The sequence below is a fragment of the Lissotriton vulgaris genome, chromosome 7 (genome assembly GCF_964263255.1).
Source record: "Lissotriton vulgaris chromosome 7, aLisVul1.2, whole genome shotgun sequence".
Taxonomy (NCBI): domain Eukaryota; kingdom Metazoa; phylum Chordata; class Amphibia; order Caudata; family Salamandridae; genus Lissotriton; species Lissotriton vulgaris.
In genome coordinates, this window is record NC_141695.1 from 1,286,286,238 (window position 1) to 1,286,358,326 (window position 72,089).

Consider the following 72,089-nt stretch of genomic DNA (forward strand, 5'->3'; position numbering starts at 1 on the left):
GATGAGCTGAGCTCGTCGTAACTGCTGTGAAATACCCACGCCTTGATAATTCCCCTCCTGTGCGGGGCATTCCATTGAGTGGACGGAGTTGTGACGAGCTCAGCTCGTCATGAGCACTGCTCCACTGTGCTGCATGACGAGCTGAGCTTGTCACGAGCACCGCGGCGCCGCACGCGGCCCCCCTCCTCCGCGCGCCGCAGGGGGGATTTTTCTTTTAGGGAAACGGGATGTTTAAAAAAAATTGATTGTTTTATTCAAAAGCCATCACAAACATGGTGCTCTGCAGACCCAAGTAGGCGCATTTACTGTAACTGTAGATAATTGTAGTGGATTGCAATTTGCAACCTACATTATGCATTTTAATGCGATAGGTTGAATTGTGACCCACTAAAGTTCTGTCTTTTTTTAATTGACCTATTCGTACATAGATTTGTTTCAAAGGAAACGGAAGGTGCACACAGCTAACACGTTTCGTTCCCGTTTTTTGCCAGTGGGAACCTCGTCAGGGCTGTAATTTCACAAACAAAACATGACTTTAGAACCACATTAACCAACATATAACAAACATTTAAAAACAACATTTAAAAAGACATTCAGACAGGCATCTTCAAATTAACAAGAGATAACCAACAATTCCATACTTTACAACAGCTCATGTATGAAACCAATAAATAATGACAATCAAAACCCAATTGGACAGAGAATAAAGACCCTACATATAGATCACATGTAACAAATACATCAAACCATTTGAAAGTCATAAAAACATTACAAATATCCTAAACTGTCATAAAAAGTGCCTATATCTAATACAAAAATATATGTACAATTTCATAACTGAAAAAGAGAAACATTAAAATTATATTAGAATGTCCATATATTTCATAAAAAATCCAGTTTTGGCAGTTACAACAATGTATACCTATATAGGTTAGAATCTAGTATCTGTTGTGGAAAAAATTGGTGCCCCATTATATATGATCCTGTAAGCGAGCCAACTATCTGCAAGGCCATAACATGGCAATGTATTTTATTGAAGATACCTCCAAAAGAATAGTCTCTATGTTAAAACTCAAAGTAAATAAGAAACCTATACGAAGAACTGCGGATGAATAAATTTGCGATTTGGGGTGCAAATCAAGAAACTCTCTGGAGTCTGCTTTGGCACCCTTAAAGCACTGAGAAGGTTTTTTCCTCTGCTTCCAAGGTCGTCCAAAGAGATGGTCCTGCGGGCTCTTAGTCTCTCCCGCTTAGACTACGCCAATGCTCTGTATGTCGGTGACCCTGGGAACCTATTACATAAGTTTCAGATCATACAGAATGCCGCGGCGAAAATCCTGTTTAACATCTCGGGAAGGTCTAGCGTTAAACAGCAATTACGCAACCTGCATTGGCTGCCTGTGGTCCAGAGAGTACAATTTAAGGCTCTCATTCTGGCTCATAGAAAGCTGCATGAGCTGGGACCACTGTACATCAAAAAGCGTTTCTCCTTCTATATCCCTAATAGACCGCTGCGCTCTGCCTCCCTTAGACGGATGGCGCTCCCATGCTTCCGCAGAATGCGGCTGGGGGGCCAGTCTCTGTCCGTTAAGGTAGCTACCTTTTGGAATTCTTTGCCTTTGCCATTACGGCAGATTCAAAGTCTCACATTGTTTAAAAAGCTATTGAAAATCTTCCTCTTCAAGCAGCTTTGATAATGGGCTCTATTCCATCTGTCCACTGTTCCACTTCGCGCCAGGACACTCTAGAGTATTAGTGCGCGCTACAAGTTTACTATAACATAACATAAGGACTAGAAGAGAAAGAAGCAGAGAAAAGGATCGAATCTCACTTCTTTTGTATAATCTTGAACAAGGATAATAACAGGTGTGTAAGATCGAGTATGACCACAAATAGAAGTAATGATAGCAATAACAATCTGTTTTTCAAAATTCTAAGAATAGAAAGGAGAGTAATAAAGGCAGTTTAGAAACTGATCGGCCTGAAAAAATAAATTAACACACTAGCAGAGCATTTATACAGTCAATAACAGCGAAAAGAGATATATGACAGTGACCTAAAAAATTGTGCAGCATGTTGTACCACTAGTAAAAGTGGGAGGCATCAAAAGAAAAATAGGTTATTTAGTACCAACCCAGTTTTGAAAAGCGTGGACTCACCTAATATGTAAACAGTCACGGAGGGAGGAGAATTTCAATGGGCGCAATAATTTAGAAGCGACCAGTCTCAGGTAGCGAGGTACAGCAAATATTGTTTGAAGAAAAGAAGAAGGAGAAGTGCAGTGGTTAGCCCAAAATAGGAAAACACATGTGAGCCTTCTAAAGACAAGGCAAATGTCTAGATCTGAATTGCAGAGCAGAGCCCCATCTGAAAACATTCTAAGGTTTGGGGCATCTGAGGGAGCGGTCCGAATCAAAAATATACGTCTATACTGTAAATGATTATAAAGGCGCATAAACATAAAGCCCACATCTAATACTGGGAGGAATGACCTGTAGGCCAAGCGCACACTATATGGGAAGTGGATCCATATCCCCAGTGGTTGTACTAAACCAAGCAGTAAAAAACACCCATAGCCATATCCCGGTTATTCCGGTCCACTAAACCCCAGCTGTAGCGGTGCGCAGACCGAGGCATTTGCCCGCATGACTGACAGAACGTCCGTGATCACTCGTAATTAGGGAAAATACCCATGACCAATCCCCACACTGTCCCTGTGGTGGATAGCCATAAAATGGACGAAAGTCCGTGGAAGCATGATACTAAACAGCGGAATCCCCTCCTCTTACCTGAAAAGGCAGTGTCTCCTCCTGTAACGGCGTAGTAACTGGCAGAGCTACCTTGGGCTGGCTGGCGCCATTTTTAAATCCAGGAGCAGCTAATACGTGACGTGTTAAGTGGTAGTCACGTGAACGAAGCGGATCACCATTCTATTGATGGTAAAGAAGCGGCCATCTTATAATGGTAAAAAAACATATAGTCAAGGCGGTACATAACTAATAATTCACAAGAAAAGGTATCCATCCCGTAGAAGGCTCACAGATTAGGCGTAACGTCATATCCATCGCCGAGAAATAATTGGTGTAAGTATCCCATGTGAACGACCCGATTGTAATCCTAATAAAGGAAGTGGCCCTATTATAGTACATAAAGATCTCTATACCAACAAAGTCCAGATGAATATATGAAGGCACCGTATGTATATAGTGGCGCCAACAAAGAAAATATGTAAAATTCCACCGGCAGCCAAATGGCATAGAGACCGACGAAATTATACGGACAGAGAGTAAAGTTGAACAAATTCCGGTGGCAGCCATCTTGTAGTGGCAAAGAAAACTAACAAGACATATAATAAGGTTCGAATAAAAGGAAGCGCCAGGCTAAACCTAGGAATAAAAACATAAGCTGGTATGGGCCATCTAATATTGGCAAATAGTATCAAAAACGCGTTCCCTGGTCCCATCGCCTTCGGCTCGGGCCTTTAACGATTCAGCGGGCTTTTAATAGCCGGTATAGCCCGCTACGGCGGGCTATAAGGCTATAGTGTAGGACGCAGGTGTATTATAGGTGAAGTTGGTAGTCCTGTTGCGACCAAAGGAACATACATTACAAGAAGCACATATGTAGAAACCCAATGTTTTCGGGGGTAGCTGGGTATTCTGGCTATGTTCATTGAACACATAACTAGGGCAAAGGGCATCACGTAGTGTTTTCCCCCTACGATAAGTCATTGTTGGTACATTTGAGATACATTTCTTCAATTCAGGTACATTTAACAACAATCCCCAGTTCTTTCTAAGGATATTCTGAACCTTATTACTATTGCTGTTATACTGTGTAACCAGACAGATTTTTCTTTCACCCGTAGTATACCTCTGTTTTTTAAGGTTGTCCCCCTGAGTATCTTCCCTTGTCACATCTTTCACTTTAGAGATTGCCTTTTTGAGGACATATTTTCTATATTCTCGTTTAAGAAAGCGTTTCTCACAATCGTAGACCAGTTTGCAAAATACAAATGTATTCAGATAAACGTCATTGAGAATGTTCAAACCACTTTATCAAATCCATTTTAGTACATTCCAAATACAAAATTGCAAATCGTTTTAGTAGCAATTCATGTGGTGCAGCGGCCAGAGCTGCTGGCTCGGGAGCTGGGTATCTGGATTCGAGTCTCAGGGTCGACTCAACATCCTGTGATTATGGGCAAATCACTTAATCTCCGTCTGGACATGGACGGTTGGAGGATACCCTCAGGGTTGATAAGCTATGTTATATAAATCAACAAATGTGTTTATTTATTTATGATTTCTTGTTTTGAATCTTGGTAAACGAGACCCCTGGACATTAACATAAAATTGGCTTTTCTAATTCAAACTGTTGCAAAGTAGTTATTCTGCATTAAAGTATGGCAAAAGAGAGCACCTTCTTCAACTTCTCGTTTTTGTCTTTGCAGATGTAAGAAAAGACTATGAGTTAATACGATGTAACCTGAACATGAATTCTTATGAAAACAAGAAGCTTTCGTCGTGTGACATCCTTAAATTGTGCGCAGGAAGTATCACAGAGTTTAAAATTAAGAGGTTAGAAGATATTCCTTTGTGTTTTATGAGAAAGCTCATGTCACTGAATGTGACTGCAAGACAAACAAAAGTGAAACAAACGAACTTTGACCATACTGATAAAAACAGAAATGTTGGAAAGAACAAAACTGTGGGACATGTTGATTTTGACAACCACCTAGATTCCATCCACCCCTTGGACGTCCTCTGTGTCCTCCTGCATTGTTCAGATGGCATCTTACAGCAGGAGATTTTGCAAAAAATGTCCATGTGCCACTTTGCTCTTCCACTATTACTGCCTCCCAGCGATGGCTCCAAATGCACATTCCTGCTTTGGGCCATGAGAGATATCGTAAGGCAGTGGAAGCCTGCGAGTCTGGGAGATGGAGCTTCGAGTAAAGAAGAGAGCCTGGTGCTCACTCAGATGCCCACCATCTCCTTTGTGCGTTTGGGGAGCTGCAGCTTATCCAAGTCCAAGATTCTGAATGAGGTTGTCAGCCCCCCTCAGCAGCACCATGACTTCTTCATCCATAGAGAGATGGAATCTGGGAATGTGCCCCGGAGGATCTCGGATGGGTTGGTGGAGATCTCCTGGTACTTTCCTGGGGGGAGGAAGAATTCTGATGTGTTCCCTGAACCTGTTGCGGTTACAAATTTAAGGGGGGATATTGAGTCTCATTGGCTACAGTTTAGCTTCTTACTACAGGAATCATCAGCTGTGTTTATATTTACTAATAATATTAATGAGTCAGCTTTTCAAAAGTTGTCATCTCTTGGTGAGTCATTAAGGAAATTGTATTTCTTTCTCCCAGAAAAGGCAATCAATTATAAAACACAGGAGTATATTCAGTCTTTGACATCAGCACAAGAAAACAACGAGTCTCGTATAATATTAAAAGATAAAACAATGAATGATGCCCAGTTTGTGGAAAATGTACAGAATAGCATTAAGTGCATCTTAAAAACGTCCACTTGTCCAAAGTCTGTACAAAGTATGGGCTTTACAGCTCGGAATCTGGGTATCAAAGTAGATGAGGACTCTGAGGAATGCACCCGTGCCAGACAGTGGGCTAAGCAAATCACTGCAAAGATCACCAGTGTGGTGGAGTACAAAGAGAAAACCATGAGACTACAGGCAGGTCTATGGAGGGAAGTGACTAGAGTAGAAAAGGAAATGTGCAGAATGAAACGACAAGCGGATACCCCAGTAGAGACCTATAGATCTCAGCTGAAGAAAGAGCTATTAAAGCTTCGCACACAACAACATAAAGACCCTGTGCCAGCAAACATACAGGCGTTTTTATCTGGCTTGGAAGAGCAATCCGAAGTGAAGAAGCATTATTTCCTAAAATGGATTAAACTTAATTTGGATCAAATTGCAAGAAAGAATCTTTCTAGCTTAAGGGAAGACTACAAAAAGCAACTCAAGACCCCAGGAAAGGACAAAAAAAAACTGCTTGAACTAGATCGAAGAATATGTGAGAGTTCTTTGGGAGTTGAGCACTTCATGCGTGAGGTGGGACAGCTGTATGAGTCAGAAGCGTTCTTGGTAAAAAAGGAAAAATTCAATAAAAAGAAACATCAGTTCTCTAATCTACCAGACTTTGCGGTCAACCTTCTTTTAGAGGGGTTCCCTTTAGAGCTCATCGATGGAGACGTCTCTAACATTCCCTTGCAGTGGATAACAGATGTTTTTACTGCTCTCAACAAAAAACTTGGCGGAAGGAGCAAAATGTTAGTTATCACAGTTCTGGGCGTGCAGAGCACTGGTAAATCCACCCTCCTGAACACCATGTTTGGGCTCCAGTTCTCTGTGAGCAGCGGAAGATGCACACGCGGCGCCTTCATGTTACTTATTAAAGTGGACGATAACCTCAAGAAGGAACTTGGCTGTGACTTCATCCTCGTTATCGACACCGAAGGACTGAAGGCCCCAGAACTGATGACGCTGGAAGACAGCTATGACCATGACAACGAGCTGGCAACCATGGTGATCGGGCTAAGTGACATCACTATTGTTAACTTGGCCATGGAGAATGCCACAGAGATGAAGGATGTTCTGCAGATTGTGGTCCATGCTTTCCTCAGAATGGAAAAAATAGGAAAGAAAATAAATTGCCAATTTGTGCATCAAAATGTCAGTGATGTTTCTGCTGCTGGAAAAAACATGAGAGACAGAGAAAAACTCCTGGAGCAGCTGAATGAGATGACCAAGGCTGCAAGTGTGATGGAAAAACAGAGCAAGGAGAGCACATTCTCCGATATCATTGAATATGATACTGAGAAACATACTTGGTACATCCCTGGTTTATGGCACGGAGTCCCACCCATGGCCCCCGTGAACCTGGGATACAGCGAGAGCGTCCATGAGCTCAAGATGTACCTGTTTGAGTTCATGAAGACCAGGACTGCCCAAGATATACCCTCTTTCATCGAGTGGTTGAAGAGTCTGTGGAACGCCGTGAAGCACGAACGATTCATCTTCAGCTTTAGAAATAGTCTCGCTGCTGCAGCCTATAACCAGCTGTCAAGGACTTATGGTGACTGGGAATGGGCTTTCCGCAAAGAGGTGCAAGAATTGATAACTAGAGGAGTAACTAAAATTCAGAACCAGTCACCTGATCAAGCTGAACATGCCTTCAAGAAAATAAAACTAGAAGCAGATCAGAAAATCAATCAAAAAGGGCAGGTCATATTAAAAGATCTTGAAGACTACTTTAAGAGTGGGGCAAAAAATGTTCGCCTTGTGGAAGAATACAAAGGTGATTTTATTTTAAGTGCTCAACGTCTACAACAAGAACTTAAGAACACTTTAGGAAGTAAACTTAACGATGCATTTACTATTCGAAAAAGCCGGATTGAAACAGACCGTATTTTAGCCGATTGTAGAGCCAGCATTGAAGGTCACGTTGAGCGCCTGCTGGAAGACTGTAAAACAAGGGAAAACAAACTGACTGAGGAAGAGCTGGAAACCGCATTTGAAGCCATGTGGACAAGTGCATTCTCCAGCTTGCCCTGCAGCCCTTTGAAGAAGATTCAGGTTCATGAAGAAATGAAATGGCAAGTGCTCGAAGACATGCAGAATCGCGGGCCAGCATATAATGAACTGGCACAAAGTATGAATTTGAAAGGTTATAAAGGTAAATCACCGGAAGAGAAAAGAAGTTTAATTGGAAGACTTATGAAATACCCAATGAAGCAATTGCACAATGTTATAAATCAGTACCATGCATTCTTCAATAAAAAGGATAATAAAATGGAAAACTTTGAAACAAACTGTTATCCCTCAGACGTCATAATGGCTACGTGTGAGCAGTTCGCTAGGGAAAAAGTTGCTGAGAGAGGTGACTATAACGACACCTACTGTGAAGAACTGCTGCGTATGATCAATGAAGACGTTGAACAGAAGAAAGCTGACAAGATTGACATCACTCCTCAAATGGAGGTGGACCTGAAGCGTGACATTCTAGGGCACGCAGCTAGTTTCTTCCAGGAAATGCACGACAACTTCCTCAAAGAAAACGATCCTCATCACCACGTAAAAACACTTAAACCCCAGTATTTCTCCACATTTAAGGATGTTTATCAGGAGAAAGATGCCTGTCTAACAAAAGCTGAATATTTCTGTACTGAGTGCCTTAAGCCAAGTCTTGTTGAGTATGTTAACAAACGACTCGGAACAGAAGTGATGGATGACAATCGCTCAGAAGCATTCAGCTGTAGATCATTTCTCCAATACAATGCCTTGAGGTATCTCCTGGAAAAACATGATTTTGAACTCGTCTTGTCATATACATCCAATTATGAATCTTTTGTTAAAGCATGGATTTGGGAACGTATTTTAGAAAACTATCAAAATGAATCGGGCCTTGGTACTCTGGACACAAAAATCTATTCTGAAATTGAAAGAAAAGTTAAAACAGCTCTGTCCAAGTCAGAAAACCAAGAAAGCGTGGCTGACTTCTTAAAAGAATTCAGCACAGTATTAGAAAGTGACATTTGCATTAGAGAAGGCTCGACAGCAGTGATTGCTTTCAAAACCAAATTTAATGTATCAGAATTTGTAAAGCATGTCAACTACTTTCTCGACAGGCTGAAAAAAGACATCCTGGAAGAACTCGCAGTGATCGAAATTGAGAAAAGACTAACAGATATCCCAGTTAGGATAGTTGATGAGCTATTTCTGAAACTTTATGGATGTGGTAAACAGTGCCCATTTTGCAAAGTTCCTTGTGACGCTGGAGCAAGTGTGCACAAGGAACATTTTGCATCTAGCCATAGACCTGTAGGATTGGGCCAATACAGAAACATAAGAACGACCATACTGGTAAATGCAATATGCACTTCAAGAGTGTGTTCTGATCATACCTTCCAAAATAGTGACACAGAATGGAAATCGTGCCATTATAAAGACTATCGGAATTTTTACCCTGATTGGAAGATCCAGCCAGATGACAGTCTCACTGCTTCAGATTACTGGAAGTTTGTCTTTAAAGAGTACAATGATCAGTTCGCTCAGGCGTACGGAGCTCTGCCAGCCGAAATCCACGATGATTGGAAAGAGCTCACAAAAGAGAAGGCTTTGCAAAGTTTAGAAGAAACATTTCTTGTGAAAACAAAAAATGATTAGAAACAGTAAGAGTGGTGCATCACACAAATGACATGTAAGCAGCCACAAACCACATGGTCACATATACACTATTTAATTTCACAGATGAGCTGGACTAAGATTAAAATCAGGTTATCGCGGTGTGGATAGATTCAACTTGTAAGTTCTATTCCATTTTTTATCCATAAATAAATGTAGAGTCAAGTGGAGCCCACCAAAAGGATAGAAAATACTCGCAGTACTTCAGGGAAATCCTCCGTGCACCTCACCTTGCAATGTGAAAATGTGTTTTAAAAAAAACAAATTTGGCCTCCGAATGTGATGCCCCAACTGACACTGGGAGTGGCAGTGACCATTCACCCTTATGTATAGCTCTGAACCCGGATCCAGGCGTTTGACTTATTTTGAAAGAGACTAAAGCTACATAATTCTATATGGTCTGGCACCCCCAGTGAGTCCATGGTGCGTTTCTCCTGTGAGTTAAGTGGCTTTTGGTAGTTAAAGAATAATGATGACGTTGACGGCACATATACAGTGATCATCAAATGATGCCAAACTAATTATGTGACCAAATGATGCAAATTTATAAACAGAAATATGCTTTTCATTCCACAATATTAAAAGTTATAAAATTCAAGAAGCAAGCCGTACAATTTTACATTTAAACCCCACTAGATACAGCAAACACAAGAGTGTACACAAATCAGAAAGTACAAAAAATAATACCATGCCTACTGTATAGATTGGTCAGTGGGCAATAAGGCTTAAATATTTACCTTCGTACACTTTATTTGTGCCATTATACACTGTATTCTGAAATCGAAAGCATAATGTCATGTTATTCTTGCTTGTGGTGCAGTAATCTGGAATTAGTGAATTGCAGTGAATGAGAATTATATTTTGGTGTCTGAATGTATTATTAGAGAACTACAAACTGGTTTAACATTGGTTGAGCAAAACATGTTTAGTAAAAGGGATGTCATCTGATCGGTGGGGTCGCTGATGGAATATTTGTTCCTATAGAGCTATACCTCTGAAGAAGGTACCAGGAGAAATTTGAAGACTTACACGTTCTGCATTTGCAAGACATTTCTTTTGTCCTACTCTGATTGGTCACTGCTGGCACCCCCGTATTTATATGTTATTTTGAGTTGCTTTGAGGGTGTGCTGCACCTCTGACTGGTGGCAATTGTATCATATCCATGGTCACTGGAGTTCTGCAATTCAGCCACTGCAGACGTTCTTGCATAATTATGTATTTGTCGCAGTAACCACATTATGCTCAATCAACTGCATGCATAATTTGCAGACTGGTCACCTTTCAATTAATTGTTGATTGCAGTATTCAGGAGCGAAACTGGTACTAATCTTGTGAAACATTTGCCCAGATGGTATTGATGTGTTTTACAATTACAAAATAGCGAAATAGCATGGCCTCAAAAAGTACCATAGAATTTGTTTTTTCTTGCTGCATATTTTAGTCAACTATGCCGCATAATTTTCTTCTCCATTGCTATATAATTCCAGTGGCCCTGGCCATAGTCCCTGTGCTTTGTGTATATCTAATGCTGTAGTTTAGGGTTTGACAGGATGCTTTACAAACTGTTATATACATATACTCTCTCCTCGAGCTCTTATTGTATTGCACTATATATGCTCACTCATAGTAAACTATCTACTTGAGTGGTGCTCATTGCTTGCTTTGCATTGTTTTTTATTGTTGCGAGGGGACGGGAAAAGGTGAGACAAACAGTTTATATGTTTAAAGGTGACCACTTCACTCCAACCCAGGTAATTACTCACTTTGTCCACAGGCCTGAACTTTTCAGCTACACATCATTGATTTCATTGAAAAGTCCAGGACTGGACACAGTACCCAAATGACCTTGAGGAAGGTAGTTATACTAGTGTGTGTAGCAGTAAAGCAAACACTTTGCAGGGGATGCAGGTACCATGTACAGGGGTTGCAAGGGGTCACTCAATCCTGGAACAAACCTTACCATGATGGGTGTCGGTGAGCTGATCTCTGTTCTGGTAAAACAACCTGACAATCTAATTATCTTCCATGGTGCTAGAGCTTCATTTTTTAAGGATGGATTAACTTGCATCTATTTAAAAAAAAAAAAATAGTCTTGGGAAGAAAACAATAATGTACCATCATTTTCATCAAATATTGCTCAAGTGTAGCACAACAGTAGTCCCAGGGTTAACCACAGCATTTCAAATCTATCGAGCCATTTTGTGGATTTTTTCAAGGTGTAATTCTTCCTGTCAGTTTAATCTTAGGTAACAATTGGACATTTGGTATACTTGGCAACAATAAACAGATTCTAGGTACTGCAACATATATATATATATATATATATATATATATATATATATATATCTATATATATATATATATATATATATATATATATATATATATATATATATATATATATATATATAGGAATCTGAGACGGAGGAGGTGACGACTTTTGCTACATCATACGATGTGCTTGGCAATATAGATACACATATTGCGTATTTTTGGTGTTCATATTTACCAATAAGAGGAAACATTTTAAGGAATAAAGGGACATACAGGAGTTTCAGCAAACTGTATGACTATAAGAATTACATTGTAAACTTGCCCTGGAGACGTTCAGTTGGAATGAACAGCATTGGCCGCAGTTATTGATTAATGTTTGTGCTACTAGCTTGTTTTTCAAAATATGAAACTATGATCGTCAAATAAAGTAATCATTTAAAGCATCACAATGGGTCATTGCTTAAAGTTATTTATTTGAATGTGAGTGTATATATATATAAATATATATATATATAAATATATATTTATATTAAAAAGAGCACTTGTCGATTGAAGTTTTCAGGTGACCAACAAATAATGCTGCTCGTTAATGTACCCATACACTACACATGATGAGAATGAATATTTAATCAATTTAAAGTGTCTCGAAACTCGCCATCAAAGGATTAAAATGTGGTTCATGTGCATATCCCCCAAAATCTGTCAGATGTTCCCTTGCCTCATTTAAAATATATAAGTGAGTAAACACTCTAAATACAGTAGACAAGACATCAAATATTGTCAGATGTAGACCATCTACCAAAATTTGGTGGATGTCCTGCATCCAGCAAATTCTAAATTAACCCTACATATCGCTCATTAATCAATATGTGAAGGGTTGTGAGCAGGTGTACCTCCTTTCCAAAAGAATATGATTTTCAAAGGATAATTCCTCGTTCAAATAACACACATTGATCCTGGTTGATTTGAGTGAAAGTAGTTCTTTTAATTCATTACAATATTATGATAATTTTACTTGTTTTTGTTTTTTCATAGTACAAAACTTAGGAAAAAGGAACAGCCGACACATGTTTTGCCCTATGTGGCTGTTAGAGCTAGTGCTTTCTCAAGGCTGCATTGGAGAAAAGAGAAGAGAATGTCAATAATCAGGCACAGAGTTACTCCAAGAAGAAGAGGGACACCATCCAAGTGTGCAAAGGGATGGATGGAGAAAAAACAATGGTGTTGTATGTGAAGTATAGATGTTAAACAAGGATATTTAGGACAGAGGATAATATAAAACAAGTCTACCTAGGGTCCTTAGGGAGGTGGAGTGAACCTAACGTTAATTAAAGTCTGTGTGGACATGCCTGTGTCACAGACAGAGGGTAGTGGTTGCAAAAACGAGAGAGCGGAAAAGGGACTAGTGCTGGCAAGCAGGGTTAGCAGTTTGATGTGCATGTCAGGAAAAAATTGATGTGAGGAAACGGTTATTACATTAAAAATATTATAAATATTCAGTTGTGCGTCAATTCATGCAGGGTCAAATCATATAAAAATAGGAAGGAATTAACTCAGTTTTTAAGATGCACAATACCTAGTCTTTACATTCTAACATCACAATGTCAACGGTGAATCTATACATTTTCGAGTTATTAGTGGAACATTGTGATTAAAATCCAATTTCTGCAAGGACAAGTGTGTTGTTTAAAATATGTTCCAAGACATTAAGAAATAGCTTTGGAAAGGAACATTTTTGAAAAAACTAAGACAGAACATATTGCAGATTTGGGTCTTGGTATTTCATAGGTACCCCAATAGTTTTATGGTGATATGATGTGCTTACAGCAATGAAACACAATGATGTAGTCTTGTTAGTACAAAGAGACAGGCTTAATACACATTTACAACTCAAATCACATATTAGAGTATGTTAACAGGCACAATATGAATGTTATTTTAAAAGGAAGGAAAAAACGATATACAGATATTAATATAGGTAAACTTAAAATGTGTCAAGGGTCCGTATATAATCAAACTCAAGATAATCTGAACACTTTATCTTTTGGCAAAATATGTAACATTTTGAGGTAGCCTATGTCTAGTGGCTAATTTTTACCGTAGGGAAGTGAAGAAAAACGTGTATAGGGAGTTGGGAGTGCAACAAGAGCCTGCATTTCATATAGCGTAAAAAATAAAAGTAGAACAAAAAAAGAGCATTGAGTGCTACGGAGTACCATACAGCAGCATACAGCCGACCAGACCGAAGAAACGGCCTTGCAGAGGTGCGCGCTTCATATTTGCGTGTACAATAGAAGCTAAGAGGAAAGAGGAGCATGAAGTGCTACGGGCTGTCATGCAGCGTTGCACAACCAGCCAGAACAGAGAGACGGCCATGCTAGGGTGACACTGACACTTACTTGATAGTCATTAAAAGAGATGTCTCTTGCGGGTCCTAGGGTAAGTCCTCGATGTGTGGTAGTGGTTACATCGCCATTTAAATGAAGAGCAAAGGTGAGGTGACCCGAAAGTCTAATTACTAATATTACTGGAAGTGAAATTACGAGTAGTGGAAAGACTAAATGGCAGAATATGTCTATTGAAAGTATAAATATACAAGCAATCCAGTAATGTCGTAAGATGAGTTTATTGAATAACAACTCCACCCAGCACAAAGGAGCATCCCCGATCGTCGCCAAATGTTGAAAGTATAAATGTCCAAGCAATCCAGTAATGTCGTACTATGAGTTTATTGAATAACAACTCCACCCAGCACGAAGGAGCGTCCTTCCAGTGGCAAGTCCAACGGTGTCTATCGGTCCTCGCTCGAACCTCCACTGAACGGACCCACCAAGCGTACGTGAGCCACATATTCAAACAATAACAATGAGCATGGTACATAACACCCGCATGTCGCGTGAACAATAAAGAACATTGAAGCCTCGCGGGATACCTGCACGATGCACTTACCAATACAATGTCTCCAACCGAACAATATTTTTTAAACACGATACTCCATGAAAGACAGGATGGATATAAGACATGTTCGTACAGCTACAAAATTTATTACAGTGTGTGTAACCACCGCAGGCGGATCGATGATATTGAAGAGCGGTGGCATGTAAAACGTATGTGCACCGCCGCTATATTGGAGTTGTTCAATGCTAAAAGTGAAAGTTGGAAAAAGCCCACATAAGTCTAATGAAATAATGAACTAGAGTAATAGTAAAAAGAAAATTCACAAGGTTAACTGATGGCGTGTAAGAACAGGTTATTTGCAGATCAAATGTCCACCAAAATTGGGACGGTGATTCGAGGGAATAAAATTGAATGGAACATGAGAGCTCCACCGCTTTTTTTAAATGGTTATTACAGCAGGGCAAAAGCGGGAAAAACCCCTTAAGATTATAATCAAATATGTGTACATGTGTGTTCCAAGCTTAAGCTAACGAAAAGACGGCCGAAATATAAGACCATTGAAGTTGGCTTGTGACATCATGGAAGAAAGGAAAAGAGAAGAAAGCAGTGGGCCAGGATGGTATAGGTCCCTTTTATTAATTTATGAAGTATTCAGTAAGAGAAACAGCAAGATATGAGTTCAAGCAGGAGATTAAGGCTATATAAAAAATGTATATAATGGGGACAATATAATCAAGGGGAGAATACCAAAACTGGGTAAGTGTACACAGGAAATGATGAAGTGCGAAGTGAGGCATTATAGTTAACCCAGCAGGTAGCTGAGCTTTGTGGGGAGTTGGGTTGAAGACACATAATTTAAATGGGTTATCCCAAGGGAAAATATCATATGTGACCTAGGAAGAGGAAAGTTTTCTTATGGGGTTACAGTCTGAACAACTTTTTTACACACATTTCTATGACAAATGCAGTTTTCACAGTTAATTGTGAAGTTGTGTGTTCGAATGACCTGGCTCTGTATTCATGAGTGGACTGCTGGCCTGATTGTTAGTTTCGTCGTTTTAAAGCCAGTGATGCCACTCATGTTCTTTATTGAGGCCTTTTTCGACCATCTGCAGGCCTATGATAAGTGTTCTTTTGTAGCAGGGAGGCGGGGGACACTCCCGATTTGGACTGGTGGACTACTGACAATCCTTCAGACTTCTCTCTCTCACCGCATCAGGACGCCTGGGAAACGGAGTCCGAAGCATGGTGGAATCAACATCCCACACGAAGAGAGGACTGTTCCTTTAACAAGGTCGATCACACAGGAGAAGACACAACCACCTATGACGCTCTACTGTGCCGAGTGAGCAGCTTAGAGGAAGGAGGCCCGCCCCCCTGTGACGCCCCATCTCGAGGAGTGGACAAGAAGCCGGAAGAGGAAGGAACCGTGTGTCCCGACACATGGGAGAAGAGAGGAGAGCGAGCAGAGAGCGTGGAGGACGGAGAAGGATCGAGCAAGGAGTGCGGGGAGGAGCAGAAGACGGGAGAAGCAGTGCCTGGAGGCCAGCGTTATCACGCAGCGCCCAGCCACACTCACGGAGGAATGTGGCTCACACAGGTGCGTCAACACGTATCGAGTTGGCTGGGAAGGCGTGGCAACGCCGTGTACATAGCGTCATCATACTTACCCCTTCACTCCCATATACCTCCTTTCCTCACCATAATACCCTTCACCAGTTGTACACTGTGAAACGTTGTAATGCACCAAAGCACCGGTGTCCGCACTTCCCTGGTCCCCCTGGAGCACGTTATAGCCGGAACAAAAACGCTAAGAGTCCTCTCTTTTCCCTTTCCGCATGTGGCGCTGGAACATGACAAGGGAAGAAGAACGGGCATCCTCAGATGCAGATCAGTGGCGGACGAATCCCAGAAGATCCCGCTTCCTTACAGACACCTTGGACCCTGCAACCCTAGCGCGAGAGAGACTAATCCAGCGGAAGAAAAAGACCTTTATTAGAATAAAGCCACATTTACCTCACTCTGGTCTCCGTGTCCCTCCTTCTGAACCACCACAACTTTCTTCCTTACGAAGACGTAGTTCTAAGTTTCGGCCTCGTTGGTGTTGTTTCAGTTTTTTGAGGCCAATGAAAGTGAAGTTGCATTGATGATGTTGTGTCAAGAAATGTTCCACTAGAGGTTGTCTGGTGTCTGACTTATGGATGTTTTGGTAGTGTTCTTGGATTTGGATTTTCAGAGGCCTGATGGTGCTCCCAATGTAGTGTAGATCACATGAACAAGAGATGAGGTAGATTACATTGGTGCTTTCATAATTGATAAAGTTGTTTATTTTGCGCACTTTGCCGTTGATAGTAACTTCTTTTGTTCTTGATTTCCCCAATTTGCATATTGAGCTATTTAAGCAGGTCTAGAAGTCTTTTGGTTGTGGAAAAAGCTTGGTGGAATCCGATTTTATTTCCAGGAAGGATGGACATAGGATGTCTCTTCAGTTCCTACTTCTGGAAAAGCTAAGCTGCGATTTATCATTGAGCACTCTGGATATCGTTGGGTTCTCTTTCAGAAGGTGCTAGTTTTTGTTCAGGGTTTTTCAGATATATTGGTGTCCGCTGTTGTATTGTGTACTGAATCGGATTACTGATTTGTTTTCTCTTGTGCGATTGTTATTTAGCAACTGGTGTCGTTCAGTGTCAGCAAATCTCCTCTGAGCTTTGTTTAGAGCTTGGACTTTATATTCTCGTTGTTTGAGGCGTTGAGTGATTTAGTTGAAGTTTACTGTATAATCTTTATTTGTGCTACAGTTCATGCGTGCTCGACTGTATTCGCCCGCTGGAATATTGGCAATGGTGTGACTTGGATGGCTGCCAGATGCATGTAAAATTGAATTTGCGGAGGTCGGTTTTCTGTGTTTTTTCGTATGCAGTTTGTTGTTCTCAATGTAGATTGTGAGATCAAAGTATTCAATTTCAGTTTTAGAAATGATGTGTGTGATCTTGATTCCCCATTTTTTGGGGGTAAATGAGTCAATGAACAGTTTCAGATGTTCTTCAGGTCCTTGCCAGACCAGTAGAATGTCATCAATATACCTGCCCCACATGATGATGTTCTTGGTGAGGTCATCTGGTCTTTCTCCCCATAGCCAGTGTCTCACTACCTCACCCATCAGGAGGCAGGCATAGAGGGATGCAAAGTTGGCCCCCATGGCTGTACCCTGGAGTTGTATGAAAAAGTTGCCATTAAAAAGGAAGTAGTTGTTAAATAGGCAAAATTCCAACATATCCAGTATCATGTTGTTTCTGGCTGTAAGGTGGACAGATCTGGTCTGTAGGAATTTTCTAGTTGCTGCAATTCCATATGTGTGTTTGATTGAAGTGTAGAGACTGGTGACATTGATTGAAGATAGGACATAGTCGTTTTTGCCAGACTATGTTCTCTGGTTTTTGTAGGACATCTTTGGTGGTGTTTAATGAAAGATGGGAGATCCCGCATGAGGGGTTGGAGTTCTGCATCAACGAAAGCACCCAAGTTATAGTAGATTGAGTCGATTCCTGCAATGATTGGTCTACCTTAAGTATTCTTCCTGGTTTATGAACTTTAGGCAGAAGATAAAGAGTAGGGGTGATCGGATTGTTAATCAATATGTATTCAATGTCCATAGAGTCTGATTGTGATGCACCTTGAGGTTATTAAAAACCACAGTTATCATCATATTTACACAACATAGAGCGAATTCAACAATCAATACAGGGTCCTTCTTGCCTGTGTCACCCCGAACATCATTGTGTGACAAAAATTAAGTAGGATGTTGCAGGTTTCAAATACAATCATTAGCATAATGACATCACAGGAATGACTTCATGGGACCTTTTCCAAGCAATCACATTACAGGAATTGAGATCATAAGAAGCTGAAATCGAAATAATAAATGATTCGACACATACGACTCTCTGTCAGCACATAAGATAGCAAAGTTTATTGGAGACCAACAAACAGCAAATTATCTTGCAGCACGGAGACATCAGCAAAGCCACTGAATGTCCAAAGATGTGACATTGGTGACAGCTTTTATAGGCCAAAACCACAAAGGATGTGGCATCATCACATACATAGCACAAATTAAGCCCCAGTCATTTGACCAATTAGCAAGGGTCTGAAACAGTCGTATACCATGTAAGGTCCGAACCATACTGTTGCTGACCACATGACCCAAGTGGGCAGCTTCTGGGACTTTCCACTGTAATGTAAGATATAAGTCTGGTGCTTTTCCAGTTAATAATTGCAACATAATAGAAAGGACCAGACATATTGCAAAATGTGCTATGCTGAAATGTCTGGGTCTACATGAGTATCTTACCTGCCACGTATTATTCTTGACCAAACCTAAAAAAGTACAATCATTTGTGCACTGTTTTTTATGTCAACTTAGCAGGGTCTAAAAGCTTACATCATTTGGTATCATACATGAAAGATGGCTTCTTCATTGCTCCATCTGATACCAAATCACTATCTTCTAACCCCTCACCTCCCTGCCGGCCATGGATGAATGGTATTTCAATGTCCTTTGCAAATATTATTATCAGCGCAGTCACTATTATCCCTGGGACTGGTGTCAATATTGCTCCTAACAATGATGGCTATTTTCAGTCCATTCTTCTCGTATTTGCATTGTTCCTTTCTTTCAATTGTCTGACCCTCTAGCATTTCGCGATTTCGGGATTTGCAAAATAATTGCGAAATCAGTAGAGGGGCGCGATTACCGCAATATTTACCGTTTTGGCCGCGAAAAAAGGTTTCCGGCAGGCAGGAAAAGAAATGATAACATTTTATTGGCTATACGCGCATACGTCACTAGGTGGAGCGTACAGCTGTAATACCTACCTTCTTCTTACTGCGGCCGGCATTAGGGAATACGCGAAAATACCGTTTTGTTAGTGGTCCCTTCTGAAGCTATTTTTAGTCAAACCACATTGCGATCTTTAACTAATCCTATCATCTGACCTGCAGCAAATTAATTCGACAGTTGAAGTCAATGCTTGCAAACACAATCCTGTTCTATACATCATAGCTCATCAGCTCTTTCTAGATTACAGACTTCTAAAAAGCATCGGGGAGTCGTTTATTAGAGCGAAATTAACGCTGACACTAGTCCTCAACTGGTTAATATTTTGGCAGCTGCACTTTTTCACGCGCACAAACACTTATGTTTCAAGTCGAACTAAATAAATTACTAGAGACAAAAAAGATGAATGCTTAACAGTTAACCTTCAAACACAAACCGCTATGTGGTGCTATTCACAATCTTTTGCCATTACCGAATTTTGCTTCCATAGCTTATTAGGATGAACATTTGTCAGAAACCCATCAGAAAATCTACGTAATTAGGCCTAATTGCGGTAGTGTCAAGAACACAAACCAAGCTTTATGATTTATAGTTTTATATTCATATACGTATATAGAAGTCTTTTGTGTTTGGCCAGATTGGCATGACTTAGTTGTGTTCAAGCTTCCTGCAGTTTGCAGCATTAGCTGCGGCCGTTCGCATTACCTCGACAGCATACTTACTGTATGCACATACATTTTTCTTTCTACACCACAGGAAACCACTTAAATAATTTCATTGCAAAATCAAAAAGGCACAAGGACCAAAGCAACGTTCCCATTTACAAGGCTCGGGTCAGTCTGCCATACTTGTCTGTGGCAGCTTGCTGGTTCCTTGTTTGGCAGTTCATAAGTTCGTTTGATGTTGACTTCTCAAACCTGCTAATAAATGCCCTTGTATATTCATGCACCTATCAAAGGCTATGTAACAGAAGTTGGATACTATCCGTGCGTTTAAAAATTAATTGGCTTCTTGCAGGTTAGATTACTAGGGTATCAATAACAACAAAACATATTTTGTCCTGTTTCGTTTGAATTTGATTGAAGGTCTTTTTTTTGTTCTTGCAGTTTTAATTAGCGCAAACTTAACCCGAAGGTATCCGAGCCCTTTTGCATTACAGAAAGACACATTAATTTTTAGGCACTGGGAGAAATACCTCTCCCCCACCCCCTCGGCTTAGGGGGTATTAGTCTAACTTCTGCTGCTGTCAGAAGGTGGACTGCTCTGTTCAGTGACTATGGGAGTTTGACCAAGTTCAGCACATCTGAAAGGCCCAAAGGACTGGGCAAGGGCGTAACACGAGGGGGCAACTCTTCAGGGGTCACAAACCCTTCAGATGGGGCCCCATTCCTCCCAAGGCCATTGAATGCAGTATAGTCTTGCACTATATGCTTGATCACATACATTCACAATGTAACATTGACACAGGGCGTGAAGACGTAAACCCTTGCTTTGGGGAACACAGACGTTGGCACTGTAAATGGAACAGGTGAGGGGTTCTCTCTTTCCCATCATAGTGAGGATGAGCTTAAAACCCTGCACACACACCTCTGCTGTTATTTAATTGCGGACTTCATTCCAAACCTAAGTCATGTGCAGATGGAGACGAGCAGATTGGTATATAAGAAAACTCACTCTTGCCCTGGGGCAAACACTCCTCTTGGCCCGCAGGTGTAGCACATTTTGGACGGGTCCAGGAGACTGCGGTGCCTCAGCAGGGGTGAATACATGGGTGCTAGAACACCCCAGGGAGAAATAGGGACCTCTCTCACGAGGTGCAGATTGGAGCTTTGCTTCTGTAGAGCAACAAAGACTTTAAAGACTTTAAACATGCCTATTTCACAGTGGAAAACTCTGCTAAATCAGTTTACATTGATTTAAGGCTGAACAGGAATGATTTCAAGTAAAATGAAGTGCCGCAATAATGCCGCTAAATTTCCATTTTTGTGCCGCTAAATTTCCATTTGTGTGCCGCTAAATTTGCAAATCTATGCCGCAAAATCCTGGGGGGTCTGAATTGTTCAGTTATTGTCTTTGATAAGACCAGATCCGATCTCTTCTATTGCATAAATCACGCAATCCAAAATGTCAAGTCGCATGTCTGCAATATCTTGTGCTGTTGTTTGATGTCCAAAAGTGGGGAACGAGATGTCTTGCAAGATAAGGTCTCTTAACCCACTCAATAACGGAGGATTTGGCACAGTTAGTTCCAGCTCACTAATTAATTTTATTCCAGGACACAATAACCTTACATGAATTATTAGGGGTTACTCTTCTACCCTCACCTGTATAAATCTAAGCCTTCCAGATCTTGTTGCTGGCATTTGTCGTAATTGTGGTCTACTTAGGTCGTTGCATACCCTTAACCAAGTGTTCAATTCAGTTCTATGATGTTCCAAAGCCTTGTCCTTGATATCTAACTAGCAGGTGATGCAACGCTATGTGCCTAATTGGAGCATCACCAGCAACTCTAACTAGCGGCTCTGCACCTCCTAGGGGTCTATTGGTGCAGACGCCAGTCAACCATTTAGAAGAAAACGTTGGTGCCTTGATGGTGTACTGTCAGAGGTTACTAGCTCATGACAGTTGGCACTCCCTTGGTAGGTAGACAGATATTTTCGGAGGAGGAGTGATACCTAGAGGCCTGGACCTTTCATGTGCAGAAGGTGACTGCCTCTGGTGCCTTCTGTCTTCTGTTGGAGGCCTAGCCTGCCCCGCACAGGTATCTGCCTCTTATTTCCCGTTGGTCTTGTCTTGCGTGGTGGATCGAAGGTTGTACCAGAGAGTTGCCTCAGATGTCACTGGTATTGCTAGTGGAACTTATTCTCTGCTGTCTGGCCCTTCTTCTTTCTTATCGTGGGAGCTGTGAATTCAGGATGTCAGCCCTTGGCACTTTACAGCTGTTGCTGTAGTTAGGATGATCTGGTGTGGTCCCTTCCACCTTGGCTGTAGGCAGTGCCATCGGGTGTGGGCCTTTACCCAGATCCAATAACCAGGCTGCAGGTCATGTGGCAGTGGAGTTGCTGCTTCTGGAAGAGTCTGCAGAACCTGGCAGTGAAGATAACGTAAGGTCTCTGTTAATTTCTTGCAAAAACATAAAAGCAGGTTGTCTGTTATTGATAGTGGAGCTTGTGGACATATGACCTACAATGTTCATGGGGTGGCCAAATACTATTTCGTGGGGGCTGAGCTTTGTTACCCTATCTGGTGTTCTTCTCATTGCCAGCAGGGCTAGTGGTAGTGCATCTACCCATGAAAGTTCAGTTGATGCACACATTTTTCCAATCTTATTCTTCAACACCCCATTCTTCCTCTCCACAGCACCCACTGCGGGTGGGTGATAGGCGCAATGTAATTTCTGTGAGTCCCCAAACCCCTTTCATAGTTCCGCGATCACATGGGAGATGAACGCAGGCTCATTATCTGAGCTCTGGAGTGATGGAATCCCAAATCGCGGAATGAGTTCTTTTAGAAGGCATTTTGCCCCAGTCTCTGCATCACATTCTTGGTGGGATACTCTTTTGTCCACTTGCTGGACATGCACGCTATTACCAAAACATATTTGTACTTGTGGGTGGGAGGCAAGTCTGTGGAGTCCATCTGTAGGCTTTCAAATGGTCTGTGGGGAGGAGGGAAATGACGAGGTACAGTTGGTGTGCCCTTTCCAGTATTGTATTGAGCGCAAACAGTGCATTGTCTGCAAAGTCTTTCTGCTATTTGGCGGAACTTGGAGTTGTACCAACATAGGGAAAACAGTCTGATCATGCTATCTCGCCCAACATGTGAGGGACCGTGAAAAAAGGTGAGTGATGAAAGGAAGCATTGCTGAAGACAAGCATATCTTTCCATTAGACCCTGTCCATAACCCCTCCTTATTTGTACACCTCCTCCTTTGACCCATTCCTCTTTTTCATCCTCCTCTACCTTCCTCTGAATATTAATTGGGTCAGAGTGTAATGAGTCAATGTTATCTTTAGTGTTCTTCTCGCTGCTTGTTATTTGTACCATTGCTAACTGGCAGCCTGTCAGTGCTACTCTCTTTTCTTCCCCATCAATAAATGCGTTGCCCTTTGATACATAATCTTTTGATGATGTGTGCGCTGCACATTTTATTATGGCCACTTTGAATGGTCTTAGTAATGCTTGGAGGAGGTCACTTATCAACTGTGCATGTTATATATGTTGGCCTGGGGATGTGAGTAATCCCCTCATGGAGAGAGAGTGAGAGAGACAACATTTTAATAAACACAGAAGGTCCTTGTTAATTCCAGACCTAATTAGCTGCCCAGTTATGAAATAATGTGCACCCACGTTCTTTCATTAAGTGCAGATATAAAACTGTTTTTAATTCACAAGACTTTACAGAAGTAGGCCAAGAAATAGTACTCCTAGAAAATATTTGTGAACTTCATTTAAGCATGAGCAAATATGCAGGTGTAGTTCTGCTCATGCGAAAATCTCCACCTCCACTTTTATCCAACCTCGGAAGAAGTATTATGTCTGCCATTTTCAGGAGTAAAAATCCAACCTATCTCAGCATGGGAACATTTTTCAGAGAAGAACTGACAAAAACCCTTAAAACATGCAAGTTAGTAGTTTTGCACATACTCCAAAACGGCATTTCAGCCCTGTAACTTTTTCTTACCATTACCTTCAGCTCCTGTATGTAGATCTGCAGAACGTGGCAGCATAAGGTTATAGTTAGTATTCAAACCCTCCTATAGAAGGAGCCCTGGCATAATCAGAAATGCTATTTTAGAGATCTTATATTAGGATATTGATGCCATAATTTGTTGCCGCTTTACATGGCACAAAAGGGACAAGTGGTTTTTGTTACAGGACACCTATTCACACACCTGTAAATTAAAAGACATATTAAAAGTGTGCACATTGTATCCTTGAAACATCATAATACGAAGCACAGTTATTCAATGCACACTATCCTTCTGCATTGCCATATACTGATTACTAAAGATCAATAAATAAACATAATATTACTACTCTCTGTCCAATCCTTTGTAGCCGCTGGCGAATGCACTGCTTCAAAAAGCATTTTAGCCCATTCACCTTACAATATAATTTGTTATATTTCCTTCAACTCTGCATACATAAGATAGTACTTCTCCTTGCACCATTCAATTAGGCAAAACCCTTATAATCTTGCCCCCTTCCAGTACCTTTCTAGCCGTGCCCGCTGTTTTAAGAATGAATTTTGCAGTGAGCCTGTGTTGTTGCTGAAACATGAACCAGAATTAGAGCTATATCTCCTTCGTGGAAAAGTGTGCCTCTTTTTGGGATGGCCAGTTACCTAACCTGACCAAATTGCGTGATCCTGGGCATTTAATCCCCCCCTTCTTAGGTCTCACTAGGCAGTGCGTAAGCACTGCTTAGAGGGACCTCTTGGGATCACTCCAGGCTTTAGTTGAAACTCGTGCATGTTTTTCACGGTTTCCTATTAGTACTCAAGAATGTATGGCATTTACCTCGCGTGAGCTAGCAGCAGCACCAGCTGTTAGTAGTTATCGCGCTGGCTCGCACGAGGTAAACACCATACATGGACTTCCGGCTGTGCGCGCCACTTAAACACCTTTGAGAGGTGTCGTCTGTGGTATCCTGGTCATCTTTACACCCTCAGCGTCGCTTTAACTTTCGCAGCTGCGGATCACTCTTGTTTACTTAGAAATTAACATATTTCCCTGTGTTTGCACATACTTCAAATAGGCAATAGTGATTGGTGTAAATTTCATCTAACTATCTTACTAGATCAGGATTTACCTCAAAACCAATCGGCGTTAGTGCTGGTCACCCTAGAAATGGCGCTTTTGACACTAATTGGCTCAAAGTGATGTAAAACCTTAGGTCATGAGATTTTGATCAGCACCGAAGAGAAGTATATGTACAATGTACAGTCACAACAGATTCTTCTTATTATTCAAATTCCTTTATTGATTTTTCTGTTAAATTTCATTTCTTCCAAAGCACCATAGTAGCTAACGCGTTTCATCCCCCTTTGAGGACTTCTTCAGGGCTACAAAACATAGACAATGGAATCCATTATTAAAATCAATTATGTACAGAAACACATTAAACATTATACAAACCAATAAAACATTATTTACATTTATTTACACTTTAGACACCTTTACTAGTAGTCTAGACTACTTCAATGACATTTAGTCTCTATTCAGTGTGGAAGCGCCTGAGTGATCATCAAAAATTATGCTTTGAACACAAATTCAAATTATGGATAGTTCATGATATTATGGGAAACCTCCAATTCAAAAGAGAATATCATCTTTGATATCCACCCATGGTTGGTTATAGGTTAACATCTCTATTTCTATTAGGCCATAGCAGGCCTATATTGGCCTAAACACTTGCTCAACAAGAGCTCTTCTCACACTTCATAATGTGGTGTATCACATACCTATACACAAATTTTGCGGAAATGTCAAGTCTCAATATTCATGAGGCAACTTAACTCATAAGCATCTTACCATTACACATTGTCATTACAAACACAGTTACATGCAAACAGTTCTTTCTTATTGATCCAAAGTGATAAAAGTTCTCCCTATAGCATCAATAGGTAAGCAAGAAAACAAAATACTTTCGGAAGCATTTTAGTTAGTGCTAAACATAACAGAGGCGATATTAAACTCAGATTGGACAGCTTTGCAAAATGTGTGTTTGCATTCCCTTTTAATCAGGTATAAGAACACACGAAGAAAGTGAGATGGGAAATACATCTGGGATAAAGAAGTCTCTCACGCCACAAAGACTCCTTTGCCCATAGTTATTGGGCAAATGCACCTTTTTTTAGTTCTGCACAAACACTGTCCGCTTATTTACACAGCAAATAAATCTCAGATTTATAACCCATCGGCAGCCTTAAAATGCATCTCAAGTGAACTCAGAGAAGGAACAGGAAATATGAAGGTAATGAAAAGCATTGAAACACCGGGGAAGTGTCCAGGGTAATTACTGGTTTATGACCTCTCACTCTCGCCAGGAAAAAACACACCAAACCTCAGGACTCAAAACCCCAAAAAGTATTCAGATAAACACGACGGAAGATCGGTGACGTGGAACGCCGTCTCAAAATTCCAAACAAAGTATTGTACCTGAGCAGACTCGTCCCCCACAGCCATTGGTTAATCTCTGCCATAACCCAGCGCTGTTAGATAAACCTGCGTGTTTGGAAAATAGAACGAGTTATTCCTTTTGTCTCTAAATCTGCACCGATTACATCTCTCCAGGGCATTAAACGTGCTGTGCAGAGCAGCGAGCGGACTCTGCTGAGAAGTAGGTGAGTTTTAGAGCCAACAAACTTTACATAGAGAATAAATAAATGTATAAAATGAATACTGGATGCTTCAGAGATAAACTGATTTATATTACTTGTCCCTCTGCCTATTGTACTGTTTTATTAATGGCTGGCGTTAATAGTAATTTACGGAAACCACTTTCTGGCCTATTAAGCACCCGAAGGCAAGTGAGTGAGGGCCCAGCTTTTTCAAAATGAAGAAGTGTCATCTGCCCCACAGATCTACAAGATCAGCCATATTTCCAAAACGTCTTGATCATTTTTTTAACTTTGCAAAATAAACCTGAATGGTCTATTTTTCAATGCATGTTTTATGCAATAATATGTTGGCTGCTTCCTGCTGTGGAAATTAACGTCTTCAGGAGTATTTTATGTGGCATTTTTATTTTTCTAAATTTGACCCCATCTTTTCACAAAAAATAATTTGTAGGTAAAGTAAATGTGAAAGTAAAAGTTTATCACATGTTTTTTATTTGTATGGATTGTGTTTTATAAATGATCAATTTAAGATTAGCTTTCCGTTTACCCATATTTCACCTAAACATAACCGTCCAGTTCCCTTACAGTTTCCCTGTCACTGAGAAAGGTAATGAAGGAATACAAAAATATTACATTACCATAGAACTATGGAGCTATTCTTACCAATAGCCCCACCCCAATTATCAATAATCAGTCAGTTGGCAGTGAAGAAGGGTCAATCATTTATTTCACAAAATAACTCTGGCCAGAGGAGCCCCTCACATCCTCACCCCTCAGGATGCGCGGAGAGACTGAAGACTTGCAGTGAAAACCAGACAGATATACTTTCAGTGAACACATGAAATCACCACACATGGCAAGTTTCTATTTCTTGTGAAGTCTAGAGGAAAACCCATATATGGCACAATAGATTAGAACGAAACTCAGCTCAAGCTATTCATTTCTGGGGAGGTCAGGAAGGGTGACTCCCTTTCTATCTCGGGCATGGGAGTACAGGAAAAGTGTCTTTAGGAATGTGCTTATCGTAGTCTTAAGCAAGATGTGGCCTTGGGTCTCTGACGGCATACTTTCAGCTGCTCAGGCTGACAAGAAAGAGAGGGCAAACTGTGTGGAGCTTGCAAAACAAGTGTCTGAATCAGAAGTCTCTCTATCATTAACAAGCCTCTCTTTCTTATAGCAAAGTATACAGAAATATTCATATTGTAGGCCTAACCAAACCACAACAGGTCTTTTATTGAGAAGGCAAGAATAAGAGAAAAGCATTCATATTACAGGAACAATTCTATACTCCTGAAGCTTGCACTTTACAAAGATAGCTTAGTGGGTTGCAGCACATGAATAATAAGCTGTAACTGCATATTGGTTTAGACACATGAGGCCAATACTAATATATATATATATATATATATATATATATATATATATATATATATATATATATATATATATATATATATATATATATATATATATATATATATATATATATATATATTATATATATATCCTGCAAGTAATGGATAAGTACATTTATAAGTGAATCATTGGTCATTATATTACTATAATGAACTCTAATTGCACGATTATACAAACGAGGTTATATTGATATAGTTAGGCCAACAAAACATATATATCGAATTTTAGATCCCAACAGATGGCCCTTTTGGCCTACTATAGCCAATATAACTAGATTCATTCTACAAAAACTCCCGCATCTATAAGTGCCACGGAAACTAAGAACCTGACATTCCATTGTCTGCAGAGGGTGAGACCACCACCACCTTGTACTATACCAACATTCAAAAAGAGATGGCATGAGAAAAATTCAAATTGAGGCCTAAAGCCTAAGTCACTTATACTTATTGGATGACATATACGAAATCATATGTTCTGCATTATTATATTCAGATATTCTGATACATTTTCTAATAATGACATTTTCACATTATATATGTCTGATTGATTCAACTGACTGAATACACATGTTTTACACATGTTTTACACAACATCACTGACTTGCTCAAAGGAAACATTTCTGCTCAAGGGAAAGAACTAGCGTATTCAGTGAGTTTGAACCATTGGAACTCTACACGTCAGCTTCTTATCTGGCAAGAACAGTTCATGCTTCGCTCTTACATTTGGGCAGGTATTTAGATGCATGATACCTTTTTACTGTCCTTTCAGGATCTATTTCTACTGCAATACACTGTACTTCAGGACATCTTCATAACCCAATTGTCAATGTGTGATAAATATTTATACTACCATAATGCGGCCCTTCTACCTATACACCTGTAACAAGAATAGGGACAAAACCAAATCATCTATTACTAGTCAGAGTGGGAAGCGATCCATGGACCCTACAGCTAATAGATACTATCATTACTCCATCTGTGTCAGTCTTTGTGGGGGATCAAACAGGTCATAAATATACTCAAGTGAGACAGTGACATTCCTTATTAATGCTCTCAGATAAAATAAGGATACTCTTCCTCATAGTATGGACTTGATACTGCTTCCACCTAAACAGAATACTACTCTAAACAGTGCCAGCAAAAACAACAAAAACAGTCTCTTAACACCCATTACTATGCCCAGAGTCCATTCAAAGTCTCTCTGGCAGACTTCTATTGTTCATCACACTGCTTCCGTCGTCACAAAGGGGCCTCTTGATTGAGGCCTTTCATGAAGGATGTTCTTCTTAGTATCCGTTGGAGTGCCCCCCTGGCAAACACTCACAGCTCATTCGAAAGCCTCAATGTCTCAAGGCAGTGCACCACTATTTTTTTTCTGCGGCGGCACTGCAGATACCATGCCCCTCGGTGGCCATGGGTGCAGATCACATCGTGCAGACCCAGGTACTGTTGGGCAACAGGCTGTCGCATTCAGCAACACTTTCAGGCTCCAACACTTGCTATTCAGGGATGTATGACGTTAGCACGCATACTTTTACCACGCAATTTTTACAACGCAGGACCCTTTACAACGAATGCCTTTACAACGCATTACACTACAACGAAGATACTATTACAACGCATACCATTACAACGTAAGTATAGGTAAGTATATAATATTTTAAAATAATGTAACTAAAAATTATTTTAATATTTGTAAATATATGTTAAAAATACACCTATACCCCCAAACCAAATCCCAGCCCTGAACCCTATAAATACCTGTGTACCCCAAAACCCAATCCCAACCCTGAAACCTAAAAATACCCCTGTACCCCAAAACCCAATCCCAGCCCTGAAACCTAAAAATACCCCTGTACCCCAAAAACCCAAACCCAGCCCTGAAACCTAAAAATACCCATGTACCCCAAAACCCAAACCCGGCTCCTGCCCATTGCCCCACTTCACGGCGCCCCGCACGAGCGCGACTTATTTTGTTACATACACCCTTTTCAACTTACGTTGTTCGCCGGTTGTTATTCACTTTACACACTTTGACCATGTGTAACCATTCGCCTATAGAAGTTTCGATTTTAACTAGAATACTGGATTCGTTTTCTTTTGTAATGGAATTTACCGGTTTGCAGTACACGCCTTTTCAATCACACGCTCGTTTGCTTTTTTCAGGAATCGCTTACAAATTGATTGAAAAGTTGGGTCACAATTCCCCTTTTTCCCATCAAATTTACTTTTGGACTATCTAACAAGCACTCATGTAAGTTGCATTCATCTTAAATTCATTGTACCAATAAGCCTGAATCATCCTTAAAAAATACGTTAACTGACTTAGAATGGCCCATTCTTTGTGTTTCAGACTTTAAGACTTGAACATTGTTACTTGGAAATACAGGAATGATACAAGATCGTGCTGATCAGTATGCGAGTTGAAGGTCTCTCATGTGTGGTCTTGACTGAGTGTCTGTTTATTTATGTTTTTCAGATCATGTCTGTTGGTCCTGAAGAGAATCCCTGAATTAAACAGGGATTCGAAACGCGTCGACCCCACCACCCCCCCCCCCCTTCTCCTCTTTTCTGATTTATTCTGTTTTGCGACCAACCTCCCTTCTTTTGATAATCTGTAATTATAAATTCAGTGTGTGGTCGTATATGAAAAAAGATATTTCTACATTGGCATATTTTCATTTGTATGTATAGGCCTATCTATGATTAGAGCAGAGATTCTGCAATAGGCCGTAGTTGAAACAATTTTAATTGAAACAGAGGTTTTTCAGTAGCCTCATCACTTCTATATGTTGTCTATTGTCTGATTGTTCTCTAAAAGCGTCATTTTTCATGTTGTATTGGTGAATTAGGATTTGGGTATTGATACCCCATTGTCTTTGTTTTTTGTTTTTTGTGTATTGAAATAACCATTAAAACAAGTGCATTTTCACATGTTGAACATTAGATGAGTTCATTGTCAACACTCATCCAAATTAATCTCTTGTTCAAATTGACTGGTTTACTTTGTTTTAAAAGCAAGTAAAAAGAAAAAAGAAAAATAATAATTCAATGAAATAAATTATCTTTTATAAGATTTCAGACTGAAATAGTGGTCTTTGGGTTGAGTAAACTTCTGCTCAACACCTTGTTAAAAGTACAAATTTTTGCACAGTATTGGCAATTTCTTTGTTCATTTTGTATCTGGCACAGCCTTACTGTGCTTTTGTTCTACGACCAGTCGAATCCTCAGGGTTGGTTCGATGCTCAAATAGTATCCATCTCTAAACCGCCCCAAATCTGCTATGTATAGTACGCAGACTAAAGGATGGTTAAGCGAGGGAAAAAATGGATATAGCCAGGAAGGAAAGGATGGGAACAGCGGGGAGGGAGACCTTTGAAGACACAAGGAGAGAGAAGAACAAACAATTACTACCCACTCTAAGCGTGTCCTTTCTTAGTGACAATGTAAATATATTGGAGCTACCACTAACCTGTAAAGAAAAATAAATTGATTTCACATAGGAGTTGTGTATCGGAAGTCTTCCAACTTCAGGAGGCTGTAACAACAATGAGGGGTATCAGACTGTGCTATACACATTATACAATATCACCTTGAAACATAGAGTAAGCAACTACCTGTCTAGCATAGATGCCTCACTTAATTCATACACAACTCCTGTAAAGAAAAGAGAAAAGCATGTAGTGCATGAACATCATTTGTTGAGCCAGGAATTTTCCATAATCCAAAGTATGACACACGAGAACTCCAAGTAAAGACTGAATGTTAATCTGAGAGTTAAGTCACTCTCCACCACAGGTCATGGAGCTTATAAATCACACAAAACTCCTACGAATTTGACAATCCCCATAAAAGTCTGGAATAGCTGAACAATCCGGTATAATGCAATTCACTCCTTGCCCCAGATATCAACTTGTAAATCCGGCAACAGAATCCCAATAACCAAGGGAGAGATTCCCTCGTCTTCTCCGCTCAAACACAGACTCGAACAGTACCAGAGTCTCACAGATTCAAAGTACGATCCCGTGCAAACAAAAGGAAAGCGCCGTTTGTTAACTCCACAAACGCGCTGAAACGAAGATTTGGCAAAATACTCCATTGATGGTGCCATAGGCACCCTTACCAGCCGCCAACAACCCTGGATATCCAAACTCCAGCCTCCGGTGAACAAATAATCGGCAGCGTCCTGCCCGATCTCCATGCAGATATGCTCCGTGATCACGTGACCCGGAAGTGTTCCGATCACGTCGCGCATGGCGCTGCTGGGCAATGTAGTCTGTGGCGGCTGTGCCCTCTATAGCTCAATGCCCCCTAACAGGACATCCCCCTCCCGGAGGGCACAGACAGACACATGGTTTCCTAGGATGACGACGGTGGAAGGCAGCCACCAGTCTGGGAGCATGCACTCCCGATGCAGGTTCCCAAGAGTTCTCTTCTGCACCATAACCCTTCCATGCAATCAAATACCACAATTTCGCTCTACTGACCTTGGAATCCAGTACTCTAGCAACCTCATACTCTTCCCCTTGATCCACCCACACTGCAGGAGGCTGTACTCGAGCATGACGTGCTGCTGATTTCAATAATGATACATGAAACACAGGGTAGATTTTCATGTGAGATGGTAAAGCAATTTTTACAGCAACTGGGTTCACATGTCTAATCACAGGGAAAGGACCAATATAGCGCGGGTTGAATATGCTATATTGTCTGAATCGAATGTTTTTAGTGGATAGCCACACCAGATCACCCTTCTGGAACACAGGTCCCGGTTTACGGTGTCTATCTGCTTGCTTCTTATACATTAGCTTAGCTTTCACCAAATGTTTCCTGGTATTTACTATTACATTCTGAATTGCAGATATCCTATCTCTGACTTCAGGAACACGGTCCCCTCTAATAGGAGAACTGAAAGGGATGAACCTAGGGTGAAAACCGTATGTACTGTAGAATGGTGTGTGTTTCGTGGAGCTGTGCAGTGCATTGTTATAGGCTATTTCCGCCAACCAAAGCCATTCCACCCACATGTCTGTGTTGCAATCCACATAACATCGCAAGTACTGTTTCAAAGTTCGATTCAACCTTTCCGTTTGTCCGTCGGTTTGCGGGTGGAAACTGGTTGACAAAGCTGAAGAGATCTGTAAAGATGAACACCACGCCTTCCAGAATTTAGCAGTGAATTGGGAGCCCCTATCTGAGACTATAACCTTTGGCAGACCATGTAATCTCACCACGTTTTCCATGAGTATCTTTGCCAATTGACCCGCAGTGGGAAGGGCTTTGCACGCCACGAAATGTCCCATCTTGGTGAGGTAATCAATGATTACCAGAATGACTGTATGACCTCTGTCAGCAGGTAATCCCACAATGAAATCCATTGAGATGCTTTCCCAAGGCACCTCTGGTGTGGGTAATGGTTGGAGCAACCCTTGTGTTTTCCCAGACAATGGTTTGTTTTGAGCGCATGTTATGCAGTCTTTGATCCATTCAGGAACATCCTTTCTCACCGATGGCCACCAGAATTGCCTCAAAACCTTTTCGCAGGTCTTCTCCCCTCCCTGATGGCCAGCGCTAGGGTCTTCATGACACCACTGAAACACCATGCGACGTAACTGCATCGTGGGTATGAGCAATTGGTTCCCTTTCATATACACCCCTTGTTTCTGAATCCATTCGGGATGATATTTCAACCAGTCTTTCCACTGAAAAGTGTTTAAGCCCTTACGTGTGTCTTTTAGGAATTGCTCCGTGTGAATCACTCCTATCACCTTATGCTCCTCAAAGATAGCTCGTTCTGCGGGCACCACAGAACTGACAGTAGAATCTTGTCGTGATAGGGCGTCTGCTTTCTTGTTCTGGCTCCCTGGTCAAAAGGTGACGATGAAATGGTATTCTTCAAAGAATGTCACCCACCTTAACAGACGAGGGGTTAAGAGACGAACAGTTCTTAAGTACTGTAAATTGCGATGGTCCGTATACACAGTAATGGCATGTTTCACCCCCATCAACCAGTGTCTCCACTCTCCAAAGGCTTCTTTGATGGCAAGAAGTTCCTTTTCTGTGATGGTGTAATTTTGCTCTGCTGCATTGAACTTCTTGGACATGAATGCTACTGGATGTAGTTGCCCTGTTTCTGGGTGTCTTTGTGAAAGGACTGCACCCATTGCCACATCTGAGGCGTCTGCTTCCACAATAAACGGAAGATTCGGATTAGCGTGGGCTAAAACAGGCGCAGAGGTGAATGCCTTCTTCAATTCTTCGAATGCCTCTTGTGTCTTTGGAGTCCATATGAACGGGATGCTTTTCTTTGTTAGATGAGTGAGTGGAGCAGCTTTATCCGAAAAGTTAAAGATGAAACGTCTGTAGAAGTTTGCAAAACCCATAAACCGTTGAATGTCTTTGACGTTCTTGGGACTGGACCACTCTGCTATTGCTTTGACTTTTCTTTCTGCCATCTCTTGACCATTGGGTGTGAGTATTACACCCAGAAATTCCACTGTAGACACATGAAACTTGCATTTACTGAGTTTGCAAAACAATTGATGTTTCCTTAAAGCTTGAAGAATGAGACTTACGTGTTGTACGTGTTGTTCTTCATGTGTGGAATAAACCAGGATATCGTCAATGTAGACGATCACAAATTTGTCCAAATACTCTCTCAAAACATCATTTAAAAAAAACGGAAATGCGGCTGGCGCATTGCACAGCCCGAAGGGCATTACCAGGTATTCGAATAAGCCATACCTGGTTTTAAAAGCTGTTTTCCATTCGTCGCCATGACGCATACGAACCAAATGGTATGCTCCACGCAGATCCAGTTTCGTGAAAATCACTGCTCCTTTGACTTGTTCAAGCAGAACGGTTATCAATGGTAAAGGATATTGATTCCGGATAGTGATAGAGTTGAGAGCTCTAAAGTCTATACAGGTTCTTAATTCCCCATTTGCCTTAGGAATAAAAAATAGAGGCGAGGCCGCTGGAGATGCGGAAGGACGAATGAATCCCAACTCTACGTATTTATCCAAATATTCCCTTATGTGGATATTTTCCGGTTCAGTGAGTGCGTAAATCCGACCACACGGCACAACGGATCCAGGTTGGAGGTCTATCCTACAATCGTAGGGTCGGTGTGGTGGAAGAGTTTCTGCTTTCTGATCACAAAATACATCCTGATATTGGTCATAACATGAAGGCAGTTCGGTATCTTTCTCTGCAGCAGTGGCAATGTGGAGCGTCTTCCGGATGCATGATTCCGATGATGTCCAACAATGTGTAGCACAATACTCTGAAGACAGAACCATTGTCTTCTTTCCCCAATCGATGTCTGGGTTGTGTAATGACAACCATGGTAGACCCAAGATTACACCATACGAAGGAGCAGAAATGATATTAAACGACAAGTGCTCCTTATGACCTGGTAAACACTCGACTACACATGTTTGAGTGATATGCCGAATGGGTCCTGCTTCCAATTGTTTGCCATCTACCGCAAGTACCACTTCGGGCTCCATCTTCTCCTCCAATGGTATGTTCAATCGTTCTGCCTCTCTGATGTCCATGAAACACCCGGTTGCTCCGGAATCTACCATGGCTCGAATGGTATTAGATTTTTTATCCACATATATGATAAGCTCAATAAAAAAGTGTTCTTTAGACCCACAGTTATTCTTCTGTAATGAAGGGATTCCCAACTTGCTTGACGACTCCCCTTCCTCACGTTGCCAGCTCTTTAGTTTCCCGACTCAACCTTCGGGTTTTGTACAGAAGCGGCTGCAGTATTATACTTGGAACGTCCAAATTTGGGTTTCACAGGACATTCACGAAGGTAATGTCCCTTTTTCCCACAATACAGGCATAATCCATTCCGTCTTCTGTGTTCCCTTTCTTCTCCAGTTAATGCAGCTCTCACTGTTCCTATTTCCATAGGTTCTGAAGACGCTGTTCCTGTTTCCGACGTCTTCGGCTTAACGAAATGTATGGGGTATCTTTCCTTTCTAACATGTTCACCTTTGCGTTCTCTCATTCTATGATCCAATCTCATAGCAAGTTCGATTAACGCTGTACATGTTTGAGGTTGAGGATCTACTTGCGCTATTAAGTCTTTCAATTCCTCTCTGAGTCCTTGATAAAAGACTGCCGATTGTTTATCTTCAGGCCATCGAGTTTCTGTGACCAACCTTCTAAATGTGTTCACATATGATAATAAATCTTTAGTTCCTTGTTTAATGACTATCAGCTCCCTATCTGCAGCATAGGTGTCTGCACGCCTATCAAAAGTCTTCTCGAATTCGGTTCTGAAAGCGTTCCAATCATGTAGCAAATTATCCTCATTTCTCACTAAAGGAACGGCCCATTGTGCTGCGTCGCCTGCCAAATATGATATGAGAAAAGACACCCTGGCTTGGTTGGTGGCAAATACCTTAGGTTTACAATTGAAATGTAATAGCACTTGTGACAAAAATACTTGTACCTTATGTGTGTCGCCCGTAAATTTCTCAGGGGGCGCTAAAGGTATTGGGGTGGGGATTTCCACTACCATGGCATTAGGGGTCGTTTGAGATGAACTCCCTGCATCAAAAGGATTGCGTTGCATCCTATCTACTTTGGCTTGTAGTGCAGCCGTTTCATTGCGAGATGCTGCTAATTCTACCTGTACTAAAGCTAAAGCAGCCAGTACATCATCCATAGTGGCCATGGTATTCAAGATCGACCCAACCAGGAGGATAAGGTATTCGTGGGCCGATTATTCTGTTCTACGACCAGTCGAATCCTCAGGGTTGGTTCGATGCTCAAATAGTATCCATCTCTAAACCGCCCCAAATCTGCTATGTATAGTACGCAGACTAAAGGATGGTTAAGCGAGGGAAAAAATGGATATAGCCAGGAAGGAAAGGATGGTAACAGCGGGGAGGGAGACCTTTGAAGACACAAGGAGAGAGAAGAACAAACAATTACTACCCACTCTAAGCGTGTCCTTTCTTAGTGACAATGTAAATATATTGGAGCTACCACTAACCTGTGAATAAAAATAAATTGATTTCACATAGGAGTTGTGTATCGGAAGTCTTCCAACTTCAGGAGGCTGTAACAACAATGAGGGGTATCAGACTGCGCTATACACATTATACAATATCACCTTGAAACATAGAGTAAGCAACTACCTGTCTAGCATAGATGCCTCACTTAATTCATACACAACTCCTGTAAAGAAAAGAGAAAAGCATGTAGTGCATGAACATCATTTGTTGAGCCAGGAATTTTCCATAATCCAAAGTATGACACACGAGAACTCCAAGTAAAGACTGAATGTTAATCTGAGAGTTAAGTCACTCTCCACCACAGGTCATGGAGCTTGTAAATCACACAAAACTCCTACGAATTTGACAATCCCCATAAAAGTCAGGAATAGCTGAACAATCCGGTATAATGCAATTCACTCCTTGCCCTAGATATCAACTTGTAAATCCGGCAACAGAATCCCAATAACCAAGGGAGAGATTCCCTCGTCTTCTCCGCTCAAACACAGACTCGAACAGTACCAGAGTCTCACAGATTCAAAGTACGATCCCGTGCAAACAAAAGGAAAGCGCTGTTTGTTAACTCCACAAACGCGCTGAAACGAAGATTTGGCAAAATACTCCGACGATGGTGCCACAGGCACCCTTACCAGCCGCCAACAACCCTGGATATCCAAACTCCAGCCTCCGGTGAACAAATAATCGGCAGCGTCCTGCCCGATCTCCATGCAGATATGCTCCGTGATCACGTGACCCGGAAGTGTTCCGATCACGTCGCGCATGGCGCTGCTGGGCAATGTAGTCTGTGGCGGCTGTGCCCTCTATAGCTCAATGCCCCCTAACAGCTTTTGCCAAAACCCTCTTTGTTACACAGTGCGTTAGCGGGCGCTGGCTCGCGAGGTTTCTGATCACAATAGTTGAAACATTTCCCCACGGTGACCTAATTTAGGCCCACCTCTTGTATCACCTCGATTTACGTCCTCTTTGTTTGTCGTTTTTTGTTACGTTGATTTGCATGAATGTATTGGATGTTTGAATGGATTGCAATTTTTGAATGAAGTGTTGTAGCATCTGTCCAGCACAACCACCATTGACTTGTTAACACCCTTGGAATGTCAGAGGAACAAACATTCGCCTACAGTGAAGAACATATCAAGAACTTATTGAGAGACCCTCCTCAGTTCGGATCAGCAACCCTAAGTAGTAGTGCTCAAACAAATAATGAATCAGACAAGCTAATACGTATAAAGAAAAAACAAATTCGCACGGATTTACATGGCCATTATCTTCTTCAACACCTCAGATCTGGCACAATACCATCTGGTCTTATTGTAAAAAACATACCGGTGATCTTCACGGAGGATGCTATTTACAAGAAAGGTTTTAGTTACATCGAAACAAAATGTAGTAGAGACCTCATGGTGCTAACTATAGAAACTGCACAGAGATTATCAAAACTCCAACTAGAAGAAATAGAAGCTCTTGAAACCGAAATAAAAGCAAACCCCTTGATCCAGGACTCTAAAAGTTTACTTGATAGGGTTGAAAAGGAGATTCTTGAGTTTAAAGATTTCACAGTACAGCAAAAGGAAAGCAATTTTGACCGAGATAAACGTAATTTCAGCTACGAAAAAACATATCCCTATCTTCAACAAGATTTTTATTCACGCCCGGAGTCACGTCGGTTCCTTACGGACAATCAAGGACGATCACGCACAAAATACTTGACTTTTTCAGATACCTCATCGTCATCTGCAGGTAGTGAGTCCGATCAAGGAAATTTGCGTCCTCAATTTACACGGAGAGGCGGATATCAAAATCAAAATCAATATCAACAACGTTTTCGCTCTAATTATCAACAAGCGAATTTACAACAACAACAACAACCTTTTTTAGAACAGGACCAACAAAAGACCAGAGGCAAAACAAGATTCCAACAACCTTGGGAAATGTCAACAAGGCGACAAAATTACAAGAACTGAATAAAACCTCTATTTACAACCTTTCAAATAAAATACTCACCTCAAGTGAAACAAGTACACTTCAAAAAGGACTCACTTTTGTACCATCCAAAGCTACCAACTTCGTGAGGCTCAAACTAGAGTTCATTGAATTTTGTCGAAAGATACGTTTAATCATTTTCTTCGCAGAAAAAGAAATGGGTCCACAAAGAGAGATTACTGGATTAAGGAAAAAATCCAATTTTACTCCACCCATTCACAAACTACCCAAGGAGGTCTTGTATTTTGAGAAAACAGTGCTATCCGCCATTGCCTCTCACGAGAAAAAGAACAAGGGATTTGTTTCACCAAATTTATCTCGTCAGGAAAAACAAGCATTGCTTTCAATCAAAAACGATGCAAGCATTATAGTAAAACAAGCCGATAAAGGCGGAGCTATCATCATCTGGGGAACAACGGAATACGTGGCTGAGGCTACAAGACAGTTGACTGATGAGCAGTGCTACCGTAAAATCAATTATGACCCAACAAAGGAACTCCAAAACGCATTATCAGATATTCTGACTAGAGGACTGGAACAAGGTTTTTTGGGTAAACAAGAATGCAACTATCTTTCCAACAAACACCCACGGATCCCTCTGTTTTATGTACTTCCCAAGGTACATAAAAACGAACAAAAACCACCGGGGAGACCGATTATTTCGTGTTGTGATTCACTTTTTGAACCTGTTTCTAAGTTTATTGACTTTTTTCTTAAACCTTTCTGCACCCAGGTCAAGTCGTTCCTTCAAGACACAACAGATTTTTTGAATAGATTACACGAACTTCCATTTAATCCAGAACATGACCTTTTGGTTAGTATGGACATTGTTTCATTATATACCCAAATCCCCCAGGATCAAGCTTTAGAAGTCCTAGAGATATTCCTGAATAAACGAGACATGCCATCCAAAATTCCAACAGAATTTCTCTTGGAGTTAGCAAAAATGGCCCTTACTAAAAACTATTTTAAGTTCAAAGACGATTTTTACTTCCAAATCCAGGGAGTAGCTATGGGGTGCCCATTTGCCCCCGAGCTGGCTATACTATACATGAGTCAGTATGAGGACACATTTATTTACAACAACAACCCCTTTCGTGAGTGGATTGGTGGTTGGGTCCGATTCATCGACGATGTGTTCTTCACATGGACTGGGAATAATGAACAGCTTGAGCTGTTTCATACATGGCTCAATGAAAGAACAAGAAACATCAAATTTAGCCTTGAATCATCTACAACACGCCTCTCTTTTTTAGATGTTGAAATTTATTGCTCAAATGGCCAACTAGTAACAACTTTATTTAGGAAGAAATCTGACCGCAACAAGGCCTTGGACTATTCCAGCAATCACCCGAGAAACCTAAAACAAAATTTACCAATAGGGCAGTTCCTACGAATACGGAGAAATTGTACCGTTAAGGATGAATATTTGTCACATGCAAACATTCTAAAAGAGAGACTATTAGATCGTGGATACCCAGCCAAATTGCTGAAAAACGCAATAAAACGAGCGTGGTGGACACCGCGTGAAGAACTTCTTCAAAAGAAAGAGAAGAAACAACTAAACCGGACGGTTTGTGTATCAACCTTTTGTCCTGCATCCAATTTTTTGAAAAAAACAATCCATCAAAATTGGCATTTAGTAAAAGAAATCAACGAACAGCTAAAAGAAGTGCCACTTTTTGCCTTCAAAAAAGACACAAGTATAGCCAATCAGATCGTCAGAGCGGCCGTACCCAAACCCAAGACAATGACTCTACGAGACTATGTAAGCCTACCCCCCATCACAGGCCATCACAAATGTGGCACTTGCTTATGTTGCAATTCAACTATCGAAGGTGACCTTTTTCAACATGAGGGTGTGTCATGGAAGCATGAGCATTTCACTAATTGCAAAACGCGGAATATAGTGTATGCCATCACCTGTACTTGTAACAAGCTATACATTGGAAAAACCAATCAAGAAGCCAGACATAGAATGTCACAACATAAATCTCGTATAAAAAAGAAAGTACTAACAGCTCCACTTGTCCAACACTGGATTGATGAATCTCATGGGGATGAGGATTTCAAATGGACAATTATATCAAAAATAGAACTAGATCCACGAGGTGGCGATTTAGAGGCCAAGTTAAGACAGAGAGAAGCTATGCTAATTCTTAAGTTTAATACCACCATTACAGGCTTGAATGAGATGTCCGAACTATATCATCTGTGAGTCTAACTGTACAACCGATGTCGGCCCTCATTTACCAACTAACTGAGCATATGATGTAGCCCTCAATTGTTGACACCCCACCCCCCCCCCCCCTTTTGACCAATTTAAAATACCCTCCTATAGTGGTATCACATAACCCAATTTTAAAGGCACTTCCCGTTTTTCTAAAGAGTTCCTACTGTAACCAAATGATATACACACCCCATCGTGTTGGGCTTCCGAGCGTTAGAACTACAACTCCCATGAAGACGTTGGTGATTACACGATAACAACCATGGTTTATAGAACAATGAAATACCCAGATCTGTTATACAAACTAAGCATTGGGCGTCCGACGCGCACATGGATTAATCGTTGGCTCACTGCCATTCGGAATACGGAACCGCGAATTACTCTCGCATTGGAGTGACTTCAATAGTCAGTGGAGACTACATCTCCCATGAACACCGCGTTCATTTTATAATCACTTCCGGCTCAACACCGAATTGAATATGCCAAACTATACGGCGTCTTCCGTACGAGAGAGCGAGGAGCAAGTTAAGGAGGATAGAGCAATCACTGAAGGTAATTGACGCGGCTCCTGCCCATTGCCCCACTTTACGGCGCCCCGCACGAGCGCGACTTATTTTGTTACATACACCCTTTTCAACTTACGTTGTTCGCCGGTTGTTATTCACTTTACACACTTTGACCATGTGTAACCATTCGCCTATAGAAGTTTCGATTTTAACTAGAATACTGGATTCGTTTTCTTTTGTAATGGAACGTACCGGTTTGCAGTACACGCCTTTTCAATCACACGCTTGTTTGCTTTTTTCAGGAATCGCTTACAAATTGATTGAAAAGTTGGGTCACAATTCCCCTTTTTCCCATCAAATTTACTTTTGGACTATCTAACAAGCACTCATGTAAGTTGCTTTCATCTTAAATTCATTGTACCAATAAGCCTGAATCATCCTTAAAAAATACGTTAACTGACTTAGAATGGCCCATTCTTTGTGTTTCAGACTTTAAGACTTGAACATTGTTACTTGGAAATACAGGTATGATACAAGATCGTGCTGATCAGTATGCGAGTTGAAGGTCTCTCATGTGTGGTCTTGACTGAGTGTCTGTTTATTTATGTTTTTTCAGATCATGTCTGTTGGTCCTGAAGAGAATCCCTGAATTAAACAGGGATTCGAAACGCGTCGACCCCCCCCCCCCCCCCTTCTCCTCTTTTCTGATTTATTCTGTTTTGCGACCAACCTCCCTTCTTTTGATAATCTGTAAATATAAATTCAGTGTGTGGTCGTATATATGGAAAAAGATATTTCTACATTGGCATATTTTCATTTGTATATATAGGCCTATCTATGATTAGAGCAGAGATTCTGCAATAGGCCGTAGTTGAAACAATTTGAATTGAAACAGAGGTTTTTCACTAGCCTCATCACTTCTATATGTTGTCCATTGTCTGATTGTTCTCTAAAAGCGTCATTTTTCATGTTGTATTGGTGAATTAGGATTTGGGTATTGATACCCCATTGTCTTTGTTTTTTGTTTTTTGTGTATTGAAATAACCATTAAAACAAGTGCATTTTCACATGTTGAACATTAGATGAGTTCATTGTCAACACTCATCCAAATTAATCTCTTGTTCAAATTGACTGGTTTACTTTGTTTTAAAAGCAAGTAAAAAGAAAAAAGAAAAATAATAATTCAATGAAATAAATTACCTTTTATAAGATTTCAGACTGAAATAGTGATCTTTGGGTTGAGTAAACTTCTGCTCAACACCTTGTTAAAAGCACAAATTATTGCACAGTACTGGCAATTTCTTTGTTCATTTTGTATCTGGCACAGCCTTACTGTGCTTTTGCCAAAACCCTCTTTGTTACACAGCCTCTAACCAGTGAGCCACACTACTTCACTATGCGTTGTAATAGTATCTGCGTTGTAGTGTAATGCGTTGTAAAGGTATTCGTTGTAAAGGGTCCTGTGTTGTTATAGTTTCGTTGTAACAGTATTTCGTGGTAAAAGATGCGTGGTAACAGTTACATACCGCTATTCAGTGTCAGCGGACACTCAGGCTGCTCTTTCATGGGTACCACAAATGTAGTGCCTTTTTCCAATTGTAGATTCTCTGGTGCACTGCCTTTCTGTTGATGCAAAGGAAAAGGGGGTGGCCAAAAATCAGGCCAAGGGGTCTGGGGACCGCGCGCTGTCAGAGGTTTCTAGCACTTGACAGTTAGAAAACTGCAGCCCTGCCATCAATAGCAGGGATCCTTGTCTTTTGCACATTTATACTGAAATTCTGTTGCAAACAGGCCTCCTTCTTCTCTGATGTCCAACGTTGTCTGATGAAGCAAGCACAATGCCTTGGAGATGCAGTAGATAGAATCACTTTCTGGGTGTTGGGACTGTAGTGCCAAGGTATGTAAGAATCATCTGTAGCTGGTACTGATGGGAATTAGGACTCATCTTTATTCTTTGTTCTGCAGGATATCATTCTCCCTTTGACTCTGGAAGATCCAGCAGAACCTAGTAATGTAGGAAATGTGACACAATGTTTAGTTTTCTTCCAAGTAAAGAAAAACAATTCCTAATATTTAACAAGGTGATTGCAAGCAGGTGGCCTACAATTCTTCGAGGGTGTGGCCATACGCGATGGGATTACTGAAGTCTAGAATGCACTGTCATCTCATAGGATACAAAGGCCAAGACAGTTCCTCTGACCTTTTCAATTGGGTACTTTTTATTATCTTCTTGTCATCTAAGGGTAGATAGCTATATGGGAATTCTGCATGTATGTCCTTACACACAATAGCATTGTATAATGGGATAAACATCTCTTGAATTGCTACCTCTATGTGCTTCTACAGTTCTTATCTAAAACATATTAAAAAAAGGAAACGTATGAAACAACTTATCAGAGGCATACAGATAACACCTTTTAATAATGGTGTATTAGGTGCATGATGCAATATAGGCTAATGATCAAAAATGTGGAGAGAAAAAGAATCAAGGACTAGAGAGTCCTGGCATTTCCACTCTTTAAAACCCATCTGATCCAAAAAACTAAAATAGGCATTGTAATTATGCCATGTTCCAGAAATAAGCGTAAGGTATTTTCTATTGAGGTGAAAAACGTGTCTACGGTCTTAAAAAAAAACTATCTGGTCATACAAAAGGGAATTTATACATAATATGGGGGTCCATAGTACATCACTACAGTCTGGGAATGTGTACTTGAACAATATACCAAGGGCTGCAAGGAGACAGAGAAAAACTGCTTTTCCCTAATCCAAATTATGCAACATCAGCTTCCAATAAGGACTGTGAGTTTATTTACACAGACTAGCTAATAAAGAACTAGCCATGTCACGTAAGATTTGCAGCACCCACAACTAATTCCCCTTAAAGATCAAAATAAAACATGAGAAAAAGAGAGAGCAATGTACATATTACCCAGCCTTAATTTGTAAGGGGGCTAGCGGGGAGCTAACTTCCGCCCGCCTTCTCCCTCCTGTTTGACAGAAAGAAATCTGCTACAGGTTTCAATTCTGTCAACACTATCAATCCCGGTGTGTAGCAACCGGGCATAAACAAAGTTACAGAACAATTCTGAAAGGGCTGGAAATCCCTGCAGCCAATCACATAGCCTCAATCTATAAGCATGTGGGCTGCATAAATATGGTACAGCTGATCTGTTTATCAAAGTTCACATATACAATTCTAAGCAGCGGGCAATATGCGTGGGTCACAATATAGAAGTCAGCCTTCTACATTACACCCAAATGTATGCATTTTACTAAAACCTAAGGCAGATTAAAACTGCTCTGAATGCACAAATTGGGGCTGGAAATTAATGAATTTTTGTGCCCAATTTCGACTTTGCTCTTTGAGACACTGAAAAATGAATGTCCTAAACACTTTTTACATATTAAGCATCCTCAGAATGTTTCTACTAACTGCAGAGATTGGAAATTAGATATATCTCATGTAAATCCTTAGAAAAATGACGTTTTTTACGCCCTGACATGGTGAAATTTCATATGCAAAGGTCCTCATTATGTGATACTACACCACCTAAATTAAATGTGAATGCTAGGAGATCATAATATGAGCATTAAGCTTCCTAATTACCAGAAAACGAATTTTGAAAGCACTCATTAATTTTCATAATTTTCATAATTAATAATTTGTCTTTTAATAAAACCAATCGTTTTTTTTTAAATAATAATTCCACCTATTAAAACAAGGGCATCCCTTGCCTATCATATTTAGTTGCCTACATTCGGAAGCCTAAGCACAGTAGCATAGTTTGAAAGCATGACAACTTTCCTCGCCACTATTTACAAGAATGAGTTTCTAAAAAAAAAAAGAAAACTTTAAGAAAAGAAAATCCTGTTAAATATTTTCTCGTTATCCAAAATACTGATTCCATTCGTGGAACCCTTTTACAGCATTCTAAAATGCAGAGCTTTCACTCGTGCTTAACTGAAGAAGTCTTGGCTAGGTAAACATTCCTGGTCTACTTGTGGCCTAAGAAAAACAACAGCTGTTTTGCTCATCGGCAATAAAAAGCCTTTTCACAGTATTGCAGCATGAGCATGGTGACAGTTTTTATTTAAAACAGACATTTCAAGTTTGAAAATGCGTGTGCAACACAGCAAAATCAAATGTATTCAGATAATGTGTTTACCTATTGATATCTAATACAATATATCTAAGGAGAATTCTTTATAATTATTCATTTTATTATAGAACACGCAATTTTGTTTTTGAAGTCCCTTTATCCCTATTTAAGGAAGGCAGAAAAAGGAACCCTGTTTACAAAAAGGCGTACTATACTCTACCTAGGAAGCAGAACAGGATTTAGCTAGTGCGATGTCAGAAAAGTTCAGGTCACCTCTTTGCAGGGACTACAAATCAAAATGGTTCCTTAATATCCAATCTTGTAAACATTTGATCAATGGCTGCCTCTCCATAAGGGAGAGGCAGTTATGGTTTATCTGCAGATGACACATATTTTAGGCTTGCATAACTTTTTTATTTTTATTTAATACCAATTAGACATACACTGCTAAAGTGTCGTCGGTCATATTTACAGCTATGATAATAATAATATCATATCTGTGGAATTTAGTAATTCTGAACAAGTTCCAGCCAGCTGCTGCGCCGAGATAGACATCGTCATGGCCGTCTCCTTACATCACAGGGGAACTTGTACTAGTATCAAAAATAAACGTCAATACGACACAAAGACATCATATATAAAAATAAGAATTAATATGCCAAGCGATCAATATATGAAGCACAGAAAGCATAGACAAATTACAATAGCATATATGAATGAACAGTGCTGTGCAATCACTGAACCTACAGCTCAGAATCCAACATCCTGGCCTGCTTAATTTGTCAGGCCCAAGATCAATCTGCCTCTATTACCCACTACTGACAGCTGGTCATCTTTTTGTGATGAAAGGCTGTCAGCTGTACGCACTGTGTTATTCCTGACACACAGAATCAGTAGAAACAATTTTCAAAAAGGACTAAATGCACAAAATGACATTTTAAGTTTTGTTTGCCACTCCAACTCACGTGTCTTGTCAGTAACAGTCCACGAATAATCTGTGGGCAGAAGCAGAGAAATACACAACACACCAAAAGAGAGACATTTCTCATTCCAAACAAAATAACAATTATAACTTTTAATCAGAAAACAAAACATGATACACATTAACAAAACACAAAAATAAACTTCCATTACTTAACTGTTAACATCTTGTCGGTCAGCTTGCAACATTAAGCCACCCTAATTTAAAGGTACCAAAAGTGAAATTGCTGTACTCATACTCCATGGTAGCCTTGTGCTACAAATTATATGGTGAAAAATAATTCTTAATTTGAAAATCGTTTTTACCTAGGCATGTAGCCCATAAAATTTCAAGCAAGAGCATCATTTGACTTTTTGTCTAGGACCAATGCAACAGTTTAAAAAAAAAAAAAAAACAGTCTTCATGGACATTATTTTCCAAAAGCAGTCTTGACTGCATCCCCTTTTTTTTGTAACTGGTCTTTGCACAAAATAGAAGCAACTGAAGGCTCCTTGAGTTTCGTTTCTCAGCTGCCCTGTCCTATCAGAGAAGCTAAAAATAGCCCCTCAGCGCGGCTTGAGCCTGGGCTGGTACTCCTGGCCCCTACCTCACAGACCTCAAGGTTAAAATCTGCCTCGCACAGCCCTGCTCCCGGTCTCCTAACTGCAGCTGTCAAAGCCAAAAAGCCTTCCTAATTCTTTGTAAACTGCAATAATTCGCTTTATTCAAAAATAAATTATGATGTACAGTTTCTTTTTAGGGAGTCATAATTTTATTTCTATGCTCAGATTAATAAAAAAAGCTCACTGTGAATAATTTTCAAAACAGATATTGGTTATTACTCCACGCAATGGTACTTATTTTATCAACCTCTAATGGATGAAAGTCTCAGCAGGCGCAGCTTGAATCAGAACCTACAACCATGATGTTAAGAACCACCAAGAACATAAACGTGCATAGGAACAATTTACAAATTCGAAATACCCACAATGTTTCTCAAACTAAACTTTTAATCTGTCCCTAATTACTTTTCATTAGTAATTTTGTACATTAATGTTGTCATCAAATCACAGGGGTTGCTCTTTCTGTAGCTACACCCCTTTCAATTTTTCTTTTACGACGCATTGACGGCGACGAAACCAAATTAAATGTACTCCTTAACATTTTCACTTCTCAAAATTCTTTCACTTATTCACAGTCATCCAATCACACGCTTTTTCTCCGGCGCCAGCAACATTCAAAACACATTTTACCACAACACTACATTCTTATTCACTAAAAGCTTACTTCTATTCAAATGAGTAATTTTACAAACATACAATCTCATATTTACATGGCCATGTTACATACACTCCCATATGTTATACTGCTGTCATATATTCACCACTCATTCATATACTCATGTAGTTAACCTTATCTCATGTACTATTTCGCATATCAAAAACTGGGGCTTCCATCGGGAGGGGCAGGCTGTCTTTCTTCCAGCCAAGCATCTCTCCGACAGCAGCACCCAAAACATATTTTACTAAAACAGGGCATTATGACAACAAATATACAGTGTTCATCAGATCAATACATACACACTTGGACGCGTCCACTTTACCATTTACTCCTATCACTCACATTCGATCATGACAGTAAAAGTGCTGTAAAACCGTACAAGGCTAGTTTCTTTTCCAAAAGTATCTCCCTATGCAAATGACGTCTTCAAATACTAACAGAGCCCGTCGACTCTTGTTCGGGGAACCGATTCAAAAGAATTCCAGACAACCAAATTCAAACCAAAGGAACAGTCCTCAGACTGTTCTGCAAATACCTGGCAGGCAAACCACAAACCCTCTCACAGGCTCTCCCTTGGTCACGTCCTGGTTGGGCCGGGCATCTGGGCGCGTAGCACCAGAACCCGAGCTTACCCAGTTGTTCCCAGGGCGTTCCCGGAGGGGATCCGGCCAAACGAGTAACCCCGTACTCCGTTTAAGGCATCAGGCGTAAATTTCAAACAAGTCTGTGAGGCACTCACTGTGCAGACCACTTTGCCACACCAGCAGACCCTCAGATTCCCAGGCGGTCCGGCTTCCCCGGCCAACTTGCAAACAAAGACAGTTAACTGTTACCAAAAGCACTACTCTTTAGTGCCAGTTTCAAAGGACAATTCAAAAGATGCAAAGTACAGCTAGCCATACCAAAAGCACTACTCTTTAGTGCCAGTTTCAAAGAACAGAGCAACTCACTCACCTGGTGCACTCAGATCTGATTGCACATTCTTCACTGCCAGCTCCTGACAAAATACTCTGAAGACCAACACGGTCAGCTCCTGGGTTATACCTTATAGGATTCCGGCGAGGGGTCATTTAGCAGCTGGGGAGACCTCTGGGCACTAGAGTGGAATCTCACCAAAGAACTGGCTCTGCAATTAGGATCCTTATTTTCTTATCCACCCCATTGACCAGAACTCCCCCCATCCCTCTTCTCCCGCTTATGGGAGGGGGTGACCCTAAACGCGGAATCCCGGACGAGCCCCCAACTGAAGGAATACAAAAATATTACATTACCATAGAACTATGGAGCTATTCTTACCAATAGCCCCTCCCCAATTATCAATAATCAGTCAGTTGGCAGTGAAGAAGGGTCAATCATTTATTTCACAAAATAACTCTGGCCAGAGGAGCCCCTCACATCCTCACCCCTCAGTATGTGCGGAGAGATTGAAGACTTGCAGTGAAAACCAGACAGATATACTTTCAGTGAACACATGAAATCACCACACATGGCAAGTTTCTATTTCTTCTGAAGTCTAGAGGAAAACCCATATATGGCACAATAGATTAGAACGAAACTCAGCTCAAGCTATTCATTTCTGGGGAGGTCAGGAAGGGTGACTCCCTTTCTATCTCGGGCATGGGAGTACAGGAAAAGTGTCTGCAGAAATGTGCTTATCGTAGTCTTAAGCAAGATGTGGCCTTGGGTCTCTGACGGCATACTTTCAGCTGCTCAGGCTGACAAGAAAGAGAGGGCAAACTGTGTGGAGCTTGCAAAACAAGTGTCTGAATCAGAAGTCTCTCTATCATTAACAAGCCTCTCTTTCTTATAGCAAAGTATACAGAAATATTCATATTGTAGGCCTACCCAAACCACAACAGGTCTTTTACTGAGAAGGCAAGAATAAGATAAAAGCATTCATATTACAGGAACAATTCTATACTCCTGCGGCTTGCACTTTACAAAGATAGCTTAGTGGGTTGCAGCACATGAATAATAAGCTGCAACCCGATGAGGGTAGATGAAGGCTTTTGTCTGAACTCAGGAAGAATTGTTCCTTTGTTAGGAAACCCCTCACTCACCACCTAGTGGTGACTTGCTTCATCATCGGGGCGACCGAGCAGCGAGCACGGGGAAGTAGGTGAACCGCCTGATCCCGCCCTAACAACTATTATGTTGTTACCGGCATAGCGCCCCACTCCTGCTTGATGCAGCTCGAGTTGAGCTACAGCATTGTTTTACAGCACCCTCTATTTTAGGTGTGCGTCCCAGAAGCTGATTTTTCTTCTGGCTGTCCAAGGATTTAGGACTGGGTGTGTCTTTTAGGGGGCACATACCACCCACTTCCTTGTTTTGGTCCTGAGGAATACCGGGGATTTTCCCCTTATGGTAGAAACATGTCGACCAACACATAAAATAGAGATAAGTAGGCCGTAACTTCCCTACTACTATCTCAACCTTATTTTTTAATTTTGTCCAGTATCTTTTTTATTAAAACTCTATATAAAAGAATACCAGGACAATTTTAACACTCACATTCTTTTTTGTTTGCACCCCACATTTCACTACCAGCTCCACTGCAATTGCAGGTGTTGAAGCACACCCAAGTGACGCTAGGCCACTTGGGTGGGCCCCGATGATGAAGCAAGTCACCACTAGGTGGTGAGTGAGGGGTTTCCTAACAAAGGAACAATTCTTCCTGAGTTCAGACAAAAGCCTTCATCTACCCTCATCGGGTAGTACTCCTCCATTTTGTTCTTTTGAACCTTGACCAGGGAATCAGGAGTATTTCCCGTCCGACGTTCACGGACACAACTCCTTACTCTCCTACTTGTTTTCCAAGTAATAAGCTGCAACTGCATATTGGTTTAGACACATGAGGCCAATACTAAATATATATATATATATATATATATATATATATATATATATATCCTGCAAGTAATAGATAAGTACATTTATAAGTGAATCATTGGTCATTATATTACTATAATGAACTCTAATTGCACGATTATACAAACACAAGGTTATATTGATATAGTTAGGCCAACAAAACATATATATCGAATTTTAGATCCCAACAGTAAGTGAGCTTGCAGGTCTCGCCTCCTCTGTAGGCGTGTAGGTTTCACTGGCACATTCATAAGAATCTTGCTAACACTACTTTGCCCACTGAGAACATTGTAACTAAGGGCCAGATTTATATCTTGGCGGTATAGATACCACCAAGATAATGTTCCACCCGCCAAATTTAGATGCAGATGAACCTTAGGTTTAATCACAGCAGAGATTACTCCGTCATTGTCGTGAGTGAACCCCTCCCATAGCCCTGCGGAGTAATGGCCATTGGAGGCAGACATCAAATTCTGCCCACTGAATTTAGATGGGCAGAATTAGAGGCCATGTTTCAATGCTCCCCTCACAATGGTGAGGGGAGCATTTTCTTTTTCTATATAAAAAAAAATATATCCTGCTTAGGGATTTTCTTTATAAAAAGAAAACAGTTTGGAGCAGGGCTTTGTCATTTTGAAGTGTCCCTGTATCAAACTGTAATCAATATTGACTAGAACGACCCTGACAGCGGTTTCTGTCAATGCTTTAAAAATGACCACCAGCTTGGTGGTCATTTCTAAATTTGGAGAACTGAGTAGTCTCGGCCCGGCGGACATTAAATCTTCCGCCAGTCCAACAGAGATTACTCTGCCTTCTGAATTATAAATCAGTCCTTACATTTTCTGAGATGTGGAGTGTGGGTGAACAGGGATTTGAAGGGAGTTGGAGCACAGTAAGATTTAAGAATGCAGGGGTGACTTTTAGGGCTTCTATCTTTATGCAATGTATTTCCAGTATAAGCCCTGTTCTCCTCTCACTTCTCATTTCTCTTTCTTTCTCTTTCACTTGTGCATCACCTCCCACTTCCTACTTCCTCTGTTTCTCCACTGAAACTCTTCAATCACTGGCCTCTATTTCTATTTTCTATTTCTATTTAAAAATATTTATAGAGCGCACGTACACCAGCGGTTTCATGGCGCTAGACTGACAGATGGCTAAACCTGGGGGGAGAAGCTGGGGGAGTTAGTTAAAAAATTTTGCAAAAAGATGATGCCTCTTCCAACTCCAGTTAGTCACAAGGCTGGGTGGAACAACAGCACTGGGAGGTTCAGCAAGGTTACACCATCAGAGGGATCCGTGACCACTTCAGGTTCAGAGAATTCTGTACCGCCTATACTCTAGCAGGCACTCAGCTATGATGCTCCCTTTGTTACCTGAGTACTTTAGTTTCCTTCATTTACATTGACCCCCTTAGAGCCTCAGTCCCATGTCTTCTCTTTTTCAATGATCAGATCAATAAACAATGTAATGAGCTATTTTGAGGTGAACTGGGTTGTACGAGGATAGCGTGTGCCTTAAGGCCCAGACTCAAAATGAACCACCAGCCACCAATTGTCAGTCCGGATTCTCCAGAGTGGGTAATGAGAGGGGTCAGCAAATTACAGACCAATCTTTTTGATTGATGCGGTAGAATTGTTATTTTTTTCTGCAAACTGGTATTGGCTCATTTACAATGATGGTTACAAGATAATAATATATTATCAGATCACCAGGCGGGTTACTGCAGTCAAATGAGTACCATAGGGCAGGTGTTTCGGTTTAAATGTGTTTTCTACAATACTGCACTGAATGGTGGAGGCACATTATTTGTAGTCTTCATCAATCTGCGTGCTGCATTCGACCTACTACCCAGGGATATCTTATGTAGGGAGCTCCAAAAAATGTCACCTCATATTGTGGGGAATGCAGGCTTAAACTAAACAGCACAAAAATGAAGATTATGGCCTTTGGCCCATCTTATCAAAAGATATTAGGTAGATTGCAGATGCGTGTTGCTTCTAGCCAAATTGATCAAGTGACCAGATTTGATTATTTAGGCATAATATTATCATCTAACCTTGGGATTTACAAATCCAAAAAGGATATGTATCTCTAACCTACCAAACTGCCAATATTGTGAAACTGCAAAAAAAAATACTTTTTAGAGGGGGTGGCCCCAGCCCTTGAGATATACAATTTGAGGTACTAGTAGCCGTTCCATATGGTTTGAAAATATGGGGCTGTGCAAATATTAAACTACTAGAAACTGCTGAAACTATGCTCCTAAGATCTCTATTGGCCTTACCAGTTAGTGCCCGACTGGTCCCAGTTTTTCTTGATTTGGCCCAGAAGAAAATAAGGGAGAAAAAAATGGGTGTAGAATTTAGCTTTCTTTGGCTTAGGCTTTGTCTTCCCCAGCCCTTGAATTTTATTGGGTGGGCCTAAGAGAGGTATTGGTGTCAGGGAAGTCTAAAAAAAACATGGCTCAAATTTGTGAACAATCTGTTGGGTAGTCTGGGCTTGGAGAGTCTATGTCTAAACACAAATGATCTGTCGTCAGTATCCAAAGCCAGTTTAACCCCTTAAGTGCTGATGACGGAACCGCTCCGTCATCAGCTGCGGTGGCGCTGTGCTGATGATTTTAAGTGTTTAGCCATGCAACAGTTGATGTTGTTGCACCAAGAATATTGTGCTGCATAACTAAATACTTATAAGGTCCCAAAGGCGAGACCTATTGGCTATGCCAATGCTTGGTATATATGCATATATACACATACACATACATATATACAGACATATTTTCCAGTATCACATACAAGAAAATATAGGCCTCACTAACTATGCAACTTACAACCATCTTTCTGTATAATTGGAACCCAGGCCACCTAGATCATTCATATCTTAGTTCAATACTTGAATTGTTGTCATGGTGGGGAGAGAGTCAATATATTCAAATGCATACTTTAAAGACTAGCACTTGAAACAGGGACAATACTTATTAATGCACTGAAATAACCTGATGTACCGAAATGAAACAGCTCTGCATGTCTTTAACATTTCTGACGTAGACTGTTCTCCTGAAAGTGATGCTATGCAGGGCACTCTGGCTACCGTCCTTCAATTGCGTAACCTGACCTTTAAGCACATTTTTGCATCCTTAACTAAACTTCTGTCTTATTCCAGCACTAGTCCTTGGTGTAAACAGCACCCTTCTGCTGTTCATGGGCCCAGATATGACAGGCAGGAGGGTCCTATGTTCCCCCTGCTTTTTAATTAAGTAGCTTTTTTCCGCAATGTAATGTAATCTTTTGTTCTTTAAAACAGCAAATGTCTCCTGTTGTAAATGACTCTGGGAGATGGGAGACGGGGTGGGGGACCTGTGGATGCCATCACTCTGTTAATATACCAAATTTAAGAATTTGCATTTCCTTCCATTCTCCACTGCTAATACTACATTTCATTTTTTAACCTGTTCTGTTCATACCACAGAAAATTGTTGTAGTGTGTGGTTTAGTCTTGGCGCAATGCCCAGAATCTGTGGCCCACTATCGTTATTTCAAAGCCAGTCCAAAAGAGTTTTCTTTAACCCTTTAATGATCCTATTATCAAAGGCCATGCTGGCCACTTCTCAGTAACTATTCTATTTTTCTGTGCATAATTTTAACAGCTAATTTTTCTTTCTGCAGAACTTGGAAGACGGACAGGGTGCTTCCTGTCCCATTGTTACAAGAGAAGTAGCATTTGAAACATCCTGTCTAAAGTTCTATTTCGTTAACTTCCTCATTTATGAGTTTGTGCAAAAGGTCTGTTCATCATGGGACAGCTCAGTGCGTTGTGCCCCTGTGGCAGAGAATGCCAGTGCAAACATATATGTTTTGCACGGGCAGATGTATCCTTTCCAAAAAAACACATTTCCTTTGCACTGTAATGGTAAACACACTCCAGCGTGCCCCCCACTTCCTCACACGTACATTTAATCTAACTGAAGGGATGTGTCTATTTTGAGATAACGGGGCTGTTGACACTGCCTGGGAGCTCAGCAAATGGATGTGTCACCCAGTGTAGCCTGAAAACCAGGTGCCAAGCAGCTGTAAATGTCCCAGGCGAACACACAAGAACCATCCCCTGAAACTAATTCTATCAACCCCTTTACGGATGATAGTCAGAGTGGGCCTGCCCGAAATTCATTGTGCAAGCTCAGGGTCCAAGAGTTCTGTTGCTAGAGTATTACAAAACAAACCCATAGCTAGTGGCTGTTAGGCCAACCAGACCTTTTTCTGCCCACTTTTCACACACAGTCCACACTACACCAAAGCACTTCAAATGAATGCATACAATACAATAACCGCACTTCAAATTAATGCATATAATGCAATACCAACACCAACACCCTCCTTGTCATGAGTAGGTAGACACCTATGCACATCTAGAGACCACCCTTGGTATCCAGCAGGAGGTAGTGCACCAGACACAACTGCTCTACTACTACAACTACCCAAAGACTGGTTCCACACTGTAATCTTCCATTCCTTTCCTTCCAGGAGAATAATCACAGTCACAAGAAAGATATTGCAATCTAAACGAAACACAATATTCAGTCCTATGTCATAATTGTACTCCCCATTTTCAATAGATGGAAACAGCAATGCAGTTGTGTTACTTGAAAGGAACTCGTACCCCAATTATTGTTCTGTGTAAGTGTATGTGGGAAGGAGTCAACAGTCCCTCTTGCCGTAGACAAACTTACAGACACACTTCGGTACAGTGACACAGAAGATAGTCAGCAGACTATTTCTAGCTGCTCATTCCTGAGGTGTGGTGGACGGATAACAGATACGTTCAACTAATCATGCAGCAATCTTACAGCCAGCTGCTCATTGTTAAAATGAAGCAGAGCAAGCGCCCATCATCAGACAACGTGACAGGAAATGGCATTTGCTACAAGTTCACCGAAAATATTCATAGATAGAAGAAAAGAGAAAGAGGGAGAGTAAGATATTTTGTCCCCTTCCTTTCTCTCTGGGCCACGTAGACCCACAGAGGTTCTGCTGAACAAAATTTTTAGAATCACATAAAAGGTGACACAAAAACTGTTGAACTCTGCACTTACACAGGCACACACATATAACACAAATAGCCGGGGTCTATCCCTAGTTGGTGCAGATCTACACAAGCACCTGTTATTTAATCCCAAAATAGTGTGAGTGTAATTAGTGTAATCATAAGGAGAGCTGGAATCTATCATATCATTAGTAGCAGTGCACAGACATAGGGTAATGTGTAATCTAAAAACAATGTGAATGTGTCTATTCGAGCAGTGTAGAAATATTATTGTATGAAAATGGCAACAGAAATCGGTGTCCTCTTGTCAAAGTCAGATCAGTCAAAAATGTAGATGTACAATCAAATATGATAACTGATGAACATTGGTATTAACAACAAAAATCATAAAACTCAAGAAACGTATTAATGCAAATCAAGGAAAACAACAAGTTACGTATCCCTTCCCTGTGTGAAACAAGGCATTCACCCCCCCTCCTTTTCTCAGCATCCAACACCTTCCACCCCTGGAGCCAGTGAGTGTCGCAGGCAAGACAGGGAACTGCAGAATTTCACCCTCCGTGAAACATCAGTAGTCTTGTGCTGCCTATTTTCAGGGAGTTACTGCGTGGTCAAGGAACAAAAGCAAACTTTTGCCCTCGCCAGACCCCAGTGGTGAAGGTGACAGTGTAGCAAGTCACATCATCAAGGAGTGAGGTGAACCCTGAATCATAGACAGCGAGAGAATACCAGGGGAGTATCTGCAGTTACAACCCCTCGCGATGCTGGGTGTGCTTAAACTGCGACTGCACCCATGGGCCCACTTCCGAGAATTCCCACCGAATCCTCCTGACCCTGCTCCCACTGAGCAGGGTCCCCGGACCTATCAGTCTGGTTGGAGCGCCACTGGTTGCCTAGAAACAGAAATCTGGAGGGGATGCTAATCACCAACCCTCCACCAGTTCCTCCAACCAAGGTCCTAAAGGGGCTCGTCAGCCCACTCATGACTGAGTTCCCTCAGAACTTTGGCTAGCCAGTAGGGGTGCTCCAGCTGCAATGGCACCCAATCTTCCCTTTTCTGTCCCCTCAGGAACAAACAGATGAAGGACCCCTGGGGACCAGAAAAGAAAGCTTGGCAAAGAATGCCTATGCACAGGGCAATTAAAAGAATACACAGAGCCACTGTGGAAACATATTTACCCAGTGGCAACGACAGCAGGTGGAAAAAGAGAGGGAATAAAACATAGGACAGCACAACTAGAGGATACACATGAGAGGAAACTCAAAAAAACGAGACCAAAACAAACACTCCTGCCCGTTATAACTGGCCCACCGCCAGGAACAACGGAAGAGAAATATGCAAGGAGATGGCAACTGTGTCCCTCAGACGCTAGAGGCAACAAGATGGTGCAACACTGGCTCAGCGCCAGAAGTGCACACCAGAGAGAGACACAGCCACTTACAGTGCCATCAGTGAGAGCATGATGAAAAACCTAAAAATACACCTAGGACACATGTATCAATAAAAATACAAAAAACATTACCATGGTACCTTATCCTAACACCAGATATACAATATCATACCTGCACCTGCTGCAACTCAACCTGGAGGATATAAACCCTCAATATGTACTCACCTAGTGATGACTGATCTGCCAAAGCGTACCGACCTCAGTTGCCACCAGCGGAGCAGGGCGAAATGGTCCCCCACCCCCTTAGACTGGAGACTCTCTGCAGGCAAGACAAAGGGGTTGCAGAAGTTCACCCTCCTTGGTCCTAGATACAATCAAGCGCTGCGTAGCACCAGGGAGTGACTGCTTGCATGGAATCGAGCAGAAGGACACCATCGCCAGTCTGGAGGGGTGGAGATGAGGACCAGAAACTACAAAGGAGATCAACATGCAGATTAAAAGATAACTGAGAGTCGGCAGCTGTGTCAGAGGCCAGAACGCAGAAAGAGCTCCGAAGCAGAAACAGAGTGAGTGGCACCGAACAAACTTTAAGAGGAAGTAGAGGAAATGTCACCAGCAGAATGGTGACACAGTGACATGGAAACTATCAGCGCTAGAAAAAGGATAACAAAGAAAGGAATGAGGATGGCCAGTATGACAGCCAAGAAGTACTTTGGTAAACAACCAACGGAGATATACCATAGAAAGAGGGTCACCGACCAAAGAAGCGCTGGTGGGGCGTGAGAAGAGGACCAAGAGAAAATGATATAGAAGGAGAGCTCTTAGTATCTTGTAAAAAACAGTGCTATACAAATGTGCTGATAGAGACAGAGCAGGAGCCAAAGACATGACACAGGCAACTAACGGTTAAGCACTGGTGTCGTCCTCCAACAGCCAGAGAGCGTAGATAAAGAAGACAAATTAAAATATCATCACCTCAGGTCTCCGAGCTCAGAGGTGTTGGAGTCCAGCAACCGGTGGCCATCAAAGCTGGTCAGATGTTTTGGGGCTGCATTCTCCACCAACTGTAGAAGCTGAAATAGAAATAATAAATGATTCCACACATACGACTCTCTGCCATCACATAAGATAGCAAAGTTTATTGGAGACCAACAAACAGCAAATGAACATGCAGCACGGAGGCATCAGCAAAGCCACTGAATGTCCAAAAATGTGACATTGGTAACAGCTTTTATAGGCCAAAACCACAAAGGATGCAGCATCATCACATACGTAGCAGAAATTACGCCCTAGTCATTTGACCAATTGGCAAGGGTCTGAAACAGTCGTATACCATGTAATGTCCAAACCATACTGTTGCTGACCACATGACCCAAGTGGGCAGCTTCCGGGACTTTCCACTGTAATGTAAGATATAAGTCTGGTGCTTTTCCAGTTAATAATTGCAACATAATAGAAAGGACCAGACATATTGCAAAATGTGCTATGCTGAAATGTCTGGGTCTACGTGAGCATCTTCCCTGCCACGTATTATTCTTGATCAAACATAGAAAAGTACAAGCATTTGTGCACTGCTTTTTATGTCAACTTAGCAGGGCCTAAATGCTTATAGCATTTGGTATCATACAAGAAAGATGGCTTCTACAATAAGATGTGGCCTACATCAGATAGAAAGTAATCAGAGTGCCCTTTGATAACAAAGATGTCATCACAAGGAGGCTCAAGGTTAAACTGATTGTGATTACTTACTTAATTAGAAACTCTCACTCTCACTCTCTTCTTCTGCGCGACCCCTCCCACCATCCTCCTCCTGTGGACTGGTAAAAAGTGAACATGGGATGTTTTACACAGATAACCACACAAAAAGATATAAAGGGGTAGGAGGAATATCAGTCCCACTTCTACCTCCTTTAATACTATAAACATACAACAAGGAAGTAGGACTGTTAAAGCTAGAACGCTGTACCCCATCAAGGTCCCAAGCGGTGTCATGCTTCATCATAGGGCTGCTAACACACCTCCATGCTCGCCAACGCTGGAAGTGGAGCAATAAGGAGGGGGAAGACAATGCAACACATAAAGAAAATGCAAAACATGGTTTTAGACCTGGCATCATTGGCATTGGCTGCGTTTAGATTCTCTTGGTGCCGTGCCACTGCTAATCAGTGCCACAGTGCGAATGCTCCCTGTATATAAATGACTGTATGAATTAGGATAACCATAATTCCTGCATCTGTGTAGCCTGTTCCAATAGTAAGTTACCCTCCATTTCCCTGTCGCTACTGTGAAACGATCCGTTCTCATAGGCCAGAATGTGGAGGTTAAGGATTACTTTCTATCATCCTATCTGGCCCCAGGAACCTTATAGGAACTTCGAGTATGATATGTTTATACTTAGGACACTGAGGGACACCTTTTAGTAAGGGCTGTTCATACATCCCATGTTGGAAATGCCTCTTCTGAAAACGCAGTAGTTTCTTGCCTAAGTTTTACTGTAGCCTGTTGCGAGTATGTGTATTGGCCGTCTCGTTTTGGAGCAGCAGGGCCAGCTGGGTCAGACCTGGCTGGAGAGAGAAATCGATATTCAGAGCATTGGAAGGGGTGACTCTTTGATTCGTGCAGGGCTGTGCCTGGCAAGGTAAATGATGGCTCCACCTCCCGCTGGGTGTCTGATAGCAGACCCCCTCATTCTGAAAGGGCAGGATGTTGCCTTGTAAACCTAGTGTTCCCCCCCCGACCCCACCAAACTGTTCTGACTGGAATCAGTGATTTGCGACCTAAGAGAAGAAAGACTTTTTAGGTGTAAAATACTGCGCTGGAACTTTGTCCAGGTGTGATCCTTCTGGATGTCAAGACGAAACTCTGTCCGAGTGAACAGAGGAAAGGACTTTGAAACTTTCACCAAGCTTGCCGAAGAAACTACCAGAGGGTCTAAATCGAGAGCGCCTCCTGCAGAAGTCTCGGGGACATTAGACTTCACCCTGTCAGCTGTCGGAATTCCTGTTTGAGGAATTCTGCTTGAAGGTGAGGCCTCCGTCGAGTAATCCTGAGCTTCTAGTTCTACTGTGAGGACTGCGGACTGGACACCTTCTAAACTTTTGCTGAACCTGTGCGGGCTGCTGCATCTAAGAGAGAGCTGCCCCCACTGGGAGCCCGTCCGAATCTGAACCTTTAAACCTTTTTGCTAAACCTGTGTGGCCTGCTGCAGCTAAGAAGAGAGCTGCCGCCACTGAGAGCCCGTCTAAATCTGCACCTTCAAACCTTTTGCTGGATCCATGTGGGCCGCTGCAGCTAAGAGCAACCTGCTGCCGCTGAGAACCCGCCTGAATCTGCACCTTCGGACCTCTCGCTGAATCTGCTTAGACCGCTGCAAATAAAGGAGATGTACCCGCTGAGCGTCCACCGTTGTGCCAACCTGGTTGAGACCATCCTTTGTCATGTGGGCCGCCGCAGCTGAGAGAGAGCTGCTGCTGCTGAGTACACGCACCCTTGCTAACTTTTTGCATCATCGTGATTTGTCATGTGGGCCAACGCAGCTGAGAGAGAGCTGCTGCCACTGAGTGCCCGCATCCTTGCTAACTTTTGTATTATCAGGATTTGTCCTGTGGGCCGCAGCGGTAAGAGAGAGCTGCTGCCCACACCCTTGCCAAACTTTTGCAAACATTGTGATTTGTCCTGTAGGCCGCCTCAGCTAAGGGAGAGCTGCTGCCTCTGTGTGCCCACATCTTGTTCACCCTTGTCGAGGATTGTCCCTATCATCTCGTGGACCGCCACAGCTAAGAGAGAGCTGCTGTCTCTGTGAGCCCACCATGGAGTTGCACGAAGAGAGTCATCGTCACCACTAGCCCAGGCCACCGCAGCTGCGTGCTGCTGCCGCTGAGAGCCCGCCTGTCCCTGAGTGCCCGAATCATTGTGGAGGCACGCTGCAGAGTTCTGCAGCCAAGACTTGTGGCCGCTGGGAGTCCACCTGTCACCATCTCCGCTTCTTCGAGCTGCTGCGTGCTGTGTCCCCTTTCAACGACAGGTATCTGGTGCACATCGGGTCGCGTAGGCCCCGGCCCTGAACTCAGTCAGTGTCCCGTTTTGGTGACTACGTTATTGCCTTTTTGAGTCCCTACTGGTTGATGTGAATTGTAGTTGTTGAAACGCTTTGAGAGTTTTGAGTTAAACTGTCAGATAAAGATATTATTTTTTTTTACCTACCTGAGTTGTGTCCTTTTGTGGTGTGGTTACTGCCTTGTAGGTGGTCATAAATGCTTCACGCACTGCCTTTGAGATAAGCCTTACTGCAGGGAACATCATTTACAACGAACCTTTTACCCCGCACTACCATTTCAACGCAGGAATTACAACGAAAGTTGTTACAACGGCTTTCGCTGGAGGGCGCTGTTGGATAGAAAATAGTTTAATTTTCTATCCAACACCTTCCCTACTATCCACGGGGACTGGAGTTGGAATAGAAAATTAAACTATTCCACTATCCAGCACCCCCCTACGCAAGTCGTTGTAATGACTTGCGTTGTAATCCCCACGTTGTAAAGGCATGCGTGGTAAAAGCATGCGTTGAAATGACATACATCCCCTTACTGCATGTGCTACATTACCACAGGGTTGAGCAGGGGTTGTCAAAGGGGGGTAGCCCACTTGCCCTGACTTAGGAAGCAGAGCCCCTATTTGGACATTGGCGCCAGCCATTGCCAACTAGAGATCCCCATTTCTAACACACGGGATCAAGATATATGAATAAAGGTGCAAAAATAGTGATATAAAACTGGTTCAAAGGATGTCCTCAAACCAATTTTAATTATGGACTCCCTTGCCCAGAGTTAAAAGAAAAGGCCACACTTATGACCAGTGGATGAAGGTAAGGTGAATTATTATGAGTCACCTACCCCTCGACTCTGCAAGCAAATGTCAGCTTTGGCGAGAACGGAGGTGTGTTAGCAGCCCTTTGATGAAGTATGACACAGCTTGCTATGCGTGAGGGCAGTTTTATACACCTGGGTTCTTTCCCTGGGACCTTGATGGGGTACAGCGTTCTAGCTTTAACAGTCCTACTTCGTTGTTGTGTGTTTATTTTTTACACAGTGCCTAATTTGAGTCGGTGGACCCCCCCAGCTCTCTTTTTCTGTACCTTCACTTATTTTTCTTCATCAGACATTGACAGTGATCAAGAGAGGAAAAACACACATAGGCCAAAGAAGTAGAAAGAGAAAGAAGGAAAACCATTGCAGGGGAGGAAATAGGAACCCACACGAGTGAGATAAAGTGACAGGGAGTGTCTGATAATGAATGGTTAAGCCATAAGGTGAAGTCATGGCTACAAATCCTTGGTATTCGGTGTGCACAGTAACGTTTTGTGCCACTTTGCTCTTCTCTGCATCAAAAAGCTGTCCAATGGGTGGTACATTTTCTTTTCACCAAACCTTTTTAACTTTGCATGTGTGCTGCACTGCACAGTATACATACAAACTTGGACATGTTTTAAAGTAAGTTCAATCAAAGTATTTTGTACTGGAATGATATTCTTCCAGCACATACAGACATCTTTACACAGTGGTGCACAGGTGTGTGTGTGTGTGTGGCTCTTGGCAGCAGGAAAGTGCACAAGCACAGTAGACAATGCCGCAAATGGAATGCCTATGATGCCCAGGGCTTCCTCGACTTTGCATCCAACACCTGCCCTACCATAGACCCGTCTTCCGGTACCGACTCTATGGAGGGCGCAATCTCCACCTGGTTGCGAGCGGCCAGCGACAAATTCGCCCCTCTTACCAGCTTCGCTCACACGAGGTGTGGCAACTCCCACCGCTGGTTTTCTGAGGAATTAAAAACCCTTAAATCAAAGCTGCGCCTCCTCGAACGCAAATGGAGACGGGGTTACTCCACAGAGAACCGCGCAGAGTATGTGTCAGCCCGTAACGAATATAAAAGTGCTATCATAAAAGCTAAGGCCTCACATATCTCTGAAAGAATCAACTCAGCCTCTAAAAAATCTAAAGAAATTTTTAAAATCATGAATGACTTTTCCTCTGACCAGAGAATTCTTCCCACTCAGGCTCCCACTCTAGATACTTGTATTGCGCTCAACACCTATTTCGTTCAGAAAATCGCTGACATCGGGAGAATGCCGATAGAGGGTCCCCCCAGGCACTAATCCTTCTGGACCTCTCGGCCGCGTTCGACACGGTGGATCATGACATCTTACTCCACCGTGTCGGACAAGCTGGCATCCAGGGCCCTGCACAGGATTGGATTAAGTCCTTCCTTTCTGGCAGAGTGCAAACAGTCCACCTAGGCCCCTTCACTGCAACCCAGGTACCCACCACCTGTGGAGTCCCTCAGGGATCCTCCCTTTCACCTCTACTTTTCAATCTGTATCTTCGTCCGCTAATTCAGTCACTTAGCAACTGGAACTGCACCGTCCTCAACTATGCAGATGATATGCAGATCATCTTTCCCTTAGACACCCCGGATGCGACATCCAATTTCCAGGCTGTAATGCTGCACATCCAACAATGGATGATGTCTAATCAACTAAAACTAAATCCGGAAAAAACAGAACTCCTCCTGCCTTGTTCTAGCTCTGCCCACTGGGGACCCCAATTCTGGCCAGCTGAACTGGGCACTGCCCCTACTCCATCGAGTTCAGTAAAAAGTCTGGGTGTCACCATTGATAAAGATCTCTCCCTGAAAACTCATGTCGGAGCCATTATCTCTGCTAGTATGTTCCAGCTTCGCAAAATCCGGAAAATTTCTCATCTGCTCTCTCACGAGGCCTTGGTGCAAATTGTCATCTCCCTCGTTCTTTCCCGCCTCGACTTTTCCAACGCCCTTTACTGGGGCCTCTCCAGGTCCCTGCTCCACCGCCTCCAGATGGTGCAGTACCAGGCTGCAAGGCTTATTTGTAAAGTCCCTAAATGGCAATCTGCTAGACCTCTCCTGGCCAAGCTGCACTGGCTTCCCATTGAGCAAAGGGCCGCCTTCAAGATCGGATGCATAACCTACAAAGCACAGCATACCAAATGCCCGACCTTTCTGAAATCCCTCATCAATCCCCACCGCCCGACCCGCAATCTCCGCTCTGCTCACCTTCATCTTCTCACCTCCCCAGTGTTCAAGCTAAAAAAATTGGGTGGCCGTAGATTCAGCTCCCTGGCACCCAAGCTGTGGAACTCCATCCCCCTACACATTAAAACCTCTGACACCTTTCTGAGCTTCAGAAAAGGCTTAAAGACCTGGCTCTTTTCAAACTCTCACTAGCCCTTTCTCCTGCCCCATTTTCAATCTCAGCGCCAGGAAACCTCCGGTGTCAGTGCGCTTTACAAATGTAGCTTAACATTAACATTAACATTAACATTAGACGACAACACAACCACCATATCTTAGTACATATGGTGCTGCTTGCTGCGTTGCATGAAAAAATAGGAAGTTTGACACAAAGTGTATTGAAGGAAAAGTCCTAGGTAGTCGGGGCACTATGAACCTTTTACCACAGACTCTAGGCTTAAGTTCAGATCTCATTGCACAATGGACTAGAGTTGTGTATTCTATAATACCTTGTAACTGCTATGAGACAGGTTGCAAGTTTCTCGACATTTAAACTGAATTGGAACTAGTCTACCATCAACTGCCTTACTCAGAACTACCCACAAACTAATGACTAACACGCACATACCCTCAGTATTGACACTCTCACATAACACAACACATACATTTCCACCACCAGATGAATTTCTGGCATTTTTCTACATATGCAATGTGTACTTGTTAACAAAATAGATGAGCACCAACTCAATAAAGTGCTAGCATTTCATTACATATGAAATTCATGAATGACACATTCACACAGAGCTGCAATTTAGATATCCTGATACACACAAATGCATGCAACTCCCAATGAAATGAAAGGGATTTAGCCCCCGCCACCCCCTCCTTAATCAGTAGCCTGGTCTGTATGGCTTCCAGCCAGGACAGACACAGTTCTTGAACTGCCATGGGCTGGAGCTGACACCTCACACACATTCAAAGGGGCAGATTTACAAGGCCCTTGTAACACTTTTACGCTACCGTTGCATCACTTTTGTGATGCAGAGGCGTCGTAAACAATGTGCCACATTACGACACATTTACAAAGTGATGCATCAAGGGAGATACATCACGTTTTAAAGCCCTGCATCACATTATACCTGCGTCAGGTATAATGTATGCAGGGTGGGTGTTCAGATGCAAGAAAGCCTTGTAAAAGTGACGCAGTGAAATCTACAAGATTTCACTGCATCACTTTTACAAGGGAAAGCAGAGAAAGCAGGATAGTGGCAGCTCCTGCTTACCCGTTTGGTGCACCGGTCAGCTCATAGCTATTTTAAGCACATTTTAAAACATTGTGGTATTTGAACTGACTATTGTTTGGGGATTATTGTTAAAGCACTTTTGGCTCTCTGTTTTTACCTCACCTGCCCCATTCTGTCGTGGCTTTTTGGTGCAGTTTGTGCAGAGGGTAGTGCTTCTTCCTCCATACTTCCGGTTATCGGTCCTGGGCTGGAGTTGGCGCTCTAGCTGGGGGAGGGAACTGTCTACTTAAGGCGCATGCCTAATAGGACGCACGCAGCAGAGGAAGAAGGATAGTGGCAGCTCCTGCTTACCTGTTTAGTGCTCCGGTCAGCTCGTAGCTATTTTAAGCATATTTTAAAACATTGTGGTATTTTAATTGACTATTGTTTGGGGATTATTGTTAAAGCACTTTTGGCTCTCTATTTTTACCTCACCTGCCCCGTTCTGTCGCAGGTTTTTAGTGCCGTTTGTGCAGAGGGTAGTGCTTCTTCCTCCATACTTCCGGTTATCGGTCCTGGGCTGGAGTTGGCGCTCTAGCTGGGGGAGGGAACTGTCTACTTAAGGCGCATGCCTAATAGGACACACGCAGCGGGCGTGCAGAAGGTGCGCCAAAGGCTAGCCTGTCTCCGCCTGTCCACGCCCAGAATGCGACAAGCGCCAGCCACTATGCCCGTTTTTAGGTTTCGCTGGGGGGCGGAGCCGTTAGGCTCCTCCTCCAGAGAAATCTGTAGTTTCTAGTATGGGTGACTTGAACACGCCCCTCTGCTTCATTGGCTAGCTCCATAAATGGAGGCTAGCCATTGGAACAGAGAGGCGTCCGTCAATGCCGGACCAGACACGGGGGCGTTCCCGAGATTCTTTGGCTCTTGCCGACGTCACGCGACGCCGGGAACGCCCCCGAGTCTGTTCCGGCATTGCCGGCACCTCCCTTGCTGCTCGGGTCTCCTTATTTGTTCCTAGCTGCCCCTCTCCCGCCTCCCTCGTCCTCTCCCGCCCCCCTCCCGCCGTTCGTGTACTCTCCCGCCCCCCTCGTTCTCTCCCGCGCTTGTTCCTGGTGCCCGTCTTCTGCTCCGGCCGGCCGTCGTCAGCTCTCTCCTCCCCCTTTCCCGCCCCCTCCCGCTTCTCTCTGATGCCCGCCTTCTGCCCCGGCCGGCCGTCGTCAGCTCTCTCCTCCCCTTTCCCGCCCCCTCCCGCTTCTTTCCTGGAGGCTGAGCCTGGACACAGCTCCATGCCTCCCCGCGGGACGTTCCAAACTCGGTCTCTCCACCCGAGGATACATGCCACAGATCACAAGGTGAGAGAGAGAGGCTGGTGCGCGGGAGTCCTTGGCCAGCAAGGGTCTGCTCGCTGTAATTCCGGGTGCGGCACTTACCCCTCCCGAGCCTCCCTCCTTCTTGCCCTGCTGACATGTCACTTCTCGGTTAGACCCCATTAGAGGCGCAGTCCGCTGTCGCTCCGCGGGGCCGGGAGTCAGTCCTGCTGGGATATGATCCGGCAGACCCGAGGTTGCGGCAGACATCACCTGCCTGCTGATGGAGGCTACACACGGTGTCTGTCAGCTATGAGGAGGCAGAGCACGCCCTGCAGAGCACGCCCTGCCTCCTAGTGCCACCTGCTGCCCCCTGTGACCACCTGGTTAAATACTTGTTAGGGAGTGACATGCTTGACTTACAAGCTACCGTAGAGCTAGCTTGCAGTGTGCAGGCAGGGAGTGCACACACAGGCTGTGCTGAGCCGCGCCGCAGAATGCCAAGGACAGGCCGTGATTCCAGAGTACATTTAAACGTTACTAAACAGTGGTTATACTTGCATGAACACGCCTCTTGTGCTTAGGTTTTGGAGAGTGGCTGCGTACAACGTCGGGAGTTTAGAATGGTATTTATTTTAATATCTAAATAATTTCTTAGGTGCCATGCAGCACTTACTAACTAACGGCTTCTGAGCAGTACTAAAATGTAGAGTGTGTCGTGAGAAACCTGGTTGTACTCGGCTGCCTGGAGCTGCTTCAGCCACTCTCCAAGTGTCGGCGCGTCAGGTGCGCCCGGCTCACCCTGACCAGAGCTCTCACTCGGTTCCTGCTCAAATGTTGTTGGTTGCTCAACAGATGAAGGCGCTGTGGTTGGTGAACCTAACAGGCTTCAAAGAGACCAGCCTGCCCCGTGGTTGGTTGGTGCAGAGATATCACCCTGCCCTGCGGCCGGTGTTATTTGCTCACCCACTCCTATTTTCTGTGCATTCCGGTACTTTGAGTGACAGAGAATGCGAACCCACAAGAGGCTGCATGTAAAGCAAAGCACAGGGTTGAGTGAGCATCTTAGGCCTGGCGAGAGGCATGTTGAGGCCTCGGGCTTGTGGGCAGCAAAGCGCTGCGAGGCGTTCTCCGTGTAACTATCAAGCCACCCCAGTCTTCAGAGCGCCCCCCGTACCCTTCCTCCTCCCAGTTGTTCCCGGGCATTGTCGGTGTTTCTTGTCCCCCGGGGTGGGGCAGTTAAGTGCTCCTTAATAGAGCGCAGACAAACCCCTATATATTTCGAAGGCGAGTCGCGAACGCGGACTCAGCAGAGCGAGCGTAAATAAATCGGGGCGAGTCGCTGCTTCAAGCGCTTTTAGTACAAATATGGCTCGGCCTCCGCCCTGCAGCAGGGCGAGACTCGGGCGGGGGTGGCAGGGTGCCAGTCCGTGCCCTTCGAGGCTGCCCGGAGCTGTGCCCCGAGCCCCAGATTCAGTCAGTGGATCCCCGTGAAAGGAACACGAGACCCCACAGCAGCCTGTATGGTAGAGAAAAGTAGCTATCATTGGGAGGGGGTGGGAGTCTTTCGGCGCTCTGGGCCCTGGTGCCACTGCACCTGCTGCACTATTTATAGCTGCACCCCCGGCAGTAGGGAGTGTGTGTGTAGAGCTTAGACGGATCGAGGGGGGCTCTGGGTGGAGATTTTTATGTCTGCTTAGCAGCTTAGGGCTGTTTTCCGAACAGGTGCCTCTGGGTTCCTGGGCTGGGCGTGACCCCTGGAAACTATTTCTCACCAGCTCTGACTCAAGGTGCCTGGTGCGGCCCGCCATAGCCTCCTGCTCCCGCCCCCAAGACTAGCGCGCGGCCGGAGAGGGCGAGTGCAACAGGGCCCGGGCTGTCCCGCAGCGTGCACTTCCACGCTATAGTGCGAGGCGCTATATCTTATGCTCTGCTAGCTTGGAGGGCACAGTGTGATGACGCTACTCGCTGCTGTACTATTGTGTTGTAATTCCATTCATATCCTGCTTACAACCCCCGACGAGGCGTAGAAGCTCTCTAGGGCGGCTTACAAGATGCTCCGGTACCCAAGATAGTGGTCAATCCTTGCTATTGGTTATTACTGGTCAGTGTTTATTGTTGACTAATGGGATAACTAATCTTGTGTGTCAAGAAAACCATCCCATCTATTTGCTCCAGTTTCTGTGTGATTGATTAAACAGGAGTAGATATGATCGTTGCCGTAGGAGGGTGTATGTTGAGATGAATTGGGTGAGGCTGTGGTACAGGCACCGTTCTTTGCCACCGCGTGGGATACTGTGGCTCTCAGTGGGATGCTAGCGCGTGCTCTGGTATCTACTGTATGCTGGGTGATGGGAAGGGGCTTGCTATAGAGTGCTTTCTTAGGCTGTACAATGACACACTGCTGGATGGTATGGCTTGGCATGGGGATTGTGTCTTTGAAGAGCTACCCTTTTCTCCAGCCTTATTAGCCTGAAAGCCAAGTTGAGCCCTGCAGTCTGATTTTTAGGTCCCGGATGGGACAGTGAATATCCTGCACTTAGCAACGATCTACTGTTTAGAAAAACTCTAGAAAGGATCGTTTACCCCACCCATGACTTACCATTGTTTGGCTACATTGGCAATCTTATTTTCCTTCTTTTCATTGGTGGACACTTGTCAGCACGTGTGGGCATCACTTTGCATGTGTTTCTTTTCTGTCCTGGAGCATGGACCAAGTACTGATTGATTTCTTGATTAGTGTCCTTCCGCACTGCTTGCGCTCCGATTGTAGTACTTTTTTTTGCAGGACAGCTTGAAACCCTCTGTGTGCCCCTGTTGTCTGCTTGTGCCTCTGTGTGCCCCTGTTGTCTGCTTGTGCCTCTGTGTGCCCCTGTTGCCTGCTTGTGCCTCTGTGTGCCCCTGTTGCCTGCTTGTGCCTCTGTGTGCCCCTGTTGCCTGCTTGTGCCTCTGTGTGCCCCTGTTGCCTGCTTGTGCCTCTGTGTGCCCCTGTTGCCTGCTTGTGCGTGTGTTGGGGGGGCTCTGTTGGTGTGTGTGGGTCTGTGTGTGTCTGTATGTGTCTGTATGTGTGTCTTTGTGTGGCATTTGCCAGAGATTAAACTATTGGCATTGTAAATGACAATGCCATTTATTTATCTGTTGTGAAGACCAACACATAAATACAAATTTTGTCATTTACAGTGCCAATAGCTCAAACTTTTCAAAAGGCGAAACCATTGCATTGTAAATGCTTGTTCTAAAGAGCTGCTGGAGGTTCGCAAGTACTATAGCCATGATGATTTACTGGGCTTAAATTAGCTAAAGAATAAGTGTGACTGCCATTGAGAGGTACTCGATAATCTGGCTAGCAAATGTGGCAAGTGTACATTTAGTTTTAACACTGCCTTAGGTGCTTCTGTTCCTTGGACTACTCCCATCTTAACAGCTGGGGAGGGGGTTCGCATTCGGGCGGCGCTTATCAACTCCCGCTCACTAGTTAAGCATGCCCCAGACCTCTTTGAACTTCTTTCCGAGGATCAGTACGACCTCCTGTTTGTGACGGAGACCTGGTTTAATGTATCTTCCGCCCCTATGGTAGAGTTGGCCATCCCCAGAGGATTTAAAATTACGAGGGTGGATAGGAAAGTAGGAAGGGGTGGAGGCTTAGCAGTGGTGTTCAGAGACTCTTGGACTTTGATCCATGAAGTCTCTCCAGTAATTGAGGGGGGTGAAATACTGGATTTTTCTATTTCTATGACCCCGCACTTCACTCTAGGTGGTACGCTTTTGTATAGACTACCTGGCTCTACTGGAGCTTTTTTGAAAGCTCTTGATGAGATTATTGTTTCTAGGGCCATCTGCTTCTCTAGTTTCCTACTTTTGGGGGATTTTAATATACATTTTGACTGCCCGTCAGGGGCTGATACGATACGAAGGATTCACTTCAATTGGCACACCTTACCCAATGGACTAAATCCCCCACGCATATTGGGGGGCATATCCTGGACTTGGTTTGTTCCAATTTCCCGTCGTCCAACCTCTTCAAGTACCCTGGTCAGATAATTTTTGGATCCAGTTCTCTAGGTCTATTGTCAAACACTCTTTCTCTAAAAAGCCTTCTCAAAGCAGACCTTCTCAGGGGATAGATGCTTCTGTTTTTGGCAGGGCCCTGTCTAACTCCCGGCCCATTGCCAATGGTACTCTGGACAGAGCCTTATAGAGTTATACCAACTGGATTTCCCAGGTGGTAGAGTCTGTAACTCCTCCCCTCTCTAATAGGCCTATAAGAAATGCGCTGTCCAAACCTTGGTGTTCCAACAACCTTAGAGAACTAAAACACTCATGTAAAAAACTTGAACGTTGTTGGAGGTTGAAGTACTGCCCTTCGGCGGAATTAGCATTAAGAAAGGCTCAGAGGGGGTACTATGCAGCTATTAAGGAGGCAAAAAGTCATTTCTATGCAGAGCGCATTGATGGCTCCTGAAATAATTCAAAGGAAATCTTTACCATTGTTCTGAGTTTCCTTAATCCTAGTGCGGAGCGTACAGACCTGCCTGTTTTGGCAGAGTGGTGCGAGAAATTGTCAGGCTTTTTTATCGATAAAATGCAGGCAATACAGGATACCTTAGGATCTGATTGCACAGAGCAGGCTGAATTCCATATCTCGAGCTTGCCAGCTCCCTCTTTGCTAGCTCCCCCATTGATGGATTTCCTGCTGATTACTTTGACGGATTCTCTATCCATCCTCTTATCCCTTAAATCCGGTTTTTCTACTGATCTGTGTCCTGCTAGGTTGCTTGCAGGGGTTAGAGAGATAGTTAATCCGGAGGTGAATGCCATTATAAATGTATCACTTCAGACTGGCATTGTCCCTCGGGTACGGAAGGAGGCTAAACTTCTATCTCTTCTGAAGAAGCCTTCCTTAGACTCAGACACACTTACCAGCTATCTCCCTATTTCTCTTCTTCCAGCGGTGGCCAAGGTGTGCGAGAAAGCAGTCTTTAGACAGTTATCCACTTTTTTTGAGTCATCTGGTGCTATTCATCCGGCCCAATCCGGATTTAGGGCATCATATAGCACTGAGGCCGCCCTTGTGGAAATATCAGAGGCTATAAGGGAATGTTTGAACGTGGGCAGCAGAGCGGCCTT

General features: G+C 42.6%; 1 long non-coding RNA gene and 1 pseudogene across 2 annotated transcripts; one reads left to right on the forward strand and one right to left on the reverse strand.

The window, feature by feature from the left end:
- Positions 1–4,457: 4,457 nt before the first annotated feature.
- LOC147703418 (up-regulator of cell proliferation pseudogene) lies at positions 4,458–9,242 on the forward strand (annotated as a pseudogene). Its single transcript, XR_015297578.1, has one exon. The product of XR_015297578.1 is annotated as an up-regulator of cell proliferation pseudogene (transcript).
- A 33,211-nt stretch (positions 9,243–42,453) lies between these two features.
- On the reverse strand, positions 42,454–58,585 carry LOC147703419 (uncharacterized). Its single transcript, XR_015297298.1, has 3 exons — positions 58,355–58,585; positions 57,605–57,849; positions 42,454–43,737 (listed from the first exon to the last, which is right to left on the reverse strand). It is a non-coding gene; the product is annotated as an uncharacterized LOC147703419 (long non-coding RNA).
- Between the last annotated feature and the right edge of the window lie 13,504 nt (positions 58,586–72,089).